Genomic DNA, 72089 nt, shown 5'->3' with positions numbered 1-72089 from the left:
CCAAAAGGCCTCGTGCTAGGTAGGGATGAGAATATACATATAAGGATCACTCCCCTGGGTGATGTGGGATGTCACATAACATATCAGTAAGTATTTGGAATAAACAAAGAACAAATCTCACCCATCGCCAACAAATATTTTGGAATCAACAAAATCCAGAACAACATGAATCAAAGATAGGAAGCAACAAACCACAAAACGAAGTGAAAAATGTTCTTACAGTAGGTTGGTGTCGTTTCCTCGGGATCCTCACGCACTCCACCCCATTTTGAAGCCTTCGAATTATTTTTCAATCCTTCGAAACCAATGAAACCCATGATGAAATTGTGTCTTCCAACACGAATGAACAGAGGGAAGCTAGTCAAATGAAATTAGGGTTTTTGATACTTTCCTTATCTAATTGATTGTTGTTAGGAGTCGGGTGATGTAATTTGGGAAGTTAAGGTTAGGGTTCTTGTTCAATTTGGGAACTGGAATAGACCAACATGAATTGCACGGTTGGGGATTTCGGTTTCAAATCGAGTGTATGATTTTCGGAAACTTTTTTTCTTTTTTTTTTTGATTTTTTTAATTATTATACACATGTCATCCTCTGAGATGATCCACATGTTTCAAAAAATAACGTAGAGTTGCATCTAAGATGAAGTGGGACCCAATATATGCCACGTCAGCTTTTTGACGAACCAATTGACGAACAAACAAACGGAGGTCTGACATTACAATAAATCTGTACAATAGGGCGTGAAATTGAAATGTTTTAAAGATGAGGTATGCCATTGTTTCGACCAATAGTTGAGGTATGTTTTTGTAATTTAATAGATTTGTTTATCTTTTACGTGTAACTATTAGCCCGTTGGCGCTTATCCGTTTTAAGGCTTCTAATGTCAAAATATGTCACAAGTTGGAGTAAAGACATTATGCTCATGTATGCCTAACTTGAGAGATACTACTAGAAAAAGGGTTTAGTCAAAAACATCTGTGAACTGATTGTTAGATGTCAAAAAAAGAAAATCAATAATCTCAGCATCCAACTTCTATTTGATTAAATGTCGACCAATCTTAACGAACTTTGTATGATTATGTTGCACTAAATTTTAAAGGCAGGTCCATGCCCATTTTGTTCATTTTCAAACGCCTAAGGATTAATCGGAGCAGTGCTAAGCGGAGATTTTTAGAACAATGGTATAAATACACCATTCTAGGGTTCATCTCTAGTAACGCAATTATCGCTCACTTATTATCTTGCCTACTGCTTGAGTCTCATATACTTGCTTACTAACTTAATCGTTGGAGATCATTTGATCCGTACATCCCACCCTTGGGGGCCTTTGGCTACTCATGGTTATTTGTCTTTTGGCATATAAACGGATTTGTAACAGCTTTTACCTACAATTAAAGAGAACTATCATTACGTATAATACTAGTACGGTTTTATGTTACATAATGAACATCATATATACAATATACTTCCTATTTATTTATTTATTTTTTTTAGTCACACACTACGGTTGCCACTTATAGGACTTAGTATTCTTCTTCACTTGTAAGCGAAAGATTTTAAGTTTGAATATCGTGAATGACGAGTTCGATACTAATTATTTATGTGACTTTTAGTTTAAATATATTGTTACCTACCACAGTTCAAGTGGTGTTGATCATAGTTTGAAAAACAAATTGATTTATTGACCTCAATTGGAGAAGAAAAGTTATCTTAAATTAACCTTTAAAAGTGTTATGTTTAATATGCATTAATCATCTCATTATCATACACACCATCAACATCCATTCAACTCACCAAACCTCCTTTTGTCTTGACCACAAGGACCAATCAGACCGCCTCTATTAATTTTCGTTAAGAATTTTTGCCGCTTAAAAGAGATAAAAACTTTAAATATAAAATTGAAAGTTGACAATATATGTGTTTTGACATCTTTTAAACTTTTGTTTGCCATTTGATATGTTAAATTAAATTATTATTTTATTACGTTAAACTCTTATGATATATGTTTTAAATAAAAAACAATTAAGAAAAGATTTGAAGGAGAGTTCAAATTTTAGCAACAAGGGCAAAGACTGCCAATCCATATCAGATTTAGTTTTCTATTGCAAAACATTGTTGCTATCTTTTTTATTGTTAGTGCTGATATGGACATTTTGACATTTCCTTTGAAGATGCTCTAAAAATTCAATTCAAGTAATGAAAACTCATGGGGCGTATATGCCAATTCGAATACAAATTGTGGTCAACGAAATTCTTAACCTGTCGTTTATGGGTCTTGCAATGGAGAAAGTATCCATGAAGTGAACATGCGCGCGCGCGCACACCAAACTTTTGAAGACGCCATGGCATCACATTTATAAGCCCAATTTTTTTCTTGGAAAAAAGAAAAAGAACAAGGAAGATGCACGTCCAACGTTAAAAAAAAAACAGTAATAATGCATGCAATGCTCTCTTAGAAAACAAGACCTAGTGCTGGGAAGGACACCCAGAAACAAAGAAACCCTAAAACCCACAGGATGTAATAAAAGAATTAATAGAACAAATAACAGTGTCATCCCCCAGCCCTCTTTATCTACGCAGACACCGCACTAAACTATAGACTTCATCCCCACAAAAAATTTCGCTTGTTCATGTGGAAATCGGTATGAAATGTTTCTAACCTGAGGAACGAATACTTCTGCAACTCCAGAACGACCATAAGCTGGAACTGAGAACAACCTACGACTGTATTCATGTGTCTAATCGCAATTTAACCCGCAAACCTCCAATACGGGGCCATCTTTTGACACAAAGGGATTGATTCGAACCCACATAAGAGTTAATATTGATGCCAGTAGAATGGACCAAACCACAACGATGGTGGGCATCCTATCTTGTTTCCCCAGCAATCCCTTGAGGAAGGGGTAGAGATGCACAATGACCCAGAAGGCAAAAAATAGCCGACCAAAAAACGGACCCCATGAATCATACCCGTTATTGATGGCGTCTGAAATGCCCACGACAACCCCGACTATGTTTATTATTAATAAAGTTGTAGGAGGGATCAATAATGATGTCCACTTGAAGATGTAAAGTTCAGAAAATGCTCCATCATCTCCTGCCTTCGATGTAACTGTGAAGCTTGTGTTAACACCAGCCAAAACCTTGAGTAGACCCTGGAACAGAGCAAAAAGATGTGACGAAGCGCCTCCAATTACCCAGAACTGCTCATTTCTCCACCAGTCATCAATCCCGACGCCACCCCATTGCATCTCAAGGATACCAGTTGCAGCTATGGATATGAAGAGAGCCATGAAAATAATGCTGGCATAGTTGCTTATCTATACATTCAAGTTCAGAAACCAATAGTTAGAACAGGCATGATCAAATATACCAGCTATATAAGCCAAATCAAGGATTTAGCTTTTGGATTAAAAACTGAAGTATTAAAGAGATGTGCAGTTTTACAATGTTAGGCTTTGCCCAAAGTGTACGAGCTACGCACTTGGTTCACAAGATTTTACTGTTAATCCTAATATAGAAAATTGCGCTCACTTCATATTCGAGAGGAAGTTTGATAATTGGTTTAATACCTAATAGACTAACCTTCATTATCATACAACAAGTAACATTTGCACACAAATCACACTAAAAAGATTGAAGACCAGAAAAAAAATCTCATGTTTAACCTAGTTTGTACTGTATTACCCAGTCATTTACCGTGTGAAAGGCATTCTAACATAAGGCCACCAAATTTTAAAGGACAAGTATTGATGAATCTAATAATATGAAAGTGTAGCACATTCAACCTACTAAATATGTTGCTTGAGAACCCAAAATATGCAACTCAAATCAGCATACGTCCTATTATGTTCCAATTAAGCATCTTTCCCACACAACAAATAAAACAGAAAAAAGAGATCAGAGTTACCTCAGGGACAATGAATTTCCCAGTCAGAAGACAGATGGCTGGTAGACTACAATAAACGATCAAGGGAATGGAGGTCCATGGATATACAACTGAGTTTATATATGAAAATCGTTCCAACCATTTCAATCCACTCCCATATGCATACCAGATTGGGCAATGTCTACTAAGGAAGATCTCAACAGATCCAAGGGCCCACCGAAGAACTTGATTTAAACGATCAGAAAGGTTAATAGGAGCTGATCCTTTGAATGCTGGACGTTTGGGTATGCAGTAGACAGATCGCCATCCATGGCAGTGCATCTTAAATCCTGTTAGAATATCCTCAGTAACAGAACCATATATCCAGCCAACCTATTTGAGATCAAAATTAGATTCATTGAGCGAATAAAATATGGATTCCAAGATTATTAGTTTCAAAAACTTTTAACATCTCCCAGTTACGTACTTCCTTTCCCCATTCTGTTTTGTCTTCATAACCACAGCTTATCACTTGGATGGCTTCTTTCAAGAGCGATGCAGGACTGACATCCTGAGGTATTCCACCATTTTCCAAAACTGCAGAGGCTACAAAAACTGGAGACTGTCCAAATTTCTTCTCCAATTTCAGTTGGGACATGGTGGATGTTTTATTGGCTTTTAGTTCTGCAATACCAGCACAACTTAGTTATTCACAGTAAATTTAAAATAAAAAATAAAAAAAGAAAGAAAAAACACCAATAAAAAATAGTCACTTTCTTGGTGCAACCATTACCTTCAATTCCCTCTTCAATATTTTCAAGTGCATGTATCTGCTTTGATGCTTCCCTCTGTTTCAATTTTTTCTTTTTCTCTTTCTTTGACTTTGCATTCTTGTTCTTTCTAGATCCACAACACAGGCAGCACCATTTTGGCCAGCAATTGCAGGTTTTTCTAGGGGGTTTCTTTTTGGTAGGAGCATCGTATCCATAAAGCGCTTGCCTTCTGAAAACACACCCAGTTCCAACATATATTGGTCCTTGTATACCATCTAACCCTTTCATGTTGATCTGTTTTCAATAAGAAATTAGCATTTTTGGTAGCAACAGAAAGTAAAAATATCAAATTAAAAAAGAATCATATACGTACATCAAAGAATACAACATTCCGATTTGAGTATCTATCATGAAGATCAATCCCATCAAATCTTTGAGGGAACTGCACGTAGCAAACTTTCTTCCCTGATGTAGGGTCCATCATGAAACACATAGCTTCTCTGATTGCCTTGCTATTGTTGATGTAGTGATCACAGTCAACATTCAGAATATAAGGAGCATTTGAGATAATTGCTGAGACCCGAATCTTTAGATAAATTTAACAAAAAAAAAAAAATTTGTCAATACTGATCCATAAACATATTACTGACAAAGGATTACGAAAACAACGAGGAGGCTGGAAAGATAAGGAAAAGTAGTCTACTGTAAACAACATAAACATGAAACGGAAGAACTTTAAGGCTTACTAGAGCATTCATTGCACCGGCCTTTTTATGGTGATCAAACCCTGGTCTCTTTTCACGAGAAACATAAATTAGACGAGGTAACTCATATCCTTCAACATCACGAACACCATTGTTACCCAGAAAGACCTGTAAATGAATAGAAATACTAAGAAAAAACTCCAGGTAGGTAATTGGTCACCAAAAATGCCAAATAGCTAAAAACTATTCTAATGTACATGACACTGAAAATGCGCCAGTAGCTCAAATTTGTGTATGCACTTGATATCTTGTGTGTATGTATACAAGTTATACATAAGCATCTTCGGCAATCCAGAGGCACCAATGACTCAACAATTGTGATGAAATAGCATTCACGAGAATAATTATTATAGAACTGACAATTCTACCAAAAAGAAAATGTGTAAAAGAAAAAGTCGTCATCTTGTTGAGTGTACTTTTGTAATCATATCATTAAAATATTGCTCCCAAAAATTTAAAGTATAATCCCACCTGAATCATGCCAGGATGGTCTCGTACATTATTCCCGGGCCAGGGAGTACCATCCTGCATTGTCCAGCCATCCTCAGGAACCTTTTGTGCCAAGGCTACCAAACCATTGATCCTAACTTTAAATTCTTCATATTCTCTCTGGAAAAAAATATAAATTAGAAAGGAAAAAAAATTCATGTTTAATCTTAAGTATTTTACCACAACTCCTAGAAGCAAAAAGCGAAAATCTATTTGAAAATCCATGCATTCAATTCTGTACAAGAAACTGCATGAATAAGAAGATAGTCACAAACCTTCATTGCACGTCTTTCCCTTACAAATGCTGGATGAACTTTATTTTTCAAATAGTCAATCTTTTGACAGAAATACCATTCTGGGGCTCGGGGCTCAATACTAAACTTCTTACAGAAAGGAACCCATTTCCTGGCAAACTCAGATGTCTCAGAGAGAGCTTCAAAAGTAAGCATGGCAGCACCATCATCCGAGACATAGCACACAACTTTGTCAACTGGATAGTCAACCGCAAGGATGGACAGAACCGTGTTTGCAGTGATTAGTGGAGGTTCTTTCAGAGGGTCAACTGTACTAACAAATATGTCTACACTGGCTAATTCAGATGGCTTCCCTTCTTTTTCATACCTAGGAATGTGGGAAGCAAATCATGAGACAACTTATTCCAACTTATGTGGGAATCCCGAAAGCAAGTGGAAATGGTTAAAATAAAATAAAATCTAACAAAACATGAGGACAATACAGCGCTAAATAAGTTGGCCCTACCTAAGCGATAGTCGATCTAGGTATGTTTCTCGCTTTATTGGATGCCATTTGGGGAATTGATCCAGAATCCATGATATAGCAAACCATATTTCACATATGACTGATGTCAACCACAAGCCATATGCATTATTAACTGGATGGAGGATTCTATAATGAAAGAATAAGCCAAGTATTACAAGGCGGAGTATTATTATCATTCTGTATGGATTTATCTTGCTTGAAGGGATGGGTAACTTTCTTGAAAGTGGCTGCCTGCCTTCATCCATCCTGATAAAGTAAATCAAGTAAAGCTTGTAAATAACTAAATATACAAAAAAGTAATGAGCAGATGACGGCTACATAATAGAATCATGAAAAAGAATAAACAATCCACCAACATCATTGGTGAACTACCAATTATGAACAACGAGGGCTTTGATCCACAGAACACAATGTTCTGTTTGCGTGTGCGTGTTTGTGGTTGTATAATCCTCATATTTCTTAATAGTTGTGTAGTTCTCTCAAAATTAACTATGATTAATTTCATTTGCTTCTAATTTTTAATATCCATTAGTAACTTACATGGGTAAGTCAGAATCATCCAGTTCATCATTCCCACCACAGTTTCCTCCATCGCTAACTCCTTCATGCTTTACAATTTGAAGTTTTTCATTCTGCTTTTTCTTCCACTCCTCCATTCGGTCTTTCCACGCCACACTCCCATACCCATACGCTGCAATGTCTTTCTTAGGGACCATTGGTCTAGGTTCCACTGAGACATTCAAAGTATTAAGATTACTGCTGGAGGGATAAAAACATTACAAGAATGCATGGAAACACAAAGAAGCAATTTAAAAACAAAAATAACTTACATGAAGAGGGATCAGAAAAAGGCACGGGATGGACTCCGTTTCCATGACCCATATACGGAGGTACAATAAGAGCATGTCGATTGGAAGAAATTTCAGTGTCCTAAAACAAGAAATGCATCACAGTAAGGCACTAATCAAATGACAGGGGCATACAGAAACAAGCATGCACCCATAATTGACGGGACAACATTGCAATTTCTGGAATATTTACCTCTTCACCATAGGTCAAGAGTGGGATTTCAGAACCCAAAGGAGAGGATTCATGTTCTGAATGTGTGGGAATTCTGGCATTGTAGTTGGAACTGCGGCCAACGTTAAGGCGTGCAGACAGGACAGACTCTGCAACTTGATGAGGGCCCAAGGCATCAAGATTCCCACAATTGAACTCATTGTCCAAATCATCAATGTCATCTTCTTCTTCGTCACCTTCAACCCTAGGACTACCTGCAAGTTATTTCGATACTTAAGACAAAGTTTGAAACTTTAGTGGGAAATTGAACTGAATTTAGAAAAATGCAGAACAGACACACCTTTGATGCGTTTGTATCTGGTTTTACAATGTGGACAAGCCTGATTTCCTTCTCTTCTCTCATACTCATAACAAGGTCTGCACACAGGGAAAGCACATTCGTTGCAGGCAACAAAGGGCTCTCCATCAACTGTAAGTTCAATCTCATCTCCACAAATTTGACATATTTGCCCACTTAATTCTTGCACAGGCTGTATCTGTAAGAACCCAAAAGGACGTTAAAAAGGGCGGCATCAAACATATAATACAGATGATGAGCCGAATACACAGCTGAGAAAAATCTTATCATCATCACTATAATTTTTTAGTGACAGCTTTCAGAACCTTTCAAACCCCCTTCATACGCCCGTAAAGTGTATATCTATCGTTGTAATGGATGATCAACTTCCCACTTGTCAAACCAAAGTAAATTAATAACAAATCACAAGGTAGTGTGCCACTGGTACAAATGTTATGAGTTATTCCAAAATGATTCAACAAAGTTCAACTACACTATCATTCCTACATTTCATTTCAAATTTGCGCCGGCTCATCCAACCAACACACTAATTCGATCAGCTACCGTTTCTCGCAAACTTGTTCTGAAATAAAGAATAAGATTATTCTTTCTAGCTCACTTTTTCTTTCCTATATCCATGCTCCTTGACTGTGTTACAATCTCATAATTTCAAACAAGCTAAGATCTTGAAGCAAAAAAGTATTGAAATTCCTTAGAGCAACAAGTGTCATATAACCTGATCAAATTACTTTCTCAATGGTAAACAAGTTCTAACAAATAATTAATAAAAAAAATGGAGATTTCAGAATGCTGACAGACTGACTAGTGAAGATAAAACTGCCCACCAAAAAACCCCAATCCAAAATCAGTATTTCAATTGAAGGACAACCAACAAAAACCGTAATTGATCAGAACCCACATTTTTTAATAACAAAAAAAAAAAAAAAAAAAAAAAAGGAAAAAACAAGAAATAGAAATTGGGGGTACCCGTGAATTTTCATCTGCATTGATGAGCACAAACTCGTTCCTGTTATGAGAACCAGCAACAAGTCTTCCTCTTGTGTCCATCACTCAAAGCTCCGATCTTTCACTCACTCTGCCGCCCCCCACAGCACCCCCACTTTTGCCATTCACACCCCAACCCAAAACCCAACCCCGCATTTAAAAAAGAATTGCCAGCCGGTCCACTGTCTGTCAATTCATTCCAGCTGTCGCCTGCCTACCTTCTCTCTTTATCTCTTCTTATTCGCACACGCACACAGAGAGAGTACGTAGGTGGGAAATCAGGAAGCGTAGGAAGGAAGGAGAGGGAGAAGAAACCGTAGGGACAAAGATTGTCTCCCCAACCATTTCCCTCCCCTCCTATCTTTCTCAGCCGTTCATTCCTTGCCAAGTTGATTTAAAGCGCCAGAGTTCGCCACGTCACTAACAGTACTCCTCACGCTTCGTTTACGCTGCCTTTCCCGCCTCTTCCAATGTTCCAACCAATTGATCTTGCCTTTGCCGCGAAATGTTTTTCACATTTGCTCCGTTGCATAAAAACACTTTTTTTTTTCTTTTTCTAGAAGGGAAACATTTTTTAGGCTCGGGAAGGTTATGAAAAATTTCACATTATTCATAACCACAGTCAAGTTGATTCACCAATTTGGAATATTAATCACGAGATCTTTGACAATTTTTTGTTTATTGGGAAGCCGTAGTTCATGTCTTTACTATTGAGTCACTTGCTGGTTAAAAAAAAAAAAAAAAACTCTGTTTTCTAATTAAAAAGTAAACAATTTGCGTCCTTTTTATTTGTTTGTTTCTTCTAATTCCAGAGTTTTGATTAAATTCTTTGTTTTTCATTTGTGAATTTAAAGCTCTATTTTCCTTTTTATTTTTATTTTTTATTATATTGGATTGCTTTTTATGACTTTACAAGTCCACGCCCTCGATAACCCAAAGTTTTGGACCTTTTGGTCTATTTGGTATTTAAAAAAAGGTAGAAAACAAAAAAAATTAGAATTTAAGTTTTTTATTGGTTAACAATTAGAATTTATTATTTTTTTTTGGGAGAACCAATTAGAATTTAAGTTTGATGGAAAGATTTAGGAATATGGAGGACAGGGAGGAGGAGTGAGAGTGACATAAAGATTCCAGAGAGGGAAATTTAAAGACAGGCGCATGCAGCTTTCTTATTAGTACTAGGATCTGCTCACGCGGCTTGGATTGGATTATGTCCGGACTCTATGTTTTAAGTGTGTACATTATTTTGTCGTTTTTCTACTAAGCTAAACAACAAAACATTTATTTTAAAGAGTTAAATTAAAAATAAAAAATACACCTCTAATAGATTATATACAAATCTATAATATAATAAATGAGCAGTCACTCTTTAAATTTACACACTAACTTTTTTATTAGCTAAATAGGAAGAAAAAAAACACTCAAAACCATCATGAGATGGCCTAGTGGTTGAGAATGAGTTACAAGCCTGCATTCCACACGACACGTCCTGAATTCGATTTCTGGCACTGATGAACCGCACAATGGTGGTCAGGGGAAGACTAAAACATAAAATTTTTAGCCCAAAAATATTAGTGAAAATTTAGGTTTTAACTCAGAAACAACTTTTCTGCTCCAACCCTTATGGGTTAAAATTTTAGCCGCAGATTATTGAAGAATAAATTTAGGCTAATTTTTTTTAATTAACTTTAAAAAAATTATGTAAACTATCATAATTTAATTTTATGAACATTTTAACCTAAAAACATTTAGATTTTGACAAATATTAAATAATCACTAAACCTACACATGAAACACATACAAAAGCAATTAAAACAACAAAAACATAAACTAAATTAAATGTGGACTGTTGGATTTAAATTAGACCATTATATTTTTTTTAATTTTTTTTTTTTTTTACCATTAGATTTGATCATATTCAATCTCAGTAATTGGATTCAATAAATTTATAAATATAAAACAAAAACATTTAATCAATGGCCCATTTGAATTTCAGCCTTTGACTAACTAAAAGAGTCGTTGGGCTCTATTTTCTTGGCTGACATGTGGGCGACACTGTGACAGCCCATCCCGAATTATTTGTATCGATGGTGTGAAATCTCTATTTTACCTTTGAACATTTGCGGTGCTGTGTGGTTTAAGTTTTGGATGTGGACAATATGTTAAGTCCCTAATATTTTGGAACTAATTAGGAACTTAGCTATTTGTGGTTTTTGGTTGGTGACCAAGCTAGGCCACACACATACACACTCACACATACCATACACACAAACACTCAGACCTTTCTCTCTCTCGGATTTTCTGGCATTTCCATACAACCTGTACGGACAAACCTCCAACCAACCAGTTCAGGCACGGATTGAGGTTTTAAAGTTAACATTCAAACTCCTTGCAAGCCTAGGAGTTGATTTATACCTTTGTTTGGACTTAAAACCTTCGAAAACCCTAGTTTCTCGCAAGCTCCGATTTGGATACTGTTCATGCAATTGTGATCGTGAAGTTTTTAGAAGTTTGTAAGCTTCTAGGGAGCTTTAGAATGTCTTCACGATGCTTGGAGAAGAAAAATGAAGTGTTTTGGATGTCGGGAAGTTGAGTTTGGTGAGTTTGAAATTTTGGCCGGATTATCAAGGGTTCTTCGGCGAGATACCGTGGATTTCAAGGCTTGAAAGTGGTAAGTTTTGTTCTGCTCATTGAGAGCTTCATTTTGGTGAAAATTTCATGAATTTTGGTTGAAAATCGAGTGAGATATGAAGCTTTGAATATTTTTCCAGTTTTCGGCAACGCAGACGGTGGCCAGCGGCGGTTCCGACGAGGATCACTAGAGAAGACGAAGAATATTTCGTCAACTCTGATGGAATATACTAACGGCGTTAGGTATATTTAACGATATATTCCATTTTTGGACGGAATATTCCCTAACGCCGTTAGGGTTTCCGTATGTGTGCCAGGCACGTGGGTGGTCGGAAAATTTTTCTAAAAATATAGGGATGTTTGTGGTGTTGAGTAGATCACGTTGGTATATTCAAACACCCCATTTGAGCAATGTATGAGAAGTTATTAGCTAGTTTTGTGTATGTGCTTGAAATTAACGTTTATATAGTTGTGTGGCATATAGGTGAAACCTATCCTGAGGATGAGCGGAGTCAATCAAGGCTTGGGGGCTACGACCCTTCCATATACCAGTGAGTAGGCTTATGGTTTTCCGTATGTACTTATATACTTGAGATTTTCCCAGAAAATCGATTTGAATGAAATTATGTTGAAATGCCATGCCTATTGATTTATGTTTAGACTATAAATTTGTATGATATGTGTATATTGTGATTTGACTCGTTGGACACTCAGGTAAGTACTTGGTGAGTTGTAGACTATTTATGTGAATTGAGATTATGTGAGATGTATTGAGAGCTCATAAACCTGCACCCTGGTGTTAGTGCTCCCGCCCAGAGTTAGGGCACAGTCCTTCACGTGATGTTCACCTCCTGCATCATACGCTCACCTTGGATCCAAGTTAGGTGCACAATCCTGTCGCACATACCACTATAGGTGGTTCCAACTCGTAGATGACCCTCGATTATTCGCACAGTCTTCACATGATCGTAGCACTTGAGCGTATTTATTTACACCCAGTGCTATCGTACAGACCACTTTAGGTGGTTCCGACTCGTGTGCAGGTATATTTGTTGAGATGTGGATTTGAGCCATACAGGTCACGTTAGGTGACTCTGGTTGACATATCATTTTGCATTGATTTATATCACCTGGCTTACATGTTTTATGCTGAGATATTTGACATGGCATATATGTGGATTTTGCTAATTCGAGAATGGTTTCGATATATGTATGTATTCTATTTTCTGGGAAATTATACAGGTTTTACGGCAAGAGGTTAGAACTTTTGAGAAATGAAGTGATTTTGAAAAGCTTTGTTTTTGCCTACTCACACTTTTTGTTTTGCGCCCCTCCAAGTTCTAGTTAGGAGTGCTTTTTGGTGGCTTGCGAGGAATCCATGACAGCTCTGACAGATTATCACCATGGTATGGTTACCCTTGGGTGTTGTATAATTAGTTTTCGTCTTGCTGGACTGCACTTAGGCTACTTATGCTCTGATTGTGAATTCATACTTATTTCGTCTTGCCCCTTATCTTTTAGTGCTCTAGTTAGTTTAGTTTTTATTCATTCGCATTTCTTATGTTATTATTGCTTCTGCACTATGCACATGGCTACGTCACCCTCACGTGATGGCCAGCACGCCTTGATTTTGGTTGGGGTATGTCAGTCTGGTATTAGAGCCTAGGTTTGGCAGTCCTGCATATTTGGTGAATATTCTAATTATTTTGGTGTCTTCTGTCATAACTATGCCGCCTCGTAGAGAGTCACGTTGTTCAGCTGAGCCTAGTTTCCCCGATATAGCTCAGTTAGGGGAAGCTATAGCTCATGCATTCAGTTTTCGCTTCGTCCTTCTTAGAGGACTCCTTTGGAGACTATGTATAACTTAAAGTTGGATAAGTTTAAGGGCCATGAAAGACATGAAGGGGCATAGCGGTGGCTCGAGCATCTTGAAAAAACTCTCCGAGTGGTGCAAAGTCAAGGGAATCTTCCTTATGAAAAGTGGATCGAGACGATTACATGGTTCTTAGGTCAAGAACCAGCATCCTAGTAGGAACATGAGGTTTATCATTTGACCCCAGAGGAAATTGCTGATTAGGAAGTGTTTAAACGGTTGTTTCAGAAAAGGTTTGTTCCCCCTGAGTATATTGATCGTAAGAAGCAAGAATTTACTCAATTGAAACAGGGGAAGATGACAGCGAATGAGTATTACAGGAGATTCACTGACTTGTCTCGTTATCATTTGGATATTGTTGCTAATCCGGTTGAGATGCTTCGTCGTTTCAGATTGGGTACTAAGAAGAACTAGCGTTCTATGACGATCACTACCCCTTGTGCTTCTTACTAGGAGTTCTATGAGATTTTGTTGACGATTGAAGATTCAGAGAATATGCCTAGTGATAGTGAGGAAGAGGAAATGACGGCAATCAGAACTTGAAGCGAAGTGGAGCTAGTTCCAGTTCTTCTAGCAGGGGTTTTAGTGCCACTGGTCAGGGAAGAGGTGGTAGATTTTCTGGGGGTCCTAGATTCCAGAGACAGAGGGATACTTGTAGAGGAAGGGCTCTGTTGTGTCGCAGATGTAACAATAGGCATTTTAGAGAGTGTAGGCGGGGCAACAGTGGATGTTTTACATGTGGGCAGATGTGACATAGAGCTGTAAGTTGTCCTCAGAATCAGTAGAGGCCCCAGCAGCCTTCCTTGCCACCACCAGCGCCGATCCAGCAAGTCCTAAGGTTTAGTAGTTATGGTCAGATAGGTCGTGGTGGTGCTTACCATTATCAGGGTGACGCCATTCCTTATGCTTCATGTCAGTATCATTATTTCCAGGATCTTTTATCAGAGTGGGTATCCTTAGTATTTTGGAGGTTACACGCCGTATCCTCCCATTCTAGCTGGTGGATCTCAGTGGTACTAGGGAGGACAGCCTTAGCAAGGAAAGATTGCTTCCAGTAGTGCAGAATCTTCAAGGCAGTCTGGTCAGCCAAGGCAGGGGCGAGGTGTTCAGGGGTGAAGTAATCAAGATAGTCGTGGTCGTGGGGTATGACAGCAGACCCGGGGGCGTATCCACAATATCACGATGCAGGACGCTCAGAATAATCCTGACTTGATCATGGGTACGTTAAATATTCTTGGTCACTTTGCTAGAGTTTTAATTGATTATGGTGCTACATATTCATACATTTGCTCAAGTGATGCAACCTCATCTTGCACCTCTAGGGTATGATTTAGAGTTTGCTATGCCTTTAGAAGAGAGATGTTATGTTGATTGTGTTTATCTAGGATGTCCAGTGATGGTGGAGGATGTAGTTATGCCAACTAACCTTATCTCGTTAGATATTGTTGATTTTGATGTAATTTTGGGCACAGATTGGTTGCATTATAATCGTACCAATATAGATTGCTACGGGGAAACATTTACTTTCCATCATCCTGGATTACCTGTGGTTACTTTTGTGGGTGAGCAGAGTGGGGTGAGGCATAACGTTATTTCCACTATGAGAGCAAAAAGGTTATTATCGAAAGGTTGCCAGGGATATTTAGCTCATGTGGTGTTGAATGATGTTGCTCCTAGTAGTGTGGAGGATGTGAAAGTAGTCAGGCGTTTTCCTGATGTATTCCCTGATGATTTACTTTAATTGCCGCCAGACCGAAATGTGGAGTTTACTATTAATTTGCTTCCAGGTATGGATCCTATATCTTTGACTCCTTATCGAATGGCTCATGTTGAATTGAGGGAATTCAAAATTCAGTTGCAGGAATTAGTTGATAAAGGTTTTATTCAGCCTAGTACTTCACCCTGGGGAGCTCCAGTGTTATTTGTGAGGAAGAAAGACGGGAACTTGAGGCTATGCGTCAATTATAGGCAATTGGATCGGGTAATAATTAAAAACTGTTATCCATTGCCGCGTATAGATGATTTATTTGATCAGCTTTGAGGCACCTGCGTATTTTCTAAGATTGATTTGAGGTCTGGTTACTATTAGTTGAAGATTAAAAGTGAGGACGTTCCTAAGACGACTTTTAGGACTTGTTATGGTCATTATGAGTTTTTGGTGATGCCATTCGGATTAATGAATGCACCAGCAGCTTTTATGGATTTAATGAATCGAGTATTCCGGCCATATTTAGACAGGTTTGTCATTGTCTTTATTGATGATATTCTGGTATACTCTAAGTCTAAATCAGAGCATGTTCGACATTTCATTTTGGTGTTGAAGAGATTGAAGGAACACCAATTGTATGCTAAGTTTAGAAAATGCCATTTTTGGTTGGATCAAGTGGCATTTTTGGGACATGTTATATGCGCCCAAGGTATTCAGGTGGATCCTCAAAAGGTAGCATCCGTTGAGAATTGGGAGCAGCCACGAATCGTCACGGAGGTAAGGAGTTTCCTTGGTCTAGCAGGTTATTATTGACGGTTTGTTAAAGATTTTTCAGTTATTACTTTACCACTGACAAGATTGACAAGAAAATATGTTAAATTTGAGTGGGATGATAATTGTGAGTGGAGCTTCTAGCAGTTAAGTATTGTCTCACTCATGCACCTATTTTGGTACTTCCAGATGATAACGGTAATTTCGAGGTTTATAGTGATGCTTCTTTGAATGGTTTGGGATGCGTGCTGATGCAATATGGTAGGGTGATTGCTTATGCTTCACGACAATTAAAGCCTCATGAGATGAATTACCCTACTTATGATTTGGAATTAGCAGTCATTATCTTTGCTTTGAAGATTTGGAGACATTATCTTTATGGTGAGAACTGTAAGATTTATACGGATTATAAAAGTCTTCAATACCTTTTTACTTAGAGGGATCTTAATCTTTAACAGTAGAGGTGGATTGAGTTGCTAAATGATTATGATTGCACGATTGAGTATCACCCTGGTTGTGCAAATGTGGTGGCTGATGCACTTAGTGGGAAGACTCCAGTTAGACTTAACGCTTTGTATGCTTGTCATGTTCCTCTTCTGGCAGACTTGAGATCAACTGGAGTGAAGTTAGGGGTAGAAGATAGGGAGGAAGCCTTACTTGCTAATTTTCAAGTTAAGACAATTTTAATTGATTGTGTACTTGAAGCCCAGATGGATGATGAAGAAATCCAGGAGTTAGTGATATGAGCATATTTAACACACAAATTAACCCTCTTTTGACAAATGTAGTATATAAGTAAGTAGGGATCGTTCTTCAACCGGGGATTAGGAGGGATTGCTAAACACTTTTAACTGACTCAAATAACTAAAATTAAACTTTGAAACACTTAACTCAACTTAAAAGACTCAAACCAAGTTCACAAGACTCAAAATAAGCTAAAAACACTCAAATTTTGGATGAAGCGCACTGTTCGACTTATGCAATGCATCATAGAGGTACTAAAATGTATCATACCATTCGACCATTTTATTATTGGCTGGGTATGAAAAGAGAAATTACTGAGTATGTGAGTAGGTGTGCCATTTGTCAGCAAGTTAAAGCTGAAAGGAAGAAGCCTTTTGGATTGATGCAGCCGCTTCCCGTTCCACAGTGGAAATGGGAAAACATTACTCTGGATTTTGTGTACAAGCTTCCTCGTACACATAATGGTTATGACGACATTTGGGTGATAGTTGATCGGCTTACCAAGTCAGTGCATTTTATTCCAGTGGGGGAGAAGTATTCTTTAAGCTGATTAGCTGAATTATTCATATCGAAGATTGTGAAGTACCATGGAGTTCCTGTTAGTATTGTCTTGGATCATGATCCTAGGTTTACTTCTAAGTTATGGGTGGCATTTCAGGAGGCTCTAGGATTGAGGTTACTTTATAGTACATCATATCATCCTCAGATAGATAGACAATCAGGGAGGATTATTCAGGTGTTAGAGGATATGCTGAGATCTTCCGTTTTACAGTTTGGTGACGCTTGGCACAAGTAGTTAGATTTGATGGGATTTGCCTATAACAATAGTTTTCATTCAAGTATTGGTATGGCACCATTTGAGGCACTTTATGGTAGGTCTTGTTGTACACCTTTGTGTTGGTTTAAGGTTGGTGAAAGAGTTTTGGTGGGCCATGAGATAGTGGAGGAGACTACTTAGAATATTCAGATGATTAAGTCTAACCTGAAAGTGGCCCAGGATCAACAGAAGAGCTTAGTAGATAAACATGCCACTAACAGAGTGTATAAAATGGGTGATTGGGTATTTTTAAAGCTTTCACCGTGGAAAGATGTGGTACAGTTCGGGAAGAAAGATAAGCTAAGTCCTAGGTACATAGGACTATATGTGATCACTGAGAAAGTCGGTGAAGTTGCTTACAGGCTTGAGTTGCCTCCAGAGTTGTCTAAAGTGCATGATGTATTCCATGTCTCGATGCTTCGTCATTATGTTTCAGATTCGTCGCATGTGATACCTCCTTAACCTTTGGAAATTAATCCAGATTTGACTTATGATGAGGAGCCAGTGACTATCCTAGATTGGAAAGATAAAGTTTTAAGGAATAAGACAGTGCGTTTGGTGAAAGTTTTGTGGAGGAATCACTCGGTGGAAGAGGCTACTTGAGGGACAGAGGAGCGTATGAAAGAGATGTATCCACGCTTGTTTTATGATTACTAGTGGTTTGTATTTATTGTGTGAATTTTGGGGACAAAATTTTCTTAAGGGGGGTAGGTTATGACAACCCGTCCCGAATTATTTGTATCGATGGCGTGAAATGTCTATTTTACCCTTGAAAGTTTGTGGTGCTGTGTGGTTTAAGTTTTGGATGTGGACAATATGTTAAGTCCCTAAAATTTTGGAACTAATTAGGAACTTAGCTTTTTGTGGTTTTTGGTTGGTGACTAAGCTGGGCCACACACATACACACTCACACGTACCATACACATAAACACTCAGACCTCTCTCTCTCATCTCTCTCGAATTTTTTGGCATTTCTATACAACCTGTACGGACAAACCTTCAACCAACCAGTTCAGGCACGGATCGAGGTTTTAAAGTTAACATTCAAACTCCTTGCAAGCCTAGGAGTTGATCTATACCTTTGTTTGGACTTAAAACCTTTGATAACCTTAGTTTCTCGCTAACTCCGATTTGGATACTGTTCATGCAATCATGATCATGAAGTTTTTAGAAGTTTTTAAGCTTCTATGGAGCCTTAAAACGTCTTCACGAAGCTCGAAGAAGAAAAATGAAGTGTTTTAGACGTCGGGAAGTTGAGTTTGGCGAGTTTGAAATTTTGGCTGGATTATCGAAGGTTTTTCGGCGAGATCCTGCGGATTTCAAGGCTTGAAAGTGGTAAGGTTTTGTTATACTCGTCGAGAGCTTCATTTTGGTGAAAATTTCATGAATTTGGTTGAAAATCGAGTGAGATATAAAGCTTTGAATATTTTTCCAGTTTTCAGCAATGCAAGCGGCGGTGGCTCCGGCGAGGATCACCAGAGAAGATGAAGAATATTCCATCAACTCTGACAGAATATACTAATGGCGTCAGGTATATTTAACGGTATATTCCATTTTTGGACGGAATATTCCCTAATGCCGTTAGGGTTTCCGTACGTGTGCCAGGCCCGTGCTTGCGCGTGGTTGGCGAGTGGGTGGTCAAAATTTTTTTCTAAAAATATGGTAATGTTTGTGGTGTTGAATAGATCACGTTGGTATATTCAAACACCCCATTTGAGCAATGTATGAGAAGTTATTAGCTAGTTTTGTGTATGTGCTTTAAATTACGTTTATATATTTGTTTCGTATATAGGTGAGACCTATCTTAAGGACGAGCGCAGTCAATCAAGGCTTGGGGGTTACGACCCTTCAACATACCAGTGAGTGGGCTTTTAGTTTTCCGTATATACCTATATACTTGAGATTTTTCCCAGAAAATCGATTTGAATGAAATTATGTTGAAATGCCATACCTATTGATTTATGCTTAGACTATAAATTTGTATGATATGTGCATATTGTGATTTGACGCGGTAGACGCTTAGGTAAGTACCAAGTGAGTTGTCGACTATTTATGTGAATTGATGATTATGTGAGATGTATTAAGAGCTCATAAACCTGCACCCCGGTGTGAATGCTCCCGCCCAGAGTTAGGGCACAGTCCTTCACGTGATATTCACCTCCTGCACCATACACTCACCTTGAATCCAAGTTAGGTGCAAAGTCCTGTCGTACAGACCACTATAGGTGGTTCCGACTCGTAGGTGATCCGCGATTATTCGCAGAGTCTTCACGTGATCGTAGCACTTGAGCATATTTATTTACACCTAGTGCTGTCGTACAGACCACTTTAGGTGGTTTCGACTCGTGTGCAGGTATATTTGTTGAGATGTGGATTTGAGCTGTACAGGTCATGTTAAGTGAGTTCGGCTAGATGGATGAGCTCTAGATTTAGCCGTATAGGTCACGTTAGGTGACTCCGGCTGGCATATGCAAAATTATCACCTGGCTTACATGTTATATGCTGAGATATTTGACATGGCATATATGTGGATTTTGCTAATATGGATTTTACTAATTCGAGAATGGTTTCAATATATATATGTATTCTATTTTCTGGGAAATTATACAGGTTTTACGGCGAGGGGTTAGAACTTTTGAGAAATGAAGTAATTTTGAAAAGCTTTGTTTTTGCCCACTCACACTTTTTGTTTTGCGCCCCTCCAGGTTCTAGTTAGGAGTGCTTTTTGGTGGCTTGCGAGGAATCCACGGAAGCTTTGACATATTATCACCATTTTATGGTTACCTTTGGGTGTTGTATAATTAGTTATTGTCCTGCTGGACTGCACTTAGGCTACTTATGCTCTGATTGTGAATTCATACTTATTTCGTCTTGCCCTTTATCTTTTAGTGCTCTAGTTAGTTTGGTTTTTATTTATTCGCATTTCTTATATTATTATTGCTTCCACACTGTGCACATGGCTACGTCACCCTCACGTGATGGCCAGCACGCCTTGATTTTGGTCAGGGTGTGTCAGACACACCCACGTGGGTAGAGCTGCACTTTGCAGCATTGATGTTAAGTTGCAACGCGTTCCTGCGTGTAACACATCTCTTTGGGCACTTGTCCCCCTCCTGCACTCGCACAAGTGGGCTCCCCTACTAACTCAAACGCAAAAGCTGGCCAGAATTTGGTCCATTTTTAAGTTTTAACCCAAAATCGAAAATTGGCCTAAAGGTTGGAATGAAATGGGCCAGGGGGCAGAATAAAAGCTACATTTTTAGACTTACTCCAAGGGTTGGAGTTGGTCTTATAGATGAAAAGTTAAACTAAATATATAAAAATTATTAAAACTAAGATCCGCTAGTTATCAAACTGTATAAAAATATATGAATGATTTAGTAAAAACATTACGAACCGTCTATCTATTACTATAATTGATTGACTCAACGACTTTAGTTTTAATTGATTTTTTGCAGAGATGATCTCTAAAATGTAATTTATAATATGAATGGTTCTAATTAGAAGCACGAAGTTCTGTAAATAGGACTCGAAGAATTTATGAGAAGTGTTAGGACATGTCCTCAATTTTGTTGTATTTTATTTCTTCAAAGTTATAAAATTACAAAAAAAGCCCCTGGAAGGGCAAAGTGGAATTCCAACGGAATGCTATTATTCCTATCCCAATACCTTATCTTCACACCCCATTTTTTAATGAAACCTTTAATTATAAGTTTGCATGTTTATAAAATAACCAATAAAGACTTTAAAAGATACATAATAATAATTTCACAGCCACACCTATACCACTATCACCACGTAAGTAGATCTTTGCTTCCTGCTCAAATCAAGATTTTGGTACGTATATTGATAATGTGAAATTTTGGTTTATAGGAATGATTTCAAGTTTATCATTTTTCAGTTGGCTTGGCTTCCAATAATGCTTGAAGATCATCTGTTTATTGTTTTTCAATAAACAAGGCTTCCTCAACCTAAAGTTTCGAGCATAATTGTAACGGTATTATGGTTCACCTATCAAACTACACCCAGAAGGTGTTGCACTCGAGTTCACCCAATGTGGAGCCCAAAGTTCAATATATCAGTGCAATTGGTGTTTGTTGTACTTAACTCAAAGTACTAGATTATACATCTTAGTTGTTGATATCCTTTCAGCATACAGTAGCACTGTGCCTACACGCCACCACCAAATTGGTGTTACAAACGTTTTTACTACGAATTTAGGCTTCTTATACCCTATACATCTTGGAATGAATCACAACCCCTTGGTTCTCCACATGTGTACATGGGAGTATATTCGAAACTCCTACGATTTTCATTCATCGTTGAGTTTCAACAATCATCTGTGAAACCAATGTCTCATATATCGACCAAACCATAACAAGATACATCCAAGAAATCAATGCCAAGTTTATTGCGTCTACATCAGCATGAGCATCAGAGGAATGAAGTCAAGAAAATCCAATCCTAAGACAATTTTGTTGACTTCTTCATGAAGTCACTACCAAAGTCTATTTTCCATAAGCTTGTTAGAAGAATTTGTATGCAAATGATGCGAAATATATAAGCACACAAATTAAAACCCTCTTTTGACAATTGTAGTATATGTATAAGTAGGGATTGTTCTAAACCGGGGATTAGGAGGGATTGCTAAATCACTTGAAAACTGACTCAAAAACGTAAAACAAAGGTTAAAACACTAAACTAAACTCAAAGAATGCAAAACTAAACACTAAACACTAAAACACTAAAACAAACCAAAACAGCAACAAAACACTCAAAACTGCCTTAAAAACACACTGGGCAGTTTTGAGCACCTAACACTAATTTGGACGAAATTGGGTGATAACTTGAATCAAAACACTTAGAAACACAAACTAAGACACTTTCTAACTAAATTGAAGCACTAAAGTAAAGGGGGATTTAGTTTTGACGAAATTAAAACAAAGAACACAGATTGTAAGAAAAACAGATTGTAAAAACGAATTTGATGAAAATATGGATGGAATGCTAGCTAGAAGGTTCCTCTCCACACATGTCACACTTGCATACAAGATAATTTTCAGTTGGTCTTTCGATGAATCATGAAACTCAACACCCCAGGTTAATTAGGTTCGCTTAAATTAACCTTCAAGTTCTCCTTAAGTTAATGAATTGGATGGGAAAGCGCATACGACAATTCAAAACATTCTCCAAAAGTCCTTTACGTGAAAAGCACAATAAAGATACAATCGAAGATCATTAAGCAACATGAAAACTATAAGTGTTGACGAGGCATTCGTTACTATTATGAGCATGAAACTAGTGCCAAGAATTCATTTAACGCGATTATTTATAAGCAACCTCCACTACTTGTGAATATAAGTTTGTAACTATTAGGTGAAACTCCCTCATATTCTAGCATCATATTCATGCATGAAAACTAAGCGTGCACTCTCAATAAACATACATAAATACGTTATCAATCAAGTAGTTAAACAAATTGAATCCACAACTCATGAAATTCCAATTGAAGGTAATCAATTTATATTGCAAGCATATACATGGTTTTGAATCACCCCCTAGCTAACTAGGGATTTAGCCTCTCATGTTCACAGAAAGAGAAACAAAATTGAAATTAAACATAGAGAGCAAAAGATTGATTACACCTAAAACGCCCAACAATTCCACTTTGAATTTCTGCACGTCAAGCTCCTCTTTCTTCTTCTCCTTGCTGCGGCAGAGAGGTTTTTGGGGGTTTTTGGATGTGGTTTTGGTTTAGGAAGGGAGTTAGGATGATATGGTGGTGCGGCAAGGGGTGTGGGTGGTGTATGGAGGTGTAGAATGGTGGTTGGAGTAGAAGAATGGTTGCGGTAGAGATGGGAGGTTGCTGGAATGGATGGAGAAGTGGCGGATTGAAGGTATTAGGGTGGCGGTGGTTGCGGCCAGGGAGTGGGAAGTGGCTGAATGATTAATAGAATAAAGCTAGGGTGCGGCTAGGCTTAGAATATATAGGGTTTCAGAAAATAAAACCCTAGCTTATTTTGGTTAACTAAAATTAAGTCAAAAGGCTTCTAGAATTAGGAAATTAAATCAGAAATTAAAAAGGGAATTGGCTGCAATGTGCGGCTAGGGTTTTATTTAGAACGGGACATGTGTTTAAGTGCAAAAAATAGGACATAATTGCCCCCCTTGCACGGCAAGGGATGGGGAGAAGGGGAAAGGTGCGGCAAAGGTCTAGTGGTGGTCTAGGGCCTTTGTTTTGTGTCCTAAAGTGCATACAAGGCCTTCAAAGTGGCTGGAAAATAAGGAATTTCAAGATTAGGAAAGGTTACCAAAATGGGAAACCTAGGCTTAACTTTCCTACTTCAAGTAGGAATCCTTGTTGGAGTAGGAATCCTCGTTGGAGTAGGAATCCATCTTCAATTATGAATTCACATTTCTTCAAGTCTTCAACTCATTCATTCCTCTTTTGCTCCAAAAGACTCCAATTTGCATCTTCTTGCACACTTTGGCTTTATACTCTAAAAACACACAAAAATGACTTTAAACACTAAAATAACTAAGGAAACACAACATAAATGCATGAGAACAAGCCAGTTAAGTCGCATAAATATGCTCCTATCAGCAAACTATCTCATTTGGAAGTTTTGTCAAACTCTAGTCTAGTACTGAGAAGTATACTCGCTTGATCTTAATGTAATTTTTTTCCTTACTATTAGGAGCATTTTTCTCACTTGGTTCTTGCTACCTGACTAGGTTTTAACGAGGCACCTATACTACTCTGGTCCTACCCTTGTGTGCATTCAACTTGAGCCCTGAAGATGTTTAATTTTGACTTAATGTGTAACTTCTCACTTTTCTCCTTAGACTATGGGTTTTATCCTACCTTGGGTCTTTACCATGATGAGGTTTTGTGAGTTTTATACGTTATGCATTCTTTCGTTTGTTTTGAGAACTCACATTCGTTGTTTGTGCTTGCAAGACAACTTCAGTAGCTACTTCCATATTTGTCTAAATATCTTATGCGTCTATTGCTTGAGTATTATACACTTATACACTCAAGGGGAGTGGTGTAATCAAAATTTAACATAGTGTTATTGTGTAAATCCTAAGTAGAGATAAATTAGGAATCCTTTGGGAACTATAGAAGATCTTTCCTATAGAGATAGGACAATTTTAAACCCTAACACTCTGTTTGGATGAAGAAATTAAAGAATACTAAGGAATTTCAAAATGCTAGAAATAATATTGATGGAATTTTATTTTCTAGAACTTGAATTTTCTTATTTGGTTAAAATAAATTGTAAGATCCCACATTGCCTAAGGGTGAGAATCCTGTAAGCCTTATATGTATATTCCCATCTCTACCTAGCACGAGGCCTTTTGGGAACTCCGAAGTTAAACAAGTTCGTGCGAGAGCAATCCCAGGATGGGTGACCCATTAGGAAGTTCTTGTGTGAGTTCCTAGAAACAAAACTATGAGGGCATGGTCGGGGCCCAAAGCGGATAATATCGTACTATGATGGAGTTGATCCCGGGATGTAGTGGGGGCTCGGGCCAGGATGTGACAATTTGGTATTAGAGCCAATCCTTGGTTGGAAGTGTGCTGACAAGAACGTCAAGCCCCTAAGGGGGGTGGATTGTAAGATCCCACATCGCCCAGGGGTAAGCATCCTGTAAGCCTTATATGTATATTCCCATCTCTACCTAGCACAAGGCCTTTTGGGAGCTCACTGGCTTCGGGTTCCATTGGAACTCCGAAGTTAAGCGAGTTCGCGCGAGAGTAATCCCAGGATGGGTGACCCACTGGGAAGTTCTCATGTGAGTTCCCAGAAACAAAACCATGAGGGCATGGTCGGGGCCCAAAGTCGACAATATCGTGCTATGGTGGAGTTGAGCTCGAGATGTGGTGGGGGCCTGGGCTGGGATGTGACAATTTGGTATCAGAGCCAATCCTTGGCCAGAAGTGTGTCGACGATGATGTCAGGCCCCTAAGGGGGTGGATTGTAAGATCCCACATCGCCCAGGAGTGAGCATCCTGTAAGCCTTATATGTATATTCTCATCTCTACCTAGCACGAGGCTTTTTGGGAGCTTACTGGCTTCAGGTTCCCTTGGAACTTGATAGGAGCATATTTATGCGACTTAATTGGCTTGTTCTCATGCATTTACGTTGTGTTTCTTTAGTTATTTTAGTCCTTTATGCCATTTTCGTGTGTTTCTAGGTTCATATAGCTAAGGAAGCAAAAATGTGCAATTTGGAGCATTTTGGAGCAAAATTGGACTTGGAATGGATAGCTTATGTTTGGAGCAAAAGAAATGGACGAAATTAAAGACTCCAAGTTTCAGCAATATCAAGGGCTCCTACCTATTCTAGGTCACAAAACTTGCAACCTTAAGCAATGCCGTGTGTTTCCTTGTGTCTCCCTTCCTTGCCATGCAAAGAAGGGCTTTGTTCCCTATTTTAAACACTTAAACACCTTCCTTTCTCATACCTATTTCAGCCATAACCCACATGCACTCTTAATCATTCATCATTGCACCACATTCCAAACATTGCCGTGCACATCAACACATTCCAGCCATTCCACATGCATTCCCCTTGCAATTCTATCCATCCCACTTCATCATTTCAGCCACCATGACATTATTCCTTCATCATTGCAACACATTCAGCCATTCACCCCTTTCTTCCATCTTAGCCGTGCAACACCCATCATTCCCATCCACACACCTTCCACCATTTCAGCCGCACATTTGTCCTAACACTAGAGCACTAATCATTCACTTTTCATTATTTAATTCAGCCATCATCATGCATATATTCCTCCCCCTAGCTGTCATTCCCATACACACACCATCACACTATCCTTTGCCATGCAAAGAACCATCCATACCATAAAACTTTCCTATTGCCGTGCCTATCCTACCATTCCAGCACATCCACACACCTTGCTGCAGCTTTCCAGCATTCACTCTTCATCATTGCAGCCACCTACATGCATTATTTATTAACTCTTCATCATGCAGCCAGAAAATCATCAAAAACTTCCCCCAAAGCCGTGCATTGGGAGACACCTCCAACCAACACAAAAACACATCCATTCATCCATTGCCGTGCACTTCCCCATTCCATTTCCAGCACCTCCCTTCTATTTCCACAACTCCCCAACCTTCCAAAACACTATCCAACCATTCCTCCATACAAACACCAACCCAAAACCTATCCATAGATCTTGTGCGACAACAAAGAGGAGGAGAAGAGTGCCTAAACGTTCATACAATTCAAGTTTGAGTTGTTGGAATTTTTAGGTGTTTCTTTTCCTCGATTTCAATGGTTAAATTTACTTATCTTTGTTTTGTACGTATGAGGAACTAAACCCCCCATTAGTTAGGGGGTGATTCGAAACCATGTTTATGCTTGCAATATGAATTGATTACCTTTGGCTGGAATTTCATGAGTTGTGGATTCAATTTGTTTAACTGTTTGATTGATAACCTATTTATGTATGTTTATTGAGAGTGCACGCTTAATTTTCATGCATGAATATGACGCTAGAATATAAGTGAGTTTCACCTAATAGTTATGAACTTATATTCACAAGTAGTGGAGGTTGCTTATAAACAATCGCGTTAAGTAAATTCTTGGCATAAGTTTCATGCAATTCATAGTAACGAATGCCTCGTCAACACTTATAGTTTTCATGATGCTTAATGATTCTTGCTTGTATCTCTATTATGCAATTCATATAGGGAACTTGTGGGGAATGCTTGGGTTGTCGCATGTAATCATCCAATTCATTAACTTAAGGAAAACTTGACGGTTAATTTAAGCGGACCTAATTAACCCGGGGTGTTGAGTTTCATAATTCATCGAAAGACCAACCGAAAATCATCTTGTATGCAAGTGTAACATGTGTGGAGAAGAACCTTCTAGCTAGCATTCATCCATTCAATTCCATCAAATTCGTATTTACAATTTGCTTTCTTTACAATCTGTCCATTTTAGTTTAATTTCGTCAAAACCTCAATCCCCCCATATTTTGTTTAGTCTTAGTCTTAATCTATCTTATTTTGAGTTTTGCATTCTTTGAGTCTAGTATAGTGTTTTAAACTTTTTTTACGTTTTTGAGTCAAATCCAAGTGATTAACAATCCCTCCTAATCCCCGGTCCAGAACAATCCCTACTTACATACTTACTACAATTGATAAAAAGAGGGTTTAATTTATGTGTCACATTCGTAACGCATCAGAACTCCGAAGTTAAGCGAGTTCGCGCAAGAGCAATCCCAGGATGGGTGACCCACTAAGAAGTTCTCGTGTGAGTTCCTAGAAACAAAACCATGAGGGCGTGGTCGGGGCCCAAAACGCCAACCTGCTTAGGGCCCCACATAGGTCCTACCCAACTCGCCTAGCTTGCCTAGGCGATTTTCTTGCGCCTAGGGCCTAATTGAGGAGGATGGTCACCGCCGCCTATGCCTATTTTTAGAAGGTTGTCTAAACTAAATTTATTTAAATTACAGAGAGGGAAGTTTGAACTTGAGATGCCATAAGTTAAAAAGAAAGATCATAATCACCAGGTCAATTCATCCTTGTAACTTATCAACTTGTGACTTAAATCCAACAGAAGAAACTTGTAAAGCGATTGCGCACATGTTAAAGATCATGCTAAATTTGCTAGTTACAATTACATTGTGAAAAGATCATTAATGATTGTTAATCACATACATTTAAAGTGCTATACATATGCTTTGACCCTACCCTCATTTCTCCCCCCCCCCCCCAATTTTTACACTAGTAACGTGTATTCCAAGGAAGAAAACCATAATGATAATAGTAATTACTACAATTATTATTCTTATTCACTTAAAATTAATAAAATAAACAATTCCAACCCCATATTGTCCCAAACCAACAAAAACATGCCATTTGGTTTAACTTTGACACATCAACATCACAATTCAGTACCCACTAATACTACAAGTCTATGATATAACAATATTTTTCATCACTTGTAAATTAGAGAGTTTAAACCCTGACTCATTTAAATGACAAATTTAATACCTAATTATCGTTGCTGACTAATTATGCAACTTAGCCCTAAATTGCATACTTGGTAGATTAGACTGTGGTATATAGAATAAATAGTTATTTGATCATCTATATATAAAGCCGGAGGCTAGTTTTGGTGTCACGGCTCGACAAAAATATTAAGACAAAATTGTCCCTCAACCAAAAGAATCCAAAAGTAGCCCAATATACTTAAGAGACGCGTAGTGCTGGTGATAAATTAGTCAAGTTTTTTTTTTTTAAAAAAATTAGTACCTTACAATAGGCTAGCAATAATGTGATCCAATTAGATGTTATGAATAGTGATTTTGGTGTCACCAAGCTGTTCAAAACATCTTAAGAGATGTATAATGTTGGTTATAAAAAAAATCTTTTGCAAGTTGATAATAATGTGATTAAAAATTAGTTGTCAAATGATTGTTAAAAAAAAAAAAACGATATTATCTACATTAAGGGGGAAGAGGGTGGGCTTAACCTCATAATGGGCTAACAATAATGTAATTCAATTAGTTGTTCATTCAATATTATTTTCTCTATTTTTAAACACATTCAAAACATCTTAAGATGCGTGTAATGCCGGTTATAAAAAATGGCCTTTCGCACGTGGATAATAATGTGATTAAATTAGTTGTCAAATGATCGTTTTGTTTTTTTTTTTAACAAACGATCTTATCTACACTAAGGGGGAGGGGTGGACTTAGCCTCACAATTGGATAACAATAATGTGATTCAATCAATTGTTCATTAAATATTTTCTCTATTCTTATTGTAAATTCTATAGAGACCGATTTTATTATGTGAATTCAACTGCTTTAATTGGTTTATGAGGGGTTTCTTCTAGTAAGATCTAAGATTATTCATTTACTTCAAATATTTGACTTTCATTTTGTTAATTTATGTATATAAATACATTTAAAACGTGTAAGTACACTTTAATTTGGCTTAGTGCATAATTTTAGTTGTAGTGGGAGAAGTGAGAACCATATTTAAATTAAACTTTAATTAGTAATTGATCATCATAACAAGGTAGGGCTAATTGTTGCTTCAAAATGACTTGATGACAATGTCAAATAGCAGCATGCCATGTGAGCCATGCGGGGTGATAGTGTCTATAGACAATTAAGCAAGTTCTAAAAAGTTCTAATTTGTGTGGGGACAGCAGCAATAGGGGTCCCATTCTCTCCACATTCAATCTGTGCGGGTTCGGTTCCCATTTTTCTTTGCATTTCAGCACAATTATTGCATTGCTTTTGGGAACTTTAACGAAAAGCTCCCGGTACTGTTCACTTTAACGAAAAACCACATTTTTACAGTAAAAAGTCAATCCTGGTAATATTCATTTTACCCCTTATTTTGTCCTTGTCATTAAAACTCAAAGTTTTTAAGCCGTTTTCATTAGTTTTCCTTTGATTTTACCGTTCATCATCAAGTGGATTTAGATTCATCACCAGTTGACCAGGTTACAGAGTACAACTAGAAATTACTACCTGCGTGTTGTTCTGGGGTTAGAAATTGAAAGAAAAATTATGTTTAAAAGATATAAAAGATTGTGTCATAAAATATTAATATTATTTACATTGAAAATGTTAGAAGATTTTTACAAACAAAAGACTTAACTGTAGTCCACGTACAAAAATCATAGAACTTTTGTCTCTACATAAAAAATAGGATTAAGCACCTAAAACCTCACAATCTTTCCGTGTCATTTCAAATTGGTATCAACATTTTTGAACATTTCAAACAAGTATCCGACTTATTGAAAATGACACATCCGTTAAGGCCCAATTAATTTTTCAAACATAGGTCATATTCAAAACCTAACAAGTGGATATATCATGATTCATGGTCCACATTAGTATTAGTTGCCTCAAGATCTTATTAAATGGGTATTAGATTGAATCGAAAATGGACAAAAATTGAAATAATCAGGAGAGCAATTTCCTTACAGAGTTAAGAATTCAAATATGGTTTCAAGGAGCTTGTTTTTCTTCATGTGATTTCTTCATTTCCCGATTCTTAGCTCATAAACCTTCCAGTTTTTCTTTGTAGGTGGTGAAGATGGTGGTGGCTGTATTATGGCAGTTCATACAACTTTAACAACCTCCATGACCTCTTCTCGATGTAAGCAGCTCAAATTGTATGATGAAGTTGGTGTTTTTTCTTTGGGTTTGAAGGAGATGGCTTAATAGGGGTGGTGGTGACAGTTAATTGGTGGATGCTATGCTTTCATGACCTTTTATTGATTTTGAAGACAAAGTAAGCCCTAATTAGTTTAACAGATTTTTAATTGGGGCTTAACAAATGTGACATTTTTAATAGGTTGGGTACTTGTTTGGAATGTTTAAAAAGGTTGAGACCAATTTGGAATGACAATAAAAAAATAGATCGAGAAAGCAGCCTAGTCAAGGGAAAAAAATGAAAGTAACATTGAAGCACCAAAAGTTTCCCTCCAGTAATCTTGATTGTCAAGAAAGCAGCCTAGGAAGGAAAGATATGAAATACTAAAATACATGCAATTGATTTATATATCAACAAGTTTATACTATAAAGAAAATAAGGATAAAGTATGGTTACCTAGTCTTTTTATGGTGAAAAGATTCTAGTTTTATACTAGCTGGAGATGACTTTTTTCAACGATTTAATAGTCTTTTATTTAGATCAATGCAATCTAATATTTAGTAGATGGTGTTACATATTGTAGTTGTAAAGATTGAGATTTTATGTTATAGCTGAACAATCAATATAAAAACCAAGTTAACACCCATAGAGTTATCCCTTGTATTCTCAAGAGGACTTAATTCACTTCCTAATTCTACTTAACACATATAACACTTAACACTTCATCTGTAGCTTAAAACAATAGAACAATATAGAAAATAGTACAAATCAAACATTAACTTTGAAAGCTTGAACTAAGATGAATTAGAAGACAGGATATTAATGTAATTGATAGATTGAAGACCTGAAGTGGAGAGCTTGCTTTGTTCACTTCACAAAAAGTCATAGAAAGCATGACTCTAAACACTCAGGTTAGTCTATGAACAATGAGTAGGTAATAAAAACAGTTGCATATTTGCAATTGAATAGATATTTATGAAAGAAAAAAGAGAATCACAATGCCTATTCTAGTAACTCCAAAGCAATAATTTGGGAATTTTCCCACAACCTACACTAAAAGTTGGAAAGCCAAGGAAAACAATAAGCAACAATTATCTTTGTTAACAAAGAAAAAGAGAAACTTGGATAACTTTTCTAGTTTTCAGTATGTTCCATTAATCCGGAAAAGAATGCAAGTGCATCTGTTTGAAGGATCACATGGCAATACAAAAGAATTATTGAAAACATAAGAAGATTCATGAGATAGATAGATGCATGGCAATGGCATAAATACATATTTTGGGAAATGATTGTTTAGTTAAGGAACAATCTCATTAACAACTCAGTGTGAAATATTCACAAAGACCGGCAACAAAGGCCAGGGTCAATGAAAGAATCACCAACCTTCCCACATTGCAAACGAATAAGTTAAAAAGAAGAATGCATAGGAAATCGTTTCTTAATAAATTAACAAAAAAAGAGAAGACTACTACCTTTCTTGAGTGTCATAGTCGGAAAACCCGTTTTTCTTCCATAAGACCTTCTCCAACAATGACCTAAAACCTAAAATTTCCCTTCCCCCCCACCCCCCCTTCAAAATCCACTCCAACCCATGACCTAAAATTAACCTAAAACATAAAACTTATTCTGAGGCCAAATACCAACCCAATTTTAGGCCACAAAGCAAAATGGGTCCCACCAACTGAGACTAAAACGGGGGCTGTGAAGCCCACTGCTCAGCTTCCAATCGCCCACACAGCAAAATCAACCCTGCACGTGCTAGAAAGGGAGATAACCCAGGCCCACCCACGTGGGGTTGTCCCCCGGGTGTCAACCAATTATGTAGCCCAACGATTGGATTTAAATGGGCCGTTGGTTAATCCAACGGTCCAGGTTCAAATTATTATTTTTTTTAGTTTTATAATTATATATTTATTGAATCCAATGGCTTAGATCGAATATAATCAAATCTAACGGTAAAAAAAAAGATCTAACGGTCCAAATTTAAATCCAACGGCTAAAATAATTTAAAACAATTATTTAACTTAAAATTCAACCAAAAACTCTATAAATACCTATGTATGTGTTCAAACATCCACACAAAACTCACTTTTCTCCTACAATTCTTCCAATTTTTCTTTCTACCATTTCTTCTCATTTCCAAATTTTTCAAGATGACAAAAGAGCATGTTAGAGGTCATAATTGGACCTTTGACGAATATATTGCTTTATGTTCGGCATGGATTTCTGTTAGCGAAGATGGTGCCGTTGGCATGAACCAAAATAGAAAGGTTTTTGGGGTAAAATCGTTGATAAGTTCCATGAAAACTCCAACACCGGTCGAAGGGAAGTTGGTGGTGTTTGTGATCGGTGGAAGATTATCAACAAAGTGTGCACTTTGTGGAAGGGAAGCTTAGAGAGAGCCATGGTTGACATGCCTAGTGGAAGGGCCGCCTCAGAAATTGTGAGTTTATTTGTTGATATTTTAGTTGTCATGTATTTTGCAACTAATTGTTTTTATGTATTTGTTGCATAGGGTGACAAAGCAATGGCAATTTACAAGACAAGAACTACACCAAAAAATCAAGCTTTTAAGTCGCATTATGCTTGGAACATCCTCAAGGATTGTCCAAGGTGGGGAGTTGATGCGAACCAACAATGTGGAAGATTATTTCATAGTGAAGCCCCACCCCTAAATGATGTCAATGAAGGTGTGAATTTTGCCGACAATGAAGGTGTCGAACAAATGACCCCAACTTCCTCTTTTGAAAGGCTCCCAGGTAGAGATAAGCAAAAAGAAGCAAAGAGAAAAGGGAAGTCCTAAGATCTGATACGTGCACAATTTGCTAGCAAAATGGTAAGAATGAATGAAAACCATATCTCTCGGCAAGAAGAATTGGCCCAAATGCGTTTGGCCATGAAAGAACAAGGGGGTATGGAGCAAGAAAGGTTTGAAGTTAATTTGATGATGGAGGACCTCGACAAATACACTCCAGAGAGGAAGAAATACTTACGTGGTAAGCAAAATGACATTTTACGAAGGAATGCCACAAGGAGTATACTTTAAGATGATGATTCATCTCAAGACTATCACCCAAGTCCATCACCAAACCAAGACTATCATTATTAAGTTTATGAGTTTTCGATTGTGTTAAGTTTATGTGGTTTATTAATTGTCATTTGTATTAAGTTTATGTGGTTTATTAAATGTTGTTTGTATTAAGTTTATGTGGTTTATTATGATTTTCATGTATTGATTTAGTGATTTTTCAAAATTTTTCAGAATTTAAATATTTTTAGGTTAAAATGTTCATATAATTAATTTAGGATAGTCTATATAATTTTTTTTAAAGTTAATTTAAAAAAAATTAGCCTTAATTCATTTTTTGATAATTTCGGGCTAAAATTTTAGGCTAGAAGGGTTGGAGCAGAAAAGCTGTTTCTGGGCTAAATATTTTTAGATTTTAGGTCACCATTAGAGATGATCTAACTATGACTTTGGAATAATCTAAAGTTGCAATACAGAAATGAATATCAAAATTGATGCCAATGTAGGATAGGTTGCAAGAGTATGAGTTACGCTTGTCGAGTTAAAACAATAAATTGATTATACAAAAAATCCATTAAAAAAAAAAAAACCTAAAATCAACAAACTATGCACTAATTTTTCATACGAAATAGAACGACGTGGTAACAAGTCAAAATGGGCTGAAAGTTGAAACCCAAGATCCTCCGGCCTGAAAGCAGCCCGAGCTTGGAGATTCTTATTTTATTCAACTTTTATATTATTGCGTCATCCGTGCCAATTCGTGATCTGGTCCTGTCGTTTGTAACAGTCACTTCAATCTGAGAAGTGAGTAGGAAGAAGAACCCATCCACCTTTTTCTCTGTTTGTCTCCGCCGCGCCAAGCCCCGCCCAAGTTCCCTTCCACTCCCACAGACAGACACCCACACCCATCTCCTTTCCAGGCCACGCGCCACCAAATCTCCCTTTCCCGGCAACGGAGGACCCTCAGCTAATTTGTAAGTTTTCCCCATTATTCAATTTCACTTTTTCGTTTCTTTTTCTTCTTGTTTTACTGCGATTATCTGTAAAATATATTGGGTTTCTTTCTTTGTATTTGGCAATGGTTAGGTGGATTCTGAGGGGGAAGGGGGAAGGCTTTTCAATGGCTGTGAGTTGGTTTTGTTAGTAATTGGTAACCCTCATTGTGTAGTCTTAGTCGGTTGCATATATGTACCAAGACTTTCAGTCGTGGATTCATTCCACTTGGGATCATCTTTAGAGCTAGGGAAGCCTTGGATGCCGGGGGCTTCACGAGCCTTGGCCTCAAGTCGTTGGTTCTTTGTTTTCCAATGTTTTTTTTTCTTTTTCCATTTGATATGATAGCATCTATAAGAAGAAGTAATCCTATTGTTTTTCGGGGAAAAAAGATCAGCTTAATGTTTGCCTTTCGCAGTTTGATTGAGTCTATATGTTATGTCTGCATACAAAAATAATGTACAACGGGCTCATGGTTCGGTAAACTCTGTTTCTGTTATAAGTTAACATGAACTGCGACTATCTATACTTGAAAGTTGAAACAAACACTATTAATATTCTTAGTTCTTATGTCTTTACGAAGACCTAATCTCGCCTGGTCCTCCTCTATTTTCACCAAAAAAGGAAAACATTCTAACAAAACCAAAATGATAAACCTAATAATCTTAACAGTTTGAGGCACATATAGGTCTAATATTGCAGCCGCTATTTTAATCTATAAATTTCTACCATCCTAATAACATTTAAAGTGATAACCACCAATAGGAAATGTTAATTGACAAAAACTAATATAGTTAACATAAGCGATTCAGTTCAATTTGTCCCTTCATCATATTTCTTTCTATTCACTTATTTTCATTCTTTTCTCTTCTCCAAATGTGCTATGTAAGCAGTATAGAGTTCTGGTGAAGCAACGCTGCTAAAGCTTGAGGTGTAAATGTAACGCTACTCTAACTCTAGAGTTTGAGCATATTAGGTTGGCGGCCAGACCATTCAGTATCCTATCCATCCTAGTTTTTACCGCCTCAACGTCTAGTATAATTGTACACCAGTCCTTGTGATGCAATTTTCCTAGGTATAATGAAAGACAACAGAATACACTAGAGTTTGACAAAAAGAAATGGAAAGGAGAGAGAGTGAGAGGGGAAAGAAAAGGATAGAGTAGATCACATTGAAAAAAAAAATGTTGCTGGCATTAACGTAGGGGATTAATTACCTTTAGAATTATTTGAATCGATGTTTTACTCAGAAATTGTTGAATTGATGTATCTCTTTTATAACAATGGGCTTTCATGTTTGATTGATTTACTTCTTTAATTCTTGAATATCATGCTTTTATTAAAGCTTTAAATTAGATCCAATTATTTATAATTTGTTAATAGGGTAAAAGAGCTACACTTGGGTTATGAAATATAGAAAGTAGCTTTTGCTTAATCGAGTCAACTCTAGCCTTTTTTTGGGATCGTGTACTCTTTACATGTAATTGTCGATTATTAGACTAGTTGGGCTTGGACATCAACGATTTACACAAGATGATTAGCAAAATGTGGTATCCATTGTGAAATTGGAAATTTTATGGGCAATGGGTTACAGTTGTAAAGTGCATAGTATGGTATACGCATAACATATGCTTACTCTACCATATAAAGTGGTGGGTAGGTACAATAAAAATGAAACATGTCATGCAAAATACTCCAGTCACTCCAGTGTAAGTCCTTTCGTCTTTCTTGTGATTTTCTTCAGTACTCCAGCCTTGTAAGTCCTCCTTATGCTTGTTTCTAAATTATGATTTAGTTATTTAGGAATTATGGGCTTCTAATATAAGTTTAATTGGGACTAGAGATTAGGGATTCAGGGTTTTAGTGATTCATTTAGTGTATAATTTCTGCTTTCACCTAAATACTATTGTAGGGATTCAGTTTAGGGGTTTAGGGATTCTATACTTTCTCCATTACGCATGCAAAATATTTTCTTTTCTGCATCAAACTACTCCCATCATCATTTCCATAGAATACTTTAAAGTTTAGCGTGAATAAAAGGAATGGTTGAGAGTCTGGAATTTTGAAGAAGTCTGTGGTATCTACTGAAAATTGCTATGCTGTATTTAATTTGATATCTGAGAGAGGTGGTTAATTCAAGATTCAAGAGATCTTATTACTATGAATGATTACAAGTTTGCAACTTTATGAGATGCCAATTGAAGGTTTTGTCTTTGGGGTTAAGCTTAAATGTTCCTAAGTGGAGGTTTATCTTGAAATTGCAGTGGAGTCTCCTTTGTACTTCACATTGCAGTTTATATAAATGATAGAAATGTTTAACAGGTGTATGATCTAGGAAATATTGCAAAAACAAAGGTGGGTCTACAAAATTTTGTGAGAAACTTTCTACTTGCGAAACTTAGCTGAAATATTCAGAAGACAGAAGACCCCATTTTGAAATCTTGGATTTATCACTCTTCTTTCTTTTTCTTTTTGGTTAACTTTGTTAAGTCATTTTACTGGCATGTTAATATTTGTACTAATATTATTTCTCTGTATAATATTTGTACTAATTAGAAAATGGTCGTGCTTTCTTGTTCCCAGCTAATGCTATTGATTTACTTTGATGCAGAGCAAGCTGAGAGTATATCTGGCACTTTTTTGTGAACTTATTAGTTGGCTAGCACTATTCCGAGGACTATGAAAAAGCTGAGAGGACCAATTGCCATACCACTGCTGGAGCAGCGAAACCCTAAAAACACAAAGCCACCACTGTCTCCAATTCCAAACCCAACACTTCCTGGTGCACCCAAAACCCCATCAATTCCTCTCCCCACCCAAACTCTCTCCCACACCTCTAACCACACCCACCTCCTCAACTTCCTCAAAACCCATATTAAGAACCCACCATTCACACCCCAAACCCTCCTGCATTTCCTCCAGTCCAAGCTCCACCACCACCCCACATTCACCCACTTCGACTTCCACGTCTTCAACTGGGCGTCCTCCGTCGACTCCTTCCGCCACGACCACTCCACGTTCGAATGGATGGCTCGCACCCTCGCAATCTCAGACCGATTTCCCGAGTTGAGTTCCCTCCTTGGCTTCATGGTCGCTAACCCTTGTCCTTGCTCCGATGGTATTTTTTCTTGCCCAAGAACAGAACCCATTTTCCAATTTGCCATTAATGCTTACTGCAGGGTTGGGAGATTGGGTGATGCTTTGAATGCATTTGATTCTATGCGGAAATTGATTGATGGCAGACCTAGTGTTGTGGTTTACAACATTTTGATTAATGGGTTTGTGAAACATAGCCAACATGATCAGGCTCTGGGGTTGTATGATAAGATGCTTAAGGATAGAGTTAAGGCCAATGTTTATACCTTTAACATTCTGATTAGTAGTTTTTGTCGTAATTCAGAGTTCGGGTTAGCTTTGGAGCTGTTTAAGGATATGAGGGAGAAGGGGTGTAGTCCCAATGTGGTGAGTTTCAATACTTTGATAAAGGGGTTCTTTAGGGAGAGGAAATTTGAGGATGGGATAGGGATGGCTTATGAGATGATTGACTTTGGTTGCAAGTTTTCGAGTGTCACTTGTGAGATTTTGGTCGATGGACTTTGTAGAGAAGGTTGGGTTTCGGAGGCGTGTGAATTGTTGATAGATTTTTCAAGGAAAAGAGTGTTGCCTAAATCTTATGATTATCTCAGTCTTGTTGAGGTGCTTTGTAGGAAGGGAAGTTCGGGTAGAGCGTTGGAGGTAGTGGATGAGCTATGGAGGACAGGAAATGTTCCGAGCTTGATCACTTGCACAACTTTGATTGAGGGCTTGCGGAGAGTAGGGAGAATGGACGAAGCTTCTGGATTGATGAAAAGGATGCTTGAAGAGGGTTCAGTTCCAGATATCGTGACTTTTAATTGTCTCCTTCAAGACCTTTGCAATTTGGGGAGAACAGTGGAGGCAGATAGTCTTAGGAGGTTGTCATCGAGCAAAGGTTTGGAATTAGACAGCACAGCTTATAGGATTTTGGTATCTGGATATTCAAGAGAAGGAAGAAGAAAGGAGGGGGAAGTGCTTGTGGATGACATGCTTGATAGGGGATTTATCCCTGATATTGCTACATATAATAGATTGATTGATGGGCTTACTAGTTAAAATTAAACCGTTTGGCACCCAGTTAGAAATTATTAATGGTGGAGTAGATGGAAATTTTCAGATACTTTGGGTAGATTCTTATACTTTGCTCAACTATGACTTCTCTTGCGGGTTTTGATTGCACTAGGGACATGTTATTGGTCTGTATCAGAGGTTGAAAAGCTGGAGATATAAAAGTATACAGGCCCTCTTGATCCTCTAACAGGGGTTTGAACACCTTTCATCAATGACGTTGTGTTAAAAAACAGGGCATATTGCTGGAGAATGCAGCATGATTCAAAACTGTTGTGGAGCTTCAACAATGGAGATTGCAATGTGGCAATTATCTGTTTCATTCACTTCCTTTTGGGTGAGTTCGGACTTCATCAGCTTTAGGTATATTTGTTTACACACATTATTATGTCGGGTCAACCTTGTTGGCGATAATTTAGGATCAAAGTTGAGCCGCTGCTTGAGAAAGAAAAGGTTGTAGTTTTTATTGAATTTGATAATCTTGCTTGTTTCTGTAAACTTATGTTTGGCAATTGGCACTAATATTATGCTTTAACGTGCTGGGGCTGATTGTATAGCAAGGTTTTCCTTTGGAACTGCCCTAATTGTTTCCGTTGTACTTGTTTATATTACAGTGTTGTTGCCTTGTCTTCTGGTATGAGATAATTTGTAGGGTAGTGGTATTGTCTTGTTAAAAGTTGAATAATTTTGAATTATGGGCAGGACGGTTGATACCAGTGTTTTGGTTACAGTGAAGATGACAATCAAGGAAAGACGTGGAGGAAGGTCGTATTATTCAGGGGTCATTTTTTACATGAATCCGGCTGACCTTTTATGGTAACAACTTTTATACTAACTTGTTACGTACGCTTTTCATAATATTGTGGAAGGGTTCAGATTTAGTTCTTTTAGTTGTTGGAACTTGGAAGAGGCTTTTGTTTACACCTCGTTTTGCTATTTATTTCCTTAAGGTATCATAGGAGGTGGCAAGCACAAACAGAGGATAACAAGAAAGTTTGCCAAATCTGTACGTATTTGGGTTGGGTTGAATATGCCTTTTGGTTCTTTTCTAGTGTTGCATTAAACGAAAGTATTGACTTTGTGAATGTTGTCTTTTGAATTATAAACTCCATGAATCCGTGGAGAATTCTATCAGCATAACTCTGAATGTGCAGGTTGCTGATAGGCTCCATTGGTACGTGAAAGATGGAGATATGGTAAAGATTTGTATGCTTATATCTGTCTGCAAGATAATTTTAGTAGGTTGGCATGTGATTGGACTATATTATAACGTGAAATGTATTTTGGATGTTTCGTTGAGTGTTGCCCAGTGAATTGTCTGATTGGTTATACTACTTCACATTAAAGTAAAATGTTATGGAATATTATATGCTTATTCTATTTCCTCTTCTTAGAAGCTTCGTAGTACCTGAAACTGTATTTGACTGTTCATCTAGAGGCCCCCTAAACTGTATTTGGCATTCTGTCACTGATCACAACATTTAAAACAGTTAGACAAACTATTGCAGGATGGCGGCTTTTATTTATTAACCATAAAGCTTTTCCATTTTTTGTTTAGAAACTACTTCTAGGACCTGATCATCTTTATGATAGCAGAAGCCTCGATGTTTATTGTTCAAGAAGAAAAAATTTAGGAGATCAATGATTTACACTTAACTGTTTTTTCATTGGGTAATCTATGACGATATTGCTTCGACTCGAAATTGATGACAAACCCTCTAAGGGTTTATTTAAAGTGCAACCCTAATTACAGTAGGGAGCTAAATAACATCTAAATTACATATATGGGAAACTAAAGAACACCCTAATCACCCCACAGTCATGCAGCACGTCTTTGTGAGAGACAAAAGTGTTTTTGGGTTGGAAAAGAAAGCTTTGGGTGATCTAGTCTATCTTTGAGGAGTATTCCTGGGCTGGATTGATGCGTTACGAATATGACACACAAATTAAACCCTATTTGTGACAATTGTAGTAATGATGTAAGTAGGGATCGTTCTAACCGGGGATTAACTAGGGGTGCTAAACACTTTAAACTGACTCAAATAAATAAAACTAACCTTTAAAACACTTAACTCAATCAAAAACTCAAAACAAGTCCACAAGACTCCAAATGCTTAAAAACACAAAATAAGATAGCTTGTAATGATTAAGACTTAACAAAATATGGGGGGATTGTGTTTGGACGAAATTAAATTAAATAGACAGATTGTAAAGAAAACAGATTGTAAGAAAAATTGTGATGAATCAATAGATGATGGAATAGCTAAGGGGTTCATCTCCACACATGCCATACTTGCACACAAAACAATTTCTAATTGCTTTTCAATAACCCATGAATTCTCAACGCCCCAGATTAACCGTGAATTGCACTAATTAACCTTCAGATTTTCCTAACGTTATTGAATTGGATGATTGCATACGACAACCCAAAGCATTCCCCACAAGTTCCCTACATGAATTGCATAATAGAGATACAAGCAAGAATCATTAAGTTCTTTGAAAACCATAAGCATTGACGAAACATTCGTTACTATGAATTGCATGAAACTTATGCCAAGAATTTACTTAACGCAATTGAGGTCATCAACTTTTACTACTTATGAATATAAGTTTATAACGATTAGGAGAAACTTCCTTATATCCTAGCATTAGATTTACGCATGATAATTAAGCGTGCACTCTCAACCAACATACACAAATCAGTTTAATTCAAATAGATAAGTAAATTGAATTCACAACTTATGAAACGCAATTAGAGGTAATCAAATCATATAGCAAGCATGATCATGGTTTCGAATCCCCCCCTAGCCAAGGGGGGTTTAGTTCCTCATACGTACAAGACAAAGATAAGTAAATTTAACCATTGAAATCAAGGAAAGGAAACACCTAAAATTTCAACAACTCAAACTTGAATTGTATGAACGTTTAGGCCTTCTTCTCCTCCTCTTTGTTGCGGCACAAGGTCTAAGGACAGGTTTTGGGGTGGTATTTGTATGGAGGAATGGATGTGTGATGGTAGTGTAGTGTTTTGGAGGGATGGGGAGTGGTTGGAGTGGCTGCAATGGAGGAGAAAATGCTGGAAATGCTGCAATGTTTTGCACGGCAAAGGAATTGTTGTGTGACGGTGTGTATGGTTTTTATAGGGAGAGAATGGATGGGAGAGCATGTGAATGACAGCTAGGAGGGAATGATTAAAGAGGGAATGCATGTGGAAGTGTGGTTGATTGTTTTATGAAGGGGGAAAGCTGGAAATGGGATGGGAGTGCACGGCACACCAAGGATGTGCTGGAAATGAATGTGAAAGCCACGGCAAAGGATTGTTTGGGTGCATGTGGCTGAATTATTTGTTGGGAAAGCATGTGAGTGAATGATTAAAGATGCATGTGGATTAAAGAGGGAATATGGAAGAGAATGTGCTGCAATGATGAAGTGGGAAAGCTGGAAATGCAAGGGGAGGCCACGACAAGGTGTGGATGGTGCTGGAATTGGTAGGTTATGCACGGGTTAGAATGGTTTTTGGGAAGAGAATGGGCTAGGCCCTTTGTTGTATGTCCTAAAGTGCATACAAGGCCTTCAATTTCGTCCAACACTTTGGCTCCAAGCATAAGCTATCCATCCTTAGCCCAAAAGTGCTCCAAAAGGCTTCAAAATGCACTTCTTTGCTCCTTTAGCCCTTAGAACCTGAAAACATACAAAAATAACTTAAAAGACTTAAAGAACTAAGAAATAACAACGTAAATGCACAAGAACAAGCCAACTAAGTTGCCTAAATATGCTTCTATCATGGATTCGTAGATATTTAGCAATTTTCATTACTGTTTGGATGTATTCTAGTTACTGGTCCACAGTTATTGTACTGATTTTGGAAGGTACCTTAAGACACAAACACACAAAAACGACTCAAAACACTCTTTTTAGGCTTTTCAAAACATTTTTCAAATTTTTATGGTATTTTTGGATTTTTAAGTCAACACACTCTAAAATAGCTTAAAAACACTTAAAAACAGTGGGAAACAAGTTTAGACATGTTAGGTGGTAATACCCTACGAATTTCATGCAAAAATATCTCAAAACAGAATGTTACTCCCCCCCACACTTAAACTAAACATTGTCCTCAATGTTTCAAGCTTAAAATCACACTAAACACAAGCAAACACACAAACATTAACTAAACACACTAAACATGGCAGAATGTAAATAACAAAGAGAAGAGTTTAGGGACGCAAATCTGGTTATGGAGTGTAAATTCCATCTTCTCCTTGGTGATTGCATTGAGGCTTGATCTTGAGTGAAAATAGGACCATGAGCAGTTTCAAGATTCAGACACATGGCAGGCAAGCACGAGGTGGAGGTGATGACCTGTTTCTTTGTTCAATCTTTCCAATTCGTATTTGAAGAGGGTTAGAGGATAACTCAGCATATGCAGTTGCGTTTGCTGACGATCCACAAGATTGATGTTTGATTGTCACTCGTCTTAGCTGTTCTCCAAGCAGATGTGGTCCCTTCTCTGGAAGTGTATCAACCGTTGAAGATGACTACTCGAGAGCAACGCTAGGTAAGCAACCAGGGAATAGATTCCAGGTAGTCGGTTCCAAATCGGAAGACCGACTCTAAGTGCCGGCTGATTGCTCTCTTCCTCTTTGCCATGCGAGTAAGAACAAGGACAAAGGAAAAGACAGGGAAAGAGCATGATATGAGATACCTTTGCTTTCGCCCTTGATGATATGAGATACTTTTGCTTTTGAAGAAGCAGCGAATGAATCAGCACATATATTTGTTGCGCTTGTCTCCACATGCTTCGATCTACCGTTTCCTCCTGCCTCATCTGTACTCCAGGCATCTGGTATCTTCTTTGGGGGTACATCAATGGTTGAATAGGTGTTCTCAAGGGAAGAAGAAAACTGAGCATGTTGAGAGGTTTGGTTGCAGCTACATTCTCGGCCGAGAAGAAAAGTCATGCGTTTTTGGATGTATGCCTTGCCATGAATGTTGACGTATATAGGAATTGTAATGGCAAGTAGTAGTGCGGGTGCGGCAATGTCCTCCACGCGTTTTCAACTTTGTCAGAGATCTTTTGAAAAAGTTGCACGCTTTATCTGAAAAGCCGAGATTGCGGCTTTGTCACCCACGCTTTGTCGGCAAAAGTGTGTAGTTGGGATAATGACCTTCACGCGTTTTCAACTTTGTCAGAGATCTTTTGACAAAGTTGCACGCGTTATCTGAAAAGCCGAGATTGTGTCTGAAGAGTTGACGAACTTTACGCAGGAAAATCCGGCTTTGAAGAGTGGTGTCTCTTCAATTTTGAATCGGTGGTTGTGTCGCATCTCCTTTTATAGAGGTATCGATCACCTCTAACATGCACACTTTGAAGATTTTACTCCATCCAACCCTTCTCTTTTAACATCTTTGAAAATGGCTAACCCATCTAATATTTGCTTAGATTTGAGCCTCGGCAGTGATACGGGTGCGCCGCGTCAGGGTAATGTATGGTGCCCGTCTTTCTTATCTTTTAATGGCCCTCTTACAGGTGAAGACTCCGTGATGACAGATGCAACAACAGCTACGATAGTAGCTAGGAACCTTCTCACTCCTAAAGATAGTAGGCTGCTTTCAGGACGGTCCGATGAGTTGGCCGTTCAAGAGTCCCTAGCTCTCAGTGTTCAGTGTGCGGGCTCTGTGTCCAATATGGGCCGACGCCTACTTGCTCGATCCCGTCAAGTTGAATCATTGATGGCGGAGGTGGAAAATCTTAAGCAAGAGATCAAACAGCTTAAGCGCGAGAATAGAGGTTTGCACGTGCTTGCAAATAATTATTCGACAAGCATGAAGAGGAAGCTTGATCAGCTGCAAGAATCTGAAGGTCGAATTCAAAGTGACCGTCAAAGGTTTGCGGCTTTCTTCCAGAGGCACCTTTTTCCTGCGTCATCTAGCGTTCCACCAAGTATTGAAGCCTCGAATGATCTATCTTCGATGCCTCCCGCTCTTGGAGTTTTGCCAAGTAGTGGGGCTTCACGTGAACAACCTTTCTGAAAGCTCCATCTTTCTTTCTTCTCTTTGTTTTTTTTTTTTTTTATTTTTATTTTTATTTTTATTTTTTCACGCACTTGTAATTTCTCGGAGATCAATGGACATGCTTTATTTTATTCAGTGTATTGGGTTGCCTCCCAAGTAGGGCTTTCTTTTACATCTTGCAACCGGACGAAGAACCCAATCACTCCAGATTGGAGCCCACGGCACCCAAGGGGGTGTCATCCATGGTGTGCTCCACAAAGTTCTCATAATAGGGTTTCAAACGATGCTCGTTCACCTTAAATTCATGTCCCGTTTTCAAGCTTTGGATTTGGACTGCACCATGAACAAAAACATTAGTAATAACAAACGGTCCAATAGCACTTTCTGCCCAATGGAGAAGGATTTCCCACGGATCATGTTGTCATGGAAAGCTTTGGTCTTTTGCTTGTAAATGCTTGCATTCTCGTACGTCACGTGCCGTATTTCATCAAGCTCATTCAATTGGAATTTCCTATGACTTCCCGCTTTATCTAAGTGCATGTTGAACTTCTTGACGGCCCAAAGAGCTTTATGCTCCAACTCCACGGGAAGATGGCACGCCTTGCCATAGACAAGTCGAAAAGGGGACGTCCCAATGGGGGTTTTGTATGCCGTATGATACGCCCAAAGTGCATCATCTAACCGTAAACTCCAATCCTTTCTTGTTGGCCCAACGGTCTTTTCTAGGATTTGCTTGATCTCTCGGTTGGAAACCTCGGCTTGGCCATTTGTTTGAGGATGGTAAGGTGTAGAAACCCTATGGTTGACACTGTATTTCCTCAATAATGCCTCAATGGTCCGGTTGCAAAAATGGGACCCTCCATCACTAATGATCACTCGTGGCATGCCAAACCTTGCAAAAATGTTAGTTCTAATAAAATCTGCAACCACTTTAGAATCATTAGTCCGGGTGGCTTTTGCTTCCACCCACTTCGACACATAATCAACCGCAAGCAAAATATACATAAAACCATATGATGATGGAAAGGGACCCATAAAGTCAATACCCCAAACATAAAAAATTTCAACATTTATGATAGAAACCTGCGGCATTTGGTCCCTTGCACTAGTACCACCCATTCTTTGGCATTTATTACATGTTAAGCAAAACGTTCTAGCATCCTTAAAAATACTAGGCCAATAAAATCCACATTGTAACACTTTGAGGGCCGTGCGTTGTGTGCCAAAATGCCCACCACAAGCATAAGTATGACAAAAGGTTAGAATCGAATTAAACTCACTATCATGCACACAACGACGCACAATCTGATCTGCACAAAACTTCCACAAATATGGGTCATCCCATACATAAAACCGTGCCTCTTTCTTTAACTTATCACGTTGGTGCCTAGCTAGGGTACTTGGAACACGTTTTGACACCAAAAAATTGATCAAATCGGCATACCAAGGTTTACATACCTTAATGGATAGCAATTGCTCATCAGGGAAAGTCTCTTAGATGGGTAGGGAGTCCTCATTGCACACCAAACGACTTAAATGGTCAGCCACTACGTTCTCACTCCCTTTCTTGTCTCGAATTTCAATATCAAACTCTTGGAGAAGAAGCATCCATCTAATGAGCCGTGGTTTAGCCTCCTTTTTAGTGAATAAGTACCTAAGAGCTGCATGGTCAGAAAATACAATCACTTTAGTGCCAAGTAAATATGAACGAAACTTATCTAAAGCAAAAACAACGGCAAGAAGTTCTTTTTCCATGGTAGAATAGTTTAGTTGAGCATCATTCAAGGTCCTAGAAGCATAGTAGATGGCGTGGGATTGCTTATTCTTCCTTTGACCCAAAACAGCCCCTATTGCATAATCGGATGCATCACACATGAGCTCGAAAGGCAACGTCCAATCAGGTGGAAGGATGATAGGTGCCGTGGTAAGCTTGTGCTTGAGAAGCTTGAATGCCTTCTCACACTCGTCGTTGAACTCAAATGTCACTTCTTTTTGTAGGAGACGGCATAAGGGTTGTGCAATCTTGGAGAAATCCTTGATAAATCGCCGATAGAATCCTGCATGGCCAAGAAAAGAACGAACCTCTCTAACCGAAGTAGGAGAGGGTAAGTAACGTACAAGATCTATTTTAGACTTATCAACTTCAATTCCTTTTTCAGAGATGATATGACCCAAAACTATGCCTTGTTTAACCATAAAATGACATTTTCCCCAATTTAAAATAAGGTTAGTTTCCACGCATCTTTTCAAGATTAAAGTAAGATTATGCAAGCAATCATCAAATGAGTCCCCAAAGACACTAAAATCGTCCATAAATACTTCAATTATCTTTTCAAAATAATCTGAGAATATACTTACCATGTATCATTGAAAAGTGGCTGGTTCATTGCATAAACCAAATGGCATACGACGATATGCAAAAGTACCAAATGAACAAGTAAATGTGGTATTTTCTTGATCATCCGGCGCTATGACAATTTGATTATATCCCGAATAACCATCAAGAAAGCAATAAAAAGAATGACCGGCTAACCTTTCAAGCATTTAATCAATGAATGGTAAAGGGAAGTGATCTTTCCTTGTTGCGGCATTTAGCTTCCTGTAATCAATACAAACACGCCAACCGGTCACAACACGAGTGGGTATAAGCTCTTGTTCTTCATTCTTTACCACCGTGACTCCGGACTTCTTCGGAACAACCTGCACAGGTGACACCCAACGACTATCAGAAATAGGATATATAACACCACAATCAAGCAATTTTATAACCTCATTTTTCACTACTTCCAACATGGGTGGATTAAGGCGACGTTGAGCTTCACGAGATGGCTTGGCTCCTTCCTCGAAAAGGATGCGATGCATGCACGTGGTGGTACTAATGCCTTTGATATCCGCCAAGGTCCATCCAATGGTAGATTTGTGCTCTTTTAACACCCTTATCAACTTGTCTTCTTCTTGGGCCGTGAGTGAGCTTGATATGATGACGGGTAGTGTTTGATCTTCTCCCAAGAAAACATACTTCAAGTGACTAGGTAAAAGCTTTAACTCAAGTGTAGGTGGTTGCACAATTGATGGAAGTAACTTGTTAGTCAAAACCGAATCCAAAATTGAGAGTGGAGACTTACCAGAATGTGAGGGCAATGACTCGAGGACAGCAACCATTTCAATCACTTCACCACAAGCGGGCATGGCGATATGGTTAGATTGCATGCCGTGGGTTGCAAGAATTCCCCCACCCTCATTTCTTGCTCCTATGCCGTGCACTAAGGCTACATCGAGTACATCTTCGTTCATTTGATCCAAATGCTCCTGTGCCAACGAATCCACAATGTCAATAGCAAAACAAGAATGGTCCTTAATTGGATATTTAATGGTTTCAGAAAGATTAAAATTAATAATGTCCCCATCAAACTCCATGGTTAATGTTCCCGTAAACACGTCTATCTTTGTTCTCGCTGTTTTCATGAATGGACGGCCTAGCAAGATTGGCAATGATGGAGCATGGCTCGAATCCTCCATTTCTAAGACATAAAAATCTGCAGGAAAAATAAGATGATTGACCTGCACTAAAACATCCTCAAGGACTCCCTTGGGATAAGCGTTAGAACGATCGGCCAATTGAATTATAACGCCATCTTGTTTTAACTCACCAAGGTTCATAGATGCATAAATGGAATATGGCATGACATTAATAGAAGCACCTAAATCTAACATGCATTGTTCAAATCTAGTGTTTCCAATTATGCATGGAATAGTAAAGCTCCCTAGATCCTTACACTTTGGAGGTAACTTTCGTTGCAAAATCGCAGATACATTTTCACTTACTTTCACAACTTCCTTGTTTGAAATTCTTTTCCTAGTTGTGCATAACTCTTTTAAAAACTTTGCATACCTGGGCACTTGCTTAATGGCATCAAGTAAAGGAATGTTTACTTGGACTTTTCGACAGGTATCCAAAATGTCCTTTTCGCTTTCTTCCTTCTTTGATTGTGCAAATCTGCGAGGGAAAGGAACATTGGGCAGATTAGTGTTCGAAATCACAACATTTGGGACAACATTACCTGAGATGGACGGATGGGAAGGCTTAGATGGTTGCGGCTTGGGTGGTGCTACACTTGCTGTGGGAGGATTGCTCATCTTCTTCCCTCAAGTACTCATCTTCCTTGTTTTGGGCAGATTCATGTGCTTTGCTTCCCACTTCTTTTCCACTTCTTAGGTTGATAGCTTTTGCAGATTCGAAACCACCCTTTGGATTGACCACCGTAGTGCTTGGTAACTTATCATTTTCACGAAATTGTCCCAAAAATTCGGCCATTTGTCCCATTTGCTTCTTTAGCTCATTAACCTCTTTTGCTTGGTTCTGCATTCCCTGTGCCATTGTGGTTAATAATTGATATGTTTTATCATCATTCATAGACGTACCTGAGTTGGTTTAGGATGACTGTGCTTGAGGAGGTGGTTGTGGTGCCATTGGCCTTGGAAAGAAACCCGGGGGTTGTCGGAATCCACTTTGTTGGGAAGGTTGTTGTGCATCTCTCCATCTGAAATTTGGGTGGTCACGCCATCCTTGATTGTAAGTATTGGAGAAAGGATCACCCCTTGGTTGGTTTTGATTCCCATAACCCACGGCATTGGCAGATTCCCACCCTCCATTCTCAATTAATTGAGGGCATTGATCAGATTGGTGTCCTTGAATGGAGCATACACCACAGATTGTAGCTCCTTGCGCTCTGGGGCCTTCAACAAACTGCGACAACAAAGACGTAAGGTTAGCCATTTGGGATTGTAACTCAGAAATAGAACTTACCTCATTTACATGATGTGGCCGTGGGGTGTCTCTCTGCCCAACACCTTTATATTGTTGTGCATTGAGTGCTCGATTAGCAATGAGAGTTTTGGCATCCCTGGGTGTCTTGTCCACTAGAGCTCCTCCCGCGGATGCATCCAACATTTGCCGTTCAAGTGGTAAAAGACCTTCGTAAAAATATTGAAGAAGTAGCTCCTCCTTCATTTGGTGCTGTGGACATAAAGCAACAAGAGTTTTAAAACGTTCATAATAGGTTGGAAAAGATTCACCTTGGCTTTGTTGAATTCCACTAATCTTCTTGCGAAGAAGAATGACTCGTGATGTCGGAAAGAACTTCTCCAAGAAGGCTCGCTTCATACTCTCCTAGGATGTGACAGTTCCGGGAGCCAACTCATACAACCAATCCTTGGCCTTCTCCATCAAAGAAAAAGGAAAAGCCTTCATCTTCAATATGTTGCTGTCCACATTCACCGGTGTCATACTTGAGCATACTACTTTGAACTCCTTTAAATGCTTATTGGGATCCTCCATTGATAACCCATGGAACTTGGGTATATGATGTAGCAAACTGGACTTCAACTCAAACTCATCGGTCTTCTCAGGGGCTGCATTGGGGTATTGGATGCAAAGAGGGGCTGCATTGGCCAAACCCGAGGCAGAAAGCTCCTTGATGGTTCGATTGTCCGCTGCCATGGTTGGTACTTCCTCTTCAAACTTTGCCGTGGCCTCCTCTTCAACCTCAACTTCTTGCATTTCTACTTCAGGTTTGGGACTAGGAGGATTAGACTCTTGCAATTTCCTGTTCCTTCTCAAAGTCCTCTCGAAATCGCCGTCAAAGTCGGAGATATGCTCACGAACAGGTTGTGAGCTACGGGTCATAAACTCCAGGAGCAGGAGGCATCGAAGATAGATCATTCGAGGCCTCAGTACTTGGTGGAACGCTAGATGACGCAGGAAAAAGGTGCCTCTGGAAGAAAGCCGCAAGCCTTTGACGGTCACTTTGAATTCGACCTTCAGATTCTTGCAGCTGATCAAGCTTCCTCTTCATGCTTGTCGAATAATTATTTGCAAGCACATGCAAACCTCTATTCTCGCGCTTAAGCTGTTTGATCTCTTGCTTAAGATTTTCCATCTCTGCCATCAATGATTCAACTTGACTGGATCGAGCAAGTAGGCGTTGGCCCATGTTGGACACAGAGCCCGCACACTGAACACTGAGAGCTAGGGACTCTTGAACGGCCAACTCATCGGACCGTCCTGAAAGCAGCCTATCTTTAGGAGTGAGGAGGTTCCTAGCTACTATCGTAGCTGTTGTTGCATCTGTCATCACGGAGTCTTCACCTGTAAGAGGGCCATTAAAAGATAAGAAAGACGGGCACCATACATTACCCTGACACGACGCACCCGTATCACTGCCGAGACTCAAATCTAAGCAAATGTTAGATGGGTTAGCCATTTTCAAAGATGTTAAAACAGAAGGGTTGGATGGAGTAAAATCTTCAAAGTGTGCATGTTAGAGGTGATCGATACCTCTATAAAAGGAGAGGCGACACAACCACCGATTCAAAATTGAAGAGACACCACTCTTCAAAGCCGGATTTTCCTGCGTAAAGTTCGCCAACTCTTCAGACACAATCTCGGCTTTTCAGATAACGCGTGCAACTTTGTCAAAAGATCTCTGACAAAGTTGAAAACGCGTGGAGATCATTATCCCAACTACACACTTTTGTCGACAAAGCGTGGGTGACAAAGCCGCAATCTCGGCTTTTCAGATAAAGCGTGCAACTTTGTCAAAAGATCTCTGACAAAGTTGAAAACGCGTGGAGGACATTGCCGCACCCGCACTACTACTTGCCATTACAATTCCTATATACGTCAACATTCAGGGCAAGGCATACATAAAAAAACGCATGACTTTTCTTCTCTGCCGAGAATGTAGCTGCAACCAAACCTCTCAACATGCTCAGTTTTCTTCTTCCCTTGAGAACACCTATTCAACCATTGATGTACCCCCAAAGAAGATACCAGATGCCTGGAGTACAGATGAGGCAGGAGGAAACGGTAGATCGAAGCATGTGGAGACAAGCGCAACAAATATATGTGCTGATTCATTCGCTGCTTCTTCAAAAGCAAAAGTATCTCATATCATCAATGGCGAAAGCAAAGGTATCTCATATCATGCTCTTTTCCTGTCTTTTCCTTTGTCCTTGTTCTTACTCGCATGGCAAAGAGGAAGAGAGCAATCAGCCGGCACTTGGAGTCAGTCTTCCGATCTGGAATCGACTACCTGGAATCTATTTCCTGGTTGCTTACCTAGCGTTGCTCTCGAGAAGAAAAGTCATGCGTTTTTGGTCGTATTATTCAGGGGTCATTTTTTACATGAATCCGGCTGACCTTTTATGGTAACACCTTTTATACTAACTTGTTACGTACGCTTTTCATAATATTGTGGAAGGGTTTCAGATTTAGTTCTTTTAGTTGTTGGAACTTGGAAGAGGCTTTTGTTTACACCTCGTTTTGCTATTTATTTCCTTGAGGTATCATAGGAGGTGGCAAGCACAAACAGAGGATAACAAGAAAGTTTGCCAAATCTGTACGTATTTGGGTTGGGTTGAATATGCCTTTTGGTTCTTTTCTAGTATTGCATTAAACGAAAGTATTGACTTTGTGAATGTTGTCTTTTGAATTATAAACTCCATGAATCCATGGAGAATTCTATCAGCATAACTCTGAATGTGCAGGTTGCTGATCGGCTCCTCTGGTACGTGAAAGATGGAGATATGGTAAAGATTTGTATGCTTATATCTGTTTGCAAGATAATTTTAGTAGGTTGGCATGTGATTGCACTATATTATAACGTGAAATGTATTTTGGATGTTTCGTTGAGTGTTGCCCAGTGAATTGTCTGATTGGTTATACTACTCCACATTAAAGTAAAATGTTATGGAATATTATATGCATATTCTATTTCCTCTTCTTAGAAGCTTCGTAGTACCTGAAATTGTATTTGACTGTTCATCTAGAGGCCTCCTAAACTGTATTTGGCATTCTGTCACTGATCACAACATTTAAAACAGTAAGACAAACTATTGCAGGATGGCGGCTTTTATTTATTAACCATAAAGCTTTTCCATTTTTTGTTTAGAAACTACTTCTAGGACCTGATCATCTTTATGATAGCAGAAGCCTCGATGTTTATTGTTCAAGAAGAAAAAATTTAGGAGATCAATGATTTACACTTAACTGTTTTTTCATTGGGTAATCTATGACGATATTGCTTCGACTCGAAATTGATGACAAACCCTCTAAGGGTTTATTTAAAGTGCAACCCTAATTACAGTAGGGAGCTAAATAACATCTAAATTACATATATGGGAAACTAAAGAACACCCTAATCACCCCACAGTCATGCAGCACGTCTTTGTGAGAGACAAAAGTGTTTTTGGGTTGGAAAAGAAAGCTTTGGGTGATCTAGTCTATCTTTGAGGAGTATTCCTGGGCTGGATTGATGCGCTACGAATGTGACACACAAATTAAACCCTATTTGTGACAATTGTAGTAATGATGTAAGTAGGGATCGTTCTAACCGGGGATTAACTAGGAGTGCTAAACACTTTAAACTGACTCAAATAAATAAAACTAACCTTTAAAACACTTAACTCAATCAAAAACTCAAAACAAGTCCACAAGACTCCAAATACTTAAAAACACAAAATAAGATAGCTTGTAATGATTAAGACTTAACAAAATATGGGGGGATTGTGTTTGGACGAAATTAAATTAAATGGACAGATTGTAAGACAAATTGTGATGAATCAATAGATGATGGAATAGCTAAGGGGTTCATCTCCACACATGCCATACTTGCACACAAAACGATTTCTAATTGCTTTTCAATAACCCATGAATTCTCAACGCCCCAGATTAACCGTGAATTGCACTAATTAACCCTCAGATTTTCCTAACGTTATTGAATTGGATGATTGCATACGACAACCCAAAGCATTCCCCATAAGTTCCCTACATGAATTGCATAATAGAGATACAAGCAAGAATCATTAAGTTCTTTGAAAACCATAAGCATTGACGAAGCATTCGTTACTATGAATTGCATGAAACTTATGCCAAGAATTTACTTAACGCAATTGAGGTCATCAACTTTTACTACTTGTGAATATAAGTTTATAACGATTAGGAGAAACTTCCTTATATCCTAGCATTAGATTTACGCATGATAATTAAGCGTGCACTCTCAACCAACATACACAAATCAGTTTAATTCAAATAGATAAGTAAATTGAGTTCACAACTTATGAAACGCAATTAGAGGTAATCAAATCATATAGCAAGCATGATCATGGTTTCGAATCCCCCCCTAGCCAAGGGGGGTTTAGTTCCTCATACGTACAAGACAAAGATAAGTAAATTTAACCATTGAAATCAAGGAAAGGAAACACCTAAAATTCCAACAACCCAAACTTGAATTGTATGAACGTTTAGGCCCTCTTCTCCTCCTCTTTGTTGCGGCACAAGGTCTAAGGACAGGTTTTGGGGTGGTATTTGTATGGAGGAATGGATGTGTGATGGTAGGGTAGTGTTTTGGAGGGATGGGGAGTGGTTGGAGTGGCTGCAATGGAGGAGAAAATGCTGGAAATGCTGCAATGTTTTGCACGGCAAAGGAATTGTTGTGTGATGGTGTGTATGGTTTTTATAGGGAGAGAATGGATGGGAGAGCATGTGAATGACAGCTAGGAGGGAATGATTAAAGAGGGAATGCATGTGGAAGTGTGGTTGATTGTTTTATGAAGGGGGAAAGCTGGAAATGGGATGGGAGTGCACGGCACACCAAGGATGTGCTGGAAATGAATGTGAAAGCCACGGCAAAGGATTGTTTGGGTGCATGTGGCTGAATTATTTGTTGGGAAAGCATGTGAGTGAATGATTAAAGATGCATGTGGATTAAAGAGGGAATATGGAAGAGAATGTGCTGCAATGATGAAGTGGGAAAGCTGGAAATGCAAGGGGAGGCCACGGCAAGGTGTGGATGGTGCTGGAATTGGTAGGTTATGCACGGGTTAGGATGGTTTTTGGGAAGAGAATGGGCTAGGCCCTTTGTTGTATGTCCTAAAGTGCATACAAGGCCTTTAATTTCGTCCAACACTTTGGCTCCAAGCATAAGCTATCCATCCTTAGCCCAAAAGTGCTCCAAAAGGCTCCAAAATGCACTTCTTTGCTCCTTTAGCCCTTAGAACCTGAAAACATACGAAAATAACTTAAAAGACTTAAAGAACTAAGAAATAACAACGTAAATGCACAAGAACAAGCCAACTAAGTTGCCTAAATATGCTTCTATCATGGATTCGTAGATATTTAGCAATTTTCATTTCTGTTTGGATGTATTCTAGTTACTGGTCCACAGTTATTGTACTGGTTTTGGTATCAATGAAATTGTTTCCCTTATGAAAGGAACATTAAACTATATTGTATTTTCAATTCTGCAATGAAGACATCCATTATTGAAAAAGCTCATGATCTTTACGAATTTTTGTTTGAATTTACACAATTGATCTTGCAATAACCATGTTCACCTTGTAAGCTAGTTTTTCCTGGGATGATAGTCTTTGCACTCTTAAGAAGTACGTATTTACATGAATAGGAAAGAGATTTGGTGTTATTGTGATTCCTTATTCAATGGATGTTAAAATGTTGGATCATGAGCTTATGTGGTTATTTATGATTTATGGATGTCTTGGTTTTTTGTACTGCATATATATTTGCCACAATGTTGGTTATCTACCATCAAAATACTGTTAGAGTACGTAATTACTTATGGTCGGAATGAACAGAGATTTGACTTCTGCTGTGGTGCCAATGATTTCCAAGAAACTTAAAAGGTAGCAGCTTCTTGTTGCTGTCTCTCCCTCGCTTTCACTATCAGAAGGTAAAGCGGGATGTGTTTGTCCTTGTGGCTGAAACTTCATAACTGGGTTGTAGAGTGCAAATTTAATTGTTGCTCGTTTTCTTTCAGTTCTCTTGTATCCCTGGGTTTGCTGATGAGAATGGCAAACAAATGGCTCAATGGAGGAGGCCTCCGCCACTCTATCTATGGAGTGGTCTCGATTAGTTGCTCAGAACAAGGCTGTAGCTCAAGAGCAAGGGCACTTCTCTGCTGAGAACAACATTCCAAACCTCGACTTAATGATCATTAGCAGGCAATAATGATCACAGAGGTGATGGGCTGATCCGAAGGACGATGATTGGCAGATTGTCCCGAAGTGTCATATGGTTGAGTTTATTATCCTGTTGGCTCTGTGTGATCTCAATTAGTAGTGGTTTTGTTAGCATATCCCTGTAAAATACGAGGGTATGTACGTTGTAGCTTTGGGTGTACAGCTTTGTAGGTTTTGTATTTGGCATGAGCTTTCTAGGTTTTACCTTTTGTAGTAGGATGCTGGCAGATGTATGTAGATAAATGACTTTTTTCGGTGCTTTTATGTATGTATGTATGTAAGTAGACTTGTGGGAGCGCCTGATCTTTTCTTTGTGCCCTCTGTAGTTAATGTCGTGTTTATGATTTTGGAAAGTGAAACTTCAGGTTCCATCCCAATCTATTGGTTTATTTGGCTAGGATCACAAATCCCTAATGTCAATTTAAAAGAGAAGTGAAGGTTCAGATCCAACACCATTTCTAAAGCCAAATGTACGCGCTCTGTGGGCCACGATGATTTTATTCGGTTACGTGATGGGTTAGGTACTTTAATATTGTATAATTTTAGTTAGAATTTGTATGACATATGATCTTTGAAATTGGCATCTCTCATCAAAATGATTTTTGAAATTGAAAAGTGATCAATGTAGTTTCTGAAAATGGATGTCGCAAATTAATGTGGTTCTTCCGTCTCAATTTTATCAAAAATTCCATTATGTGCTGATCTGGCACATAACTAGGTTTCACAAGTCTAATTAAATATTGTCATGTGAATTGAAAAAAATATTTAAATAATTAAAAAATAATTTTTATTTTTATTTAATTAAAAACTTAAAAAATTAAAAAGGAAATTTTTACGATGCAGCAGTGGGATAGGATATGGGAGCAGTAGCTCCACCAGAACGCGGGTCTGTCTGGGTTGCAGGTTACGCGTGTGCAGGCTGGTGGTTTGCTGGTTGGGCGGACAGAACAGGTTCGGCTGGATGAGGACTGGTCTACGGTGCAGGTTTGGGTTGTGCCAGGTGACGAACGACGAACGATGAACGATGGCAGCGACTTCGGGATTCTGGGTTCAGCGCGGTGTGGCTCCCGGACAAACAGATTCAAATTTTTTTTTTCAAGCAACAAAACCCTAATTAAAGATTGTATAAGAGTTAAACTTGCAATTGTACAAAATCCGACACCACTAATCTCTTCTAATTGTACAAAAGTCAAGGTTGTAATTTATATTTGAATCAATGGGAATACCCAGGCCATCGAAGCATTCTACATCTCAGCCTTCAATTTCCTATGCTGCATTATTTGTTCATCTCTTGTGCAGGCGTGGTTGTTCTCGGGTGGGGAAGAGGAAGATGAACAAACCAAATTTTTTATTTATAAAGTTTTTAATTAAATAAAAATATTTTTTTTATTATTTAAACATTTTTAATACATACATCAAATATTTAATTAGACTTGTGAGATTCATGAGTGCCAAATCAGTACATAACAAATTTGTTTACAGAATTGTGACATAATCATCACATTGATTTGCAACATTTATTTTTCAAAAACTATATTGTGTTGTACTCTTAATAGATTAGGAATGTGATTGTGTAAATCCTAGTGTATCTAAGGATATCTTGGAATATTCCCTTTAGTAGTTAATATCCTATTAGAGTTGTAAATAAGGAATTAACCCTTCATACTACTATAAATAAAGGCACAATGGGGTGAAATTGAACACACCTCACAATTACACATCTCTCTCCTCTCTCTATGCCGCACCCCTCTTTTTTTCTGGCCTCCATAATTATTCAGTAAATTATGCCTATAGCACGTTCTTGACGCTGCACTAAAGAGAGTTTGATCTTCAATCAGGAGAGTATTACATTTTAATCATTATTTTTATGATTAATTTATTGAACGTGATACAACACATTGGAGATGCAATTCCGGCTTTTCAAGGAGGATCTTCTACAAAACATTCCCCATGATGCATGAACCCCCTACATTTATATTTACCTTCCGATATATATATATATATGTTTCATGCAATACACAATTATGCTATGTGGAATTTGTGAGTCAAAGAATTGAAATAAATTAAAAGCAAATTAGGGGTTTTCAAACCCTAGAGAATTTGAAAAAAAAAAAAATGAAAAAAAAAGAAAATTGGGATTTTTTTTGTGGCACCGTCATCGCACCACTATGACACCATCGCCGGACCACTGTGCTGGCTTGAAGCCCAGCCGCGTGGGGAATGGTGTCATATAGACACCCTGGACCGAGCCATAGCAGCCCTTTGGGCTTGCTGCTATTCGAACCTAACCAGGCTTCGGCCTGGGTTGACTAACACACGGGCCTGAAGCCTCGATCCAACCCAAGTCCACTTCAGCACAGCCTAAAGCTTTGCTGGGCTTGCCTATGACTCGGCCCAATCTGCCAGCACAACCCATAGCTTGTTGGGCTTGACCTCGCCTCGGTCTACATATACCAAAGCTAGCCCAATAAGGCTGGGCTTGAACCACGACCCAAAAACCGAAGCTAGCCTGCGGCTGGGCTTCGCACGCGCATCCCTAGGCCAGCTCCCGAGTTGGGCCCATGTCCCCCCCACCAATTTTTGGCCCAAAAGCCAACAGCCTTATTGCTGGGCAGCCCAGTCTCTAGGCCCATGGCCTACAACCATGCTTTGGCTGCTTTGTAGCCAACCCGAGGCCCATATGCCTCTAGGGCTTTGCCCTACTCACGACACCCAAGCCCAAATGCTATTGGGCTATGATTTTTCAAATCTAATGCTAATGTTTGACATTTTAAATAATTTTAACCCAAATGTTATTATTATTTTGCTTCCACGATCGACCCCGTTTGGTCCCGATCTATTGAATTAATTAAAAGTGACCATCAATCCACTAATCCAAAATTATTGACCTGAAGATCATTTTTGGACATTATTGATTCAATAATTTATTTGTATTCTTTGAACTGTTGACATCCTTTCGTAGTCCCGAAGCTCTCACACTTGAGTTCTCGAAGAAACTTAAATCCACTACACTTAAATTAGCATATTGCATTCTGTGTTTCTTGTAGGAACTTCTCTTTTATGAACTACACATTCATAAACTAAATTGAACCTGTAGTTTCAAATTTAGTGCCTTTGAAACCCGAAGTTTTCATAAAACAAATACACCCATGGAAACTCGACGTTTTTCATGAAAACCATGTCTTAGAACTCGAATGTTCTAACTTTGATGCTTATGGATGATTCATTCCCATAGCACCAATCACAATCTTGTTCCCTCCAATTCAATGGATTGTCGAACTGTCATAAGTTCGATTTCCCTTATTTGGACGTTTTTATCAGAAACCACTTTATGTGGGGTACAAGACGTGAATCTCCACTTGACTATCTAGCCATTCCATGTTTCTAACTCGTTCTTGAAGCAGCAATGTAAAAAGTGGAAGTTTACCAAATTCTTGGATCTGATTACTACCACAAATGTGAGAAGAAAGGTATAGACCCAGCTTCAGCTAGAGTTTACTGAACGGTATAGACTCAATTCGGCTGGAGTTTACCGAATGGCTTAACCCAATTCGGTAAAAGCCTACCGAATGATGTGCCTTGCTTCGGCAGAGATGCACCAAACAATATTGCTCTGCTTTGGTAAATGCCTACTGAAAAGACCCCTCCAGCTTCGGCTAGAGTCTATTGAACCTAAATTTGGGTTTGTCTCTCTCACGATCCAATTTTGAGTTTGTTTTTACAACCTATGGTAGAATTAGGGCTTGCCAGGGTGTGGCATCATGCCTAAAGCACGATCCTGGGCACCTAAGACATAATACTTCAAGAATAAGGGATAATATTCCCGAGCCTCAACCCTGTAGAATCTACTTCCGTCTCGATGGAATAGATCATTGGTTATGCACATGTTCGTGCCCTTACCAATGTTGTTGAGGAGTACCATTCTCGTAGTCAATATGTGAGATTGATTTTGCTCCACCAGACATCGTTGGAAGAGCAGAATTTTGACATGGATGGCTTTGTTGGCTGAATCCCCTCAGTAAACAATTTACTTTTTGAACATTTTTTCATGTTCTTGGAATCCAGTTTGGTGTTTGTTTTTTGTTATGGATAATCTTATTGATATTGTCCTCGAATACGAGTTAATTGAATCATGTTTCTTATATACATGTGACTAAATTCAATTAAACACGTGATTAGGTACGAATGTGGGAAAATTAGTTGTCTGGATGAATGACTTTATGCTTAAATCACATCTTTAGCAACGACTTCTGGTCTATCCAACATGATTAAGAGCATTGGCACGCTCCTCGTTGTATGAATGGTATTAAATTACCATTTAAGGGACCTTATATTCTTCCCATTCCGGAAGAACGTCGTTGAGTTTTAAAGGATATACAAGATGACAATGATCATGAATGAAACCACTGAAGAAAATAGAGTGACATGTCTTTGCACCACCTCCAAAAATGAGCCTGAAGCTTTGATTTGGGGCCAATGGGTAGTCTCCCAACTGGGAACACACCACATGTGGCCATCCTAGAGCTTGATGATTGAGCAGTTTACTTGATTTGGCACAACCATTTGGGACACTTTGGTCGAACAATGATACTACAACACATCTCCTTACCCGTAGTAAGTATCTTGTGCCTACAAGCACACTTTGCCAAACCTGCTCATTAGGGAAATTGATTTTCTAAATCATCCCTTGCAAAGATACGAAACAACCTTCTTTTCATAGTGAATATATGTGGACTAATCCAACCAAAATGTGGACCATATAAATACTTATGGTTTAGGTTGATGAATCGACAAACTGGTAACATGTTTGTCCACACACATTGCTGCTAAACCTCCTAGCCGATTTTAAATGTTCACCACCCTACTTATTCCTTAAAGTCTGGGAGACTGAATAATGCTATGGTTTTCAATAAAGTATTGCATGTCTTTTAGATTTATAATTGAACATCAAATTCCCATGTTCACCCCAAATAGCCTCGCCTAGCGATCATAAAGCGCAATTTAAATGATTAAGACATGATGCGCCATTTAGTTGAGTATTTGCACACTCAAGGGGGAGTGTTGTAGTCATATTAGATTAGGAATATGATTGTGTAAATCCTAGGTATCTAGGGATATCTTTGAATATTCCCTTTAGTAGTTAATATCCTATTAAAGTCGTAATCCTATTAGGGCAAGGAATTAACCTTCCCTACTACTATAAATAAAGGCACAATGGGGTGAAATTGAACACACCTCACAATTACACATCTCTCTCTTCTCTCTCTATGCCGCACCCCTCTTTCTTTCTAGCCTCCATATTTCAGTAAATTATGCTTACAACATATTGATCGATTTCAATTAGAAGGACCATGAGTGGATTAATTATAGAGTCCAATTGTGAAAAAAACCCTTTTAGTTATAGCCAAGATTTCTCCTAATGGAAACGTGTTTTAAATTTGTTGGAGACTATCAACAACAACAACAACAACAACAACAAAGCCTTTTCCCACTAAGTGGGTTGGCTATATGAATCCTAGAACGCCATTGCGCTCAGTTCTATGTCATGTCCTCCGTTAGATCCAAGTACTCTAAGTCTTTTCTTCGAGTCTCTTTCAAAGTTTTCCTAGGTCTTCCTATACCCTTTCGGCCCTGGACCTCTGTCCCGTAGTCGCATCTTCTAACCGGAGCGTTAGTAGGCCTTCTTTGCACATGTCCAAACCACCGTAACCAATTTTCTCTCATCTTTCCTTCAATTTTGGCTACTCCTACTTTACCTCGGATATCCTTATTCCTAATCTTATCCTTTCTCGTGTGCCCACACATCCAACAAAGTATCCTCATCTCCGCTACACCTATTTTATGTACGTGTTGATGTTTCACTGCCCAACATTCCGTGCCATACAACATCATCGGCCTTATTGCCGTCCTACAAAATTTTCCCTTGAGCTTCAGTGGCATACGACGGTCACACAACACGCCGGATGCATTCTTCCATTTCATCCATCCAGCTTGTATTCTATGGTTAACGTCTCCATCTAATTCTCTGTTCTTTTGCAAGATAAATCCTAGGTAGCGAAAGCGGTTGCTCTTTGGTACTTGATGTGTTAAAAACTAGCACATAAATTAAACCTTATAATTTAGACAATTGTAGTATGAGCAAATAGGGATCGTTCTAGGCCGGGGATTAGGAGGGATGCTAATTAACACAAATTAAACTTATAAACTGAAAACTAAACTAGACTAACACAAAATAAAAACTGAGGGGGATTTTTGGACGAATTTTAATAAAAATAAAGTAAATTGCAGCAAAGGAATTAGGTCTTATACGAGATATAGGTGAGAGGCTAGCTAGAGGATTCTTCTCCACACATGAAACATACACATACAAATCGATTTCCAGTTATTACTTCTATAAACCATGAATGATAATGCCCCAAATTAACTGTGAACTACACAAATTAACTCTCAGATTTTCTTAGGTTCATTGAATTGGACTCAGCGACGCAACCAAATTATTCTTCTCAAGTTCCCTAACTATGAAAAGCATGATAGAGATACATCTCAAAGATCATCAAGTTCTATGAAAATCATAAGTATTGACGAAACATTCGTAACTATGAAAAGCATGATACTCCTGCCAAGAATTTACTTAACTCAATCATGACTAGTGACTTTTACTACTTGCAAATTTAAGTTCATAACGATTAGGTGAAATTCCCTATATTCTAGCATCAAATCCCTGCATGCAGACTAAGTATGCATCCTTAATAAACATACAAGAATAAGTTTTCTATAAAACAGATAAGTAAATTGCATTCATGTTTTATCAAACAATAACTGGATGTAATCAATTTATGTAAAACATATGATCAGGGCTTCGAATTCACCTCTGGCTAAAAAGAAATTAGTTACACATGTTCAACATAACTGAAAAATAACCTAAAATAAACATTAAAACTAAAGAAGGATAGAAAGAACTCTGAAAACTCCAATGGTTGAATGGCAGGTTGCGGCATAATCTCCCCTCCTGATATTTGCGGCACGACTTGTTTATATAGGGCAAAGGGCATGACTGAATCCAACGAGAAAAATGATTAGGGTGTTTGAATTATCTGAGGACTCCTAGAATCAAATGGGAATTATTTAGAATATAATAAAGATTCCTTTTGCAGCTAGAAATAAGATGAGATAAATTTGGATAAGATTAGGTAAGATAAGATAAGACTGGATAAGATGAGATAAGTTTGGATAAAGTTGGATAAGATTATGTATTTCCTTGTCTTCCAAGCTTCAACTTCGATTCCTCCAGATCTTAGCACATGTTTAGCACATGTTAAACACCAAAAATGTCCAGCCCATATGCTCTCCATGCGTGCTATCCAATCCAAGTCCAAAACTACTCCAAATTGCTCCATTTGGCTATTTATTGTCATCTTTACCAATTGGACCTACAATAATACGAAAATAACATAAATTACCAAAATAAATAGAAGTTAACGAAGTAAATGCAACGAAATAAGATAAAAAAGTTGCATAAATATGTTTCTATTAGTACTTCTTGATCTCCGATCCTCACCCCTAACTCATTTTGGCCTCCATTTGCATTGAACTTGCACTCCATATATTCTGTCTTTGATCGGCTTAGGCGAAGACCTTTAGATTCCAACACTTCTCTCCAAAGGTTAAGCTTTGCATTTACCCCTTCCTGAGTCTCATCTATCAACACTATATCGTCTGCGAAAAATATACACCAAGGAATTTCATCTTGAATATTGCAAACTAGTCATAAATACAAGGATAATTTACGACCACCAAAATTAGTTCTCTTAAAAGAAAGGTTTGCAACAATAAACTAGGAGGCTATTTTCACGTGCAATTTTTAGTTTCTCACACTTTTATATTTGTTTTTAACTATTCAATTGAATAAATTAAATAAAAACAGTGCATATGACTAAAAAAAGTATACAGAGGTTCCTCCTAACCTCAAATGATAATGCTTGTGTCTTTCATGGGTACTTATTGTCACTTACTTACGGTTAGCGAATATTTATTATCTGAATATTATAATTAAAACTGTTCATTCTCTTTACTATCATTTAGAGATCATATATACAAAAAAATATTCAACTTGGAGTTCTTTTAGCTATTTATATGCATTAAACAAAAGGACGAGTTATCATGAGGATGCTACTCGTTACCAAAATCATTAATTAGTTTAAAACATGTGGATGACTAAATGATTTCTAAATTGAATGATTTTTTTGTTTTCAAATGTGACCTTTAAATAATGATAAAGAGGCTAACTGCTTGATATCTTCCACATGGTTCAGATTCTCGAATGAACTTTGACCTTCTAGTGACTAGATCGAACCATGATCTTCCTCAACTTGCGTTGCTTTGCTAGGCTTAAAAGCATCACGGAGGCCTCAGCAATAGTGGCCGTGCCGGATTCCAAATGTTATTGTATGGCCTATCCTGACTTCTTCTTTTCAACCCTCCAATTATCATATTTCATTCATTTACAATCATGCTCTTATTTGTCAACAATGCAGCAAATTCAAACCTATTCTTTCCTAATTCCAAATTCCAACTTCCAATTCTGGTTACATCCCATGACACACCCTGACCGAGATCAGGGCATGCTGGCCGTCACGTGGAAGTGACATAACCATGTGCACAGTGCGGATGTTAAGAAATAATAATAAAAGTATGAATAAATAAAAACCAAGCTATACACTGCGTAAATAACATACATGTGCAAGTGTAAGTGTGAAAAACAATGTTTAGAGCACGGAAGACCTAGTGCAGTCCGGGAGAAACAACACTAAATAAACACCCCCAAAGGTGGTCCTACACTGGTGATAATCTGTCAGATATGCCGTAAAACCCTCGAGAGCCACCAACAAAGCTATCCAAACTAGAACCTGGAGGGGCACAAAACAAAAAGTGTGAGTGGGCAAAAACAAAGCATTTCAAAAATCATTTCATAAACAAAGTTCTAACCCCTCGTCGTAAAACCTGTATACTTCCCAGAAAAATAGAATATTTACACATATATAGAAAACATGCTCAGAAATGTGCCATGTCGAATGCCTCTAAATAAAATGCAAGTACTCAGGTAATATCAATCAATGCCATGTAATCTGTCAGTTGGAGTCACCTAACGTGACCTGTACGGCTGAATCTAGAGCTCAAATCCACAACTCACTAACTATACCTGCACACGAGTCAGAACCACCTAAAGTGGTCTGTACGACAGGACTGGGTGTAAATAATTACGCTCAAGTGCTACGATCACGTGAAGACTGGACGTATAATCACGGGTCACCTACGAGTCGGAACCACCTAAAGTGGTCTGTACGACAGGACTGTGCACCTAACTTGGATCGAAGATGAGCGTGTGGTGCGGGAGATGAACATCACGTGAAGAACTGTGCTCTACTCAGGGTGGGAGCACTAACACCGGGGGTGCAGGTTATGAGATCTCTATGCATCTCAAATCACTACTAAACATAAACATAAACCATAACTTACCTGTGCCTCCGCAACACCAAACACATATATATATATATATGCAATTATTAATGCATAATTAAACAGGCAAACGCAAAGCATGGCATTTAAAACATATAAACGTTTCATTTCATTTTATGGGAAAATCATAAGTATATAGGTATATACAGAAAACCAAAAGCCCACTCACTGGTATGTAGAAAGGTCGTAACCCCCTTGCCTCGAGTGAATGCGCTCGTCCTCGGGATAGGTCTCACCTATATGCGAAACAACTATAAAAACGTTAATTTTAAAGCACATAACCAACATTATGAAATAACTTCTCATACAATGCTCAAATGGGGTGTATGAATACACCAACGTGATCTACTCAACCTCACGAACATCCCCATATTTTTAAAATAATTTTCTGACACCGCACGCGCCCCCACGCACCGGCCAAGGCACGGCCACACGCATCGCCCATGCGCAGGCACGTGCCTGGCACATTGACAGCATCAGGAATATTCCGTTAAGTGTGACAGATTTCGTTAACACTGTTAGGAATATTCCGTCGAAACTGACAGAATATTTCGTCGTCTTCTTCGGCCAAACTCCGGCGCCGTTGCCGTCGCTAGAAAACCGGGAAATTTTCCAAACTTCATATCTCACTCGTTTTTCAGCCAAATTTCACGAAATTGGTACCAAAATGAAGCTTACAACTAGATGAACAAATCCTTACCACTTTCAAGCACTAAAACCAATGGAATCTTGCTGGGAAAACTCTAACAAATCCGGCCAAACCTACAACTCACAAACCCGACGTCCAAAACCTTCAAACGAACCACCCCGAGCCTCCCAAGGACCTCACCAAGCTTCCTAGAAACTTGAAATTCCCAAAAACACATGAATTTACGTGTGCATGAACAATACCCCGAATTGAGCATCTCGAATTTGACGTGAAAATGAAGGTTCCCTTACCTGAAATGGGTATGGTTGAACTCCTAAGGACTTCACGAGCACAAATATGTAATTTGTTTCCTCGATCCGTGATGTTTTCGAGCACCTTGAATCTTGTCCGTACAAAGAAGAAAGGAAAAGGAGAGAGAGATAGATACGAGACAGGGAAAGGATGAGGATGAGTGTGGATGTATGTGTGTGGTCCAAAACAGCCAACCAAAACCCCCAAAATAACCACACAACGAAACAAAAATGCTAAGGGCAAAACCGTCATTTCACCCCTACGGTATGAATAATCCGGGACGGGCTGTCACATCTCACCACTATTATTATATTTATATGATAGTAAATTAATAATATTTGACATTTGATAAACAACCTTAACATTAAACCTTCATTTTATAAATTTTATATATATATATATATATCTATTTTGATCTTTCTCTTTCACAGTGCAACCCAGAAGTAGGACTCCAAGTCTACAAAGCTATTCTTCTTCTCATTTTTGAAATTCATACATATAGTCAAATACCAAAATTCAAATTAATTCAACAACTATAAGTTTGCAAAATCTATCTTGATGTATATAACTTTTTATTGTTTATCTTCTATCTTATCTCTTATTTATGTGTTAGTGTTTAGAATTTGTTTGTTGATTCTCCCTATAAAATTTAATCGTGTAGATGACAAGTTTATCATGCAACGATTAATATTGTACATGTTTGGAAGTACATTTAAAACAATTGAAAGCGTTTTTTTTGGGAAAATGTGGTATGCATGACACACCTCGACACACCTCGACCGAGATCAGGGCATGCTAGCCGTCACGTGGAAGTGACGTAACCATGTGCACAGTACGGAAGCTAAGAAATAATAATAAAAGTATGAATAAATAAAAACCAAGCTATACACTAAGTAGAACATACAAGTGCAAGCGTAAGTGTGAAAAACAATATTCAGAGCACGGAAGACCTAGTGCAGTCCGGGGGACAAACACTAAATAAACACACCCAAAGGTGGTCCTACTCTGGTGATAATCTGTCAGATATGCCGTGAATCCCTCGAGAGCCACCAACAGAGCTATCCAAGCTAGAACCTGGAGGGGCACAAAACAGAAAGCGTGAGTGGGCAAAAACAAAGCTTGTCAAAATCATTTCAATAACAAAAGTTCTAACCCCTCGCCGTAAAACCTGTATAGTTTCCCAGAAAATAGAATATACACATATAAATCATGCTCAGAAATATGCCATGTCGATGCCTCTAAATAACATGCAAGTACTTAGGTAATGTCAAATCAATGCCATATAATCTGTTAGCCAGAGTCACCTAACGTGACCTGTACGGCTGAATCTAGAGCTTTGATCCACAGCTCACTAACTATACCTGCACACGAGTTGGAACCACCTAAAGTGATCTGTACGACAGGACTGGGTGTAAAATAAGTACGCTCAAGTGCTACGATCACGTGAAGACTGGGCGAATAATCGTGGGTCACCTACGAGTCGGAACCACCTATAGTGGTCTGTACGACAGGACTGTGCACCTAACTTGGATCCAAGATGAGCGTGTGGTGCGGGAGGTGAACATCACGTGAAGGACTGTGCCCTATTCCGGGCGGGAGCACTAACACCGGGGGTGCAAGTTATGAGCTCTATATGCATCTCAATTCACTACTAAAATAAACATAAACCATAACTTGCCTGGCATTTACCTGTGTGTCCGCAGCACCAAACACACACACACACACACACACACACACACATATATATATATGCAACTACTAATGCATAATTGAACAGGCAAACGCAAAGCATGGCATTTAAAACATATAAACGTTTCATTTCATTTTCTGGGAAAATCACAAGTATATAGGTATATACGGAAAACCAAAAGCCCACTCACTGGTATGTAGAAGGGTCGTAACCCCCTTGCCTCGTGTGACTGCACTCGTCCTTGGGATAGGTCTCACCTATATGCGAAACAACTATAAAACGTTAATTTTAAAGCACATAACCAACATTACGAAATAACTTCTCATACAATGCTCAAATGGGGTGTATGAATACACCAACGTGATCTACTCAACCTCACGAACATCCCTATATGTTTAAAATAATTTTTTGACACCGCATGCGCCCCCACGTGCCGCCCACGCGTAGGCGCGTGCCTGGCACATTGACGGTGTCAATTAACGCCGTCAGGAATATTCTGTTAACTTTAACAGATTCTGTTAAAGTTAACCTAACGCCATTAGGAATATTCCATCCAAACTGACAGAATATTCTCTCGTCTTCTCCGGCCAACCTCTGGCTCCGTCGTCGTCGCCGGAAAATCGGGAAAATTTCTAAACTTAATATCTCACTCGTTTTTCACCCAAATTTCATGAAATTGGTACCAAAATGAAGCTTACAACTAGAAGAACAAATCCTTACCACTTTCAAGCACTAAAACGAACGGAATCTCGCCGATAAAACTCCACCAACGTCGGCCAAACCTGTAAATCACGATCCCGACATCCAAAACCTTCAAATGAACCACCCCGAGCTTCCTAAGGACCTCACCAAGCTTCGTACAAGCCTGAAATTCCCAAAATCGCAAGATTTTACATGTGTATGAACAGTACTACGAAATGAACCTCTCGGGTTCAACGTGAAAATGAAGGTTCCCTTACCTGAAATGGGTATGGTTGAACCCCTAAGAGCCTCACGAGTACAAATGTAAAGTTTTTTTCCTCGATCTACCACGTTTTCAAGCAATTGGGTTTTTGTCTGTACAAGAAAGAAAGGAAAGGAAGAGAGAGACAGATACGGCACAGGGCAGAGAATAAGAATGAGTGTGGGTGTGTGTTTATGGTCCAAAAGCAGCCAACCAACTTCCAAAAATGACCACACAACGAAACAAAAATACTAGGGGCAAAACCATCATTTCACCCTTACGGTACGAATAATCTGGGACGGGCTGTCACAACCTACCCACCTTAATAAAATTTCGTTTCGAAATTCATAGCAACCACTCACACCAACCACTAGTGATCAAAGAACAACCGAGGATGCAAATCTCTCAACCGATCTTCAGTCTCCTAAGTAGCCTCCTCCGCTGAATGATTCCTCCACAAAACTTTCACCAAATTCACAGTCTTGTTCCTCAGAACCTTCTCCTTCCAATCTAGAATCGTCACTGGTTCCTCATCATAAGTCAAATCTGGATTAATTTCCAAGGGTTGAGGAGGTATCACATGAGACGGATCCGCAACATAATGTCGAAGCATAGAGATGTGGAAAACATTATGCACCTTTGCCAGCTCAGATGGCAACTCAAGTCTGTAAGCCACTTCACCAACTCGTTCAGAGATCATGTACGGTCCAATATACATCGGACTCAGCTTACCCTTCTTTCCAAACCATGCAACGCCTTTCCACGGTGAAAGCTTTAGAAATACCCAATCGCCAACCTCATACACTCTGTCAGTAGCATGTCGATCCACTACACTCTTTTGTCGATCCTGGGCTACCTTCAGGTTAGACTTGATTACCTGAACATTTTGAGTAGTCTCCTCAACAATCTCTGGGCCCACCAAAACTCTTTCTCCGACCTTTGACCAACACAAGGGTGTACGACAAAATCTACCATACAACGCCTCAAATGGTGCCATGCCGATACTCGAATGAAAACTATTGTTGTAGGCAAATTCCATTAAATCCAACCGCTTGTGCCAAGCATCACCAAACTATAACACCAAAGATCTCAACATATCCTCCAACATCTGAATGGTTCTCTCTAACTGTCCGTCTGTCTGAGGATGATATGCTGTACTATAAAGTAATCTCGTAGCCAAAGCTTCCTGAAAAGCCACCCAAAATTTAGAAGTAAATCTTGGGTCACGATTCGAGACAATACTCACAGGAACACTATGGTACTTCACGATCTTCGAGATGAACAACTCAACTAATCGGCCCAAAGAATACTTTTCCCTCACTAGAATGAAATGTGCTGACTTAGTAAGCCGATCAACAATCACCCAAATGACGTCAAAACCATTATGTGTACGCGGAAGCTTGTACACAAAATCCATAGTAATGTTTTCCCATTTCCATTTTGGAATGGGAAGCGGCTGCAACAACCCAAACGGCTTCTTCCTTTCAGCTTTAACTTGCTGGCACACGACACGCCTACTCACATACTCTGCTATCTCCCTCTTCATACCCGGCCAATAATAAAATGGTCGAATGGTATGATACATTTTAGTAGCTCCTGGATGCATATCATAAGCCGAGATATGTGCTTCATCGAGAATTGCTTTCTTTAAATCCAAATTATTAGGCATAAACATCCTACCTTTCTGCATAATCATGCCATCTGATTCACGAACTTTGAGGTCTTTCCTCTTCCCCTGATTTCTTGCTTGGATTATTTCTTGAGTTTCCTCATCAACTATCTGGGCTTCAAGCACACGGTCAACTAAAATTGGCCTAACTTGAAAATTAGCAAGTAAAGCCACCTCTTGATCTTCTGCCTCTGACCTCATTCCCGTGGATCTTAAGTCTGCCAGAAAAGGAACGAGACTAGCGTACAACGCATTGATACGGCCTTGAGACTTCCTGCTAGGTGCATCAGCTACCACATTTGCACGACCAGGGTGATAATCAATCGTGCGATCATAATCACTAAACAGTTCCAACCACCTTCATTGATGAAGATTAAGATCCCTCTGCGTGAAAAGATATTGAAGACTCTTATGCGTAGGATAATTCAACTCATGAGGTTTCAATTGTCGCGAAGCATAAGCAATTACCCTACCATGCTGCATCAACACACATCCTAGACCATTCAAGAAAGCATCATTATAGACCTCGAAATCACCACTATCGTCCGGAAGTGCCAAAACAGTTGCATGAGTAAGACAATACTTCAACCGCTGGAAACTCTGCTCACAATTATCATCCCACTCAAATTTAACGTCTTTCCTCGTTAACCTCGTCAGTGGTAAAGCAATCACAGAAAAATCCTTCACAAACCGTCGATAATACCCTGCTAAACCAAGGAAACTCCTCACCTCAGTGACGGTTCGCGGTTACTCCCACTTCTCCACAGCTGCCACCTTTTGAGGATCCACCAAGATACCTTGAGCAGAAATAACGTGCCCCAAAAATGCTACTTGATCTAACCAGAATTGACACTTGCTAAACTTAGCATACAGTTGGTGTTCCCTCAACCTTTTCAGCACCAAAGTAAGATGTCAAACATGCTCCGATTTAGACTTAGAGTACACCAGAATATCGTCAATGAAGACAATAACAAACCTATCCAAATACCGTTGGAATACTCGGTTCATCAAATCCATAAAAGCAGCTGGTGCATTCGTCAATCCAAATGGCATAACCAGAAACTCGTAATGACCATAACGAGTCCTGAAAGCCGTCTTAGGGATATCCTCCCTATTAATCTTCAACTGATAATATCCAGACCTCAAGTCAATCTTGGAAAATACGCAAGCACCTCGAAGCTGATCAAACAAATCATCAATACGTGGCAATGGATAACGATTTTTAATCGTTACTCGATTCAATTGCCGGTAATCAATACAAAGCCTTAGAGTTTCGTCTTTCTTTCTCACATACAACACTGGAGCTCCCCAAGGTGAAGTACTAGGTTGAATAAAACCTTTATCCACTAATTCCTGCAATTGAACTTTTAAT

At 38.6% G+C, this 72089-nt stretch overlaps 2 protein-coding genes across 35 annotated transcripts; one reads left to right on the top strand and one right to left on the bottom strand.

The window, feature by feature from the left end:
• Positions 1-2330: 2330 nt before the first annotated feature.
• LOC103942164 (cellulose synthase A catalytic subunit 2 [UDP-forming]) lies at positions 2331-9183 on the bottom strand. The gene is made up of 14 exons (XM_009352371.3): positions 9020-9183; positions 8036-8231; positions 7717-7949; positions 7506-7605; positions 7216-7405; positions 6655-6921; positions 6171-6516; positions 5878-6015; positions 5389-5514; positions 5016-5228; positions 4663-4936; positions 4357-4553; positions 3912-4262; positions 2331-3321 (listed from the first exon to the last, which is right to left on the bottom strand). Exons 1-14 carry the CDS (start codon positions 9098-9100, stop codon positions 2740-2742), a joined length of 3294 nt encoding a protein of 1097 aa, XP_009350646.2. The 5' UTR covers positions 9101-9183; the 3' UTR covers positions 2331-2739.
• A 25365-nt stretch (positions 9184-34548) lies between these two features.
• On the top strand, positions 34549-56223 carry LOC125476157 (pentatricopeptide repeat-containing protein At2g36240). Of its 34 annotated transcripts, XM_048581863.1 has the most exons (8): positions 34550-34749; positions 37379-39247; positions 39613-39726; positions 39861-39916; positions 52276-52322; positions 52471-52512; positions 55576-55670; positions 55758-56223. In XM_048581863.1, the coding sequence occupies exon 2, from the start codon at positions 37447-37449 to the stop codon at positions 38896-38898; it is 1452 nt and encodes a 483-aa protein (XP_048437820.1). In that variant the 5' UTR covers positions 34550-34749; positions 37379-37446; the 3' UTR covers positions 38899-39247; positions 39613-39726; positions 39861-39916; positions 52276-52322; positions 52471-52512; positions 55576-55670; positions 55758-56223. The 34 variants fall into 34 exon arrangements, with proteins under 34 accessions (XP_048437810.1, XP_048437820.1, XP_048437826.1 ...); XM_048581853.1 differs by lacking the exons at positions 52276-52322; positions 52471-52512 and adding an exon at positions 34862-34901 and having other exon boundaries at positions 34549-34749; positions 39861-40106; XM_048581869.1 differs by lacking the exons at positions 52276-52322; positions 52471-52512 and adding an exon at positions 40065-40106 and having other exon boundaries at positions 39613-39675.
• The last annotated feature ends 15866 nt before the right edge of the window (positions 56224-72089 follow it).

Source organism: the organism of the source record quoted next, unplaced genomic scaffold (genome assembly GCF_019419815.1).
Source record: "Pyrus x bretschneideri cultivar Hongxiangsu unplaced genomic scaffold, Pyrus_bretschneideri_v1 Contig18, whole genome shotgun sequence".
Taxonomy (NCBI): Eukaryota; Viridiplantae; Streptophyta; class Magnoliopsida; order Rosales; family Rosaceae; genus Pyrus; species Pyrus x bretschneideri.
Note: the sequence above shows the minus strand (reverse complement) of the source record. Positions and strands in the feature narration are given on the sequence as shown.

Coding starts and splice junctions, on each gene's coding strand:
- LOC103942164 (XM_009352371.3), bottom strand. CDS start 9,100: ATGGACACAAGAGGAAGACTTGTTGCTGGTTCTCATAACAGGAACGAG. Junction 7,406..7,505: donor TTTTTCTGATCCCTCTTCAT/GTAAGTTATTTT, acceptor TGAATGTCTCAG/TGGAACCTAGACCAATGGTC. Junction 4,937..5,015: donor GGAATGTTGTATTCTTTGAT/GTACGTATATGA, acceptor TATTGAAAACAG/ATCAACATGAAAGGGTTAGA.
- LOC125476157 (XM_048581853.1), top strand. CDS start 37,447: ATGAAAAAGCTGAGAGGACCAATTGCCATACCACTGCTGGAGCAGCGA.